We start from the raw sequence: 72,089 nt of genomic DNA on the forward strand, positions 1-72,089 counted from the left end.
CATGGTAGGTGACATCAGGGCATTCTGGAAATGGGTGAATGTAAGGCAAAAAAGGTTCTAATGCCTGTACAGCAGTGCCATGGTTATACTCTACTATCAGTTTGTATGAAACTCTGTAGTTGGGTCATCTATCTTTACAGTCCTATTAATTGAACCATACTTTTCCAAAAAGTCAAGAATGTTTTCATCTTGCTCTGATCCTGTCAACCCACTCACTAGGACTGCATTTGGGACTTTGACGCTCAATTTATCAACAATATCCATTTTCTAGGGGTGTGTTAAATTATTATGCAATAAACAAAAGCAGTTTGTTCCAAGTAATTGTTTGGCAATGAACTAGGCTCCTGGCTGGCTCGCCAACTTTATGTAACCCTTTAGAGGGGGTGAACAGAAAGGGATTACTCTATATGATAAATATCTATGGCCAGTAAGATCAGAAGTTCTATGTTCGTCTATGGAGCCCAGGAATTACCAAACAATACACCAGGAATGACTCAACAACAGTTTACTTGCTTTGAGAAAACAAAGACGCTTCTCTTTTAATTTATAGACGAGAAGGATAAGCCAAAAACATAAACAACATAACAATTACACACTATCAGATTACACAAAATTTTACCCGGGTAAGTAAAAAAATAAAATATAACCAAGTCCCCACAGCTGTGATTTAAAGTTCAGAGTTTCTGTTTTCAGTCACTTCAAATCAGGTTCAGTTCAATCCACTGTGAATGTGAAAGGTTTGTCCTACCGCGCAGTTGGTATGCGTGTGTGTGTGTGTGAAATGAGGTGCTAAATCCTGCAGGCGCCGTATCTCTAGTTCTCCACTGGGCTGGGGCTCGCCATCAAAGTCTCAATCCAGGCTCCAACTTCCAGGTAGATCAAAGGTTCAACAGGGTCCAACAAAAAAACCTGACCTACAGTGAGTAAGGTCAGAACATTTGTTTAGCTTTCAATCATGAACTGTAGAATATAATTCATGTTAACTGAACAATTATTGTAACATGAAATTACCATATTGGTAACAACCATCCTCACAATATTCCTAGAGGTAATTATTGAAAAACCTTTTCAATATCATATCAAAGTATCACTTACACAAAATATTTAGAACACAAAATTAACATACTATTCACTAGCATGGACCACGCCACAACCATGTGTTAGTTGAAGATTTAATGAACATTATGAATGTGCAAATGAACATTATGAATGTGCGAAATTGATGTGGATGTCGTCTGATGGCTGGTCTGGGAGGATGTGTGATGTCCGGGTGGAAGAGACTCAGGATGGGGGTTCTGTCTCAGAAGCAGTTTTCGCCCGAATAGTTTACAGACCCCCCAGACGGTACCTAGAAGAGACAAGAGAGAGAAGTGCAACAGGAATGGAAGATGGACGAAAGGAGAGGGTAAGGGAGGGTGGGTCAAGCAATCAGAGACGCAAGTCTGGCTACGCAGCACGGTATATGTAGGTTTGTCTGGTGATTAGAGGTGTGGTTTAGGCGTGGCCCTGCTCCCGAACCTTAGTTAACAAATTAACTCCATTTCACTAGCATGGACCACGCCACAACCATGTGTTAGTTAAAGATTTAATGAACATTATGAATGTGCAAATGAACATTATGAATGTGCGAAATTGATGTGGATGTCGTCTGATGGCTGGTCTGGGAGGATGTGTGATGTCCGGGTGGAAGAGACTCAGGATGGGGGTTCTGTCTCAGAAGCAGTTTTCGCCCGAATAGTTTACAGACCCCCAAAAGTGTCAGATTGTGTAAAACTGATTGTGCGTGGGCTTGACTGAAATCGTTGACATAGTTTGTGAATGTAAGACCGGTGTGCTTGGAATGACCTGCGGCCTGGGAACTGAATGGTTTGATGGCAGATGCGTGATCTAGCGACTGTGGATGCTGCGACGATGTGGAAATGTTTGGGTGATATGGCTGAAATGCAGAGAATGCTGTTTCTGAAACAAAAGTCAAGTGGCCATTTTGGAATAGTGAAAAGTGGGTGTTGTGAAGGTGCCTTGGCGGCCTGGAGCCGATGTAGTTGATGGCTGGCTAGTAGGTGTTAAATGAGTAAGACTCGAGACCATTCGTGCCCCCAAAAGAAAGGAAGCCAACAATGGGGTAAGCCCATAGGTCACGGAACGACGAAGGAGACCCGGACCCGCGCCCAAACACGGAATACATAACAATAACAACAATACATCAGACGTGTAAAGCCTCCAACGTTACACAAGGAAACCTCAAAGGGCTAGAGGGGAAATCGGCAACAACAAAACTCAAACCAAGAGCCAGAGAACAAGCCGGAGCAGAGCAGGGGAGACCGGTGAAGGCCAACGCACCGACGAAGCCGGCCGAGCGACCGGAGCAGCCCTGGCAGGAGAAAAAGTGGACAACACAAGGAGCAAAATGCATTAGGGAGTTGGGGAAGGGGGGGGGGGGGGATGCGGGGACGGGGGGGGGGGGGGGGGGGGGGGGGGAAGGAAAGACCAGAAGCAAAGAAGAAGGCCAAGAATCGGCAAGCACGATAGTGGGAAGGTCCCCTCGAGCGGCTGGATGTGGCACTGCAGTGCGGCCAGCAGAGAAAGGGAGGAGCAGAAGCCGATCGGCCAGGACAGCAGAAGGAAGGGTAGAGGAAGGGATGAAGGGATGAAGGGATGCATGTGCGCAGGGTCTCGTGAAGCCTGCGAACACAGGGATGAAAGGCAGAGAACGCCTGAGACATGACAGACAGAGGGAGCAGGCACATGGGGAAATACGACCTGACCACCGCCAGGGGGAGCCGGAGATGCGGTCCGTGGCCGACGAGGACCGTGACGTCATGTGCGACAATGCCGGCCGAAGCCGACGCCTGCAACAAACCCGGAGGGGCCGGAGGCCCGGGGGCTGCTGCCTCAGGGGTGGCAACGGAGACAAGGAAGAGCCGCCACGATGCGCCCCACGGGAGGAAGGCCGATGGCGAGGAGAGGGTAAATGCCGACCCCCGCGGTTCCGATATCCCGACCCCACGGAATGAGGGGAAGGAGACCGAGAGCCGCTGGAAGCAAAAGCCGAAGCCGAGGGAAGCAGGGGACCGGTCGGCGGAGGAGAGTAGATCCGGGCGAAGCCGAGGCATGACAACCGCAAACCGCAACCCTCAATCGGCGCCGTTGAGACAAATGACGGGATCCGACCGCTGCGGCGTGACTGAAACATGTCCTGCGTCGAATAGAGCGCCGTACAAAACGTCCTGGACTCCAGGTGAGCGCAGCAGCAGCTCCGGATCCACGACCGGGAGCGTGAAACGCCGACCGTCACGCGTCAAGCAATCAGAGACGCAAGTCTGGCTACGCAGCACGGTATATGTAGGTTTGTCTGGTGATTAGAGGTGTGGTTTAGGCGTGGCCCTGCTCCCGAACCTTAGTTAACAAATTAACTCCATGTATGCTGAAAACAGTCTGTGTACCCTCTGACATATGAGGGCATGCTTAGACACATCTCAAATAAAATATAACACTCAAAGATAATTAAAACATATCTTAATATGCTCAAAGTGCACAGATTACAGAGATGCTTTAAGTGCTAAATCAACACAGTCAAATTTATGACAATTATGCAACATATTGCACAACGCTGAATTAAGTTTGCAGTTCTAAACCACCAGCTAATGGTTCTAGCGCTTGTGAATGGTGTCTGACATTGTGCTAGTTAGCATCTCAGCTAGCGCTTCATGCGCGCTAGCATTAGCGGCTAGCGCTTAGCGGCTAACGCTTAACATGGTAGAACAATCGCTCACCAATGCGTTTCTTCATCAGGGAGGCGTCACGTCTCTCCAACTGCACGCCCAAAGGTCCAGGGCTCCCCACTAGACCGTCTCAAGCGGTTTTTAATCCCTCTTAGCAACTTTTGTCAATATATATTCACAAGGTAGGTATCGTTCAACACGAGGGTTTTGCTACGTTCTCCCAGCAGCTCAAAAAGGAAGTGAACTCTGCTCCGTGCAGGTCAACAGTCCGGGCTTCTTCCTGATTGGCTGAGAGCACGTCTCCAACTCCTCTCCTTCAAAATAAACTTCCCATTTATTTTCTCTTTACCTCAATTTAATTGTTTTCGAGACAATTGAATGAATTGACTTCTTAATAAAGTTTCAGCTCTTTTAATATAGATTTTTGACCTTGGTTACACTAGTCACATAGTTTTCAGATTTATCTAACATATAATCAAGAATATAATAGAACTAAAGGGAGACTTGGCATACAGCCCGATCCGGTTGGGGAGAGTTCTAGCCCGGCCGGGCTGGAGCTCTCTTTACCTCGTCTCTCTTGGTTTTGTTGTAATAGTTTTAGACAGCTGGGGACTTATTTTGATACACTGAGCTCCTCTCTCCTCTATCTTTCCATCTTTTCATTTATGTGCATCCATGTCCCAGAAATGCTTGTTACTAACCTATTTCTGGGGAGTCATTCCCCGGAGTCCTTATGTTCTTTTTTCCCCAGCATGTTCCCTTGGATCAGAGAGGCTCCGAAATCAGGGTAGCAGCTATTGCCATGATTCCGCTACACGTTCTGTGATGCCATGTTCAACTGCTACACTGTGGTGCCCTGCTACGTCCTGCTACGTCCTGCTGTGCCTTGTAATGCTGCACAGCGTCCTGCTATGCCATGAACTACCACAAAGAACTGCTACAAACTACTAATTTTTTCTATTTTTGTTATTGCCACTCTTCATTCTAACCCCAACCGGCCCGTCAGACACCGCCTACCAAGAGCCTGGGTCTGACCGAGGTTTCTGCCTAAAAGGAAGTTTTTCCTCGCCTCTGTCGCACTGTTGCTGCTCTGGAGGAAACTACTAGAACTGTTGGGTCCTTGTAAATTCTGGAGTGTGGTCTATCTGTAAAGTGTCTTGAGATAACTCTTGTTATGAATTGATACTATAAATAAAATTGAATTGAATTGAAAATCACTGATACCAGTCGGCTATAACCTTGTCCTCCCTATTTTAAATACACAACACCTGAATAAACCCCCCCTCAACACTACCAACCCCCTAAATGCCTTTAGGTCGGCTCAATAACCATGCTATTAAAATAAAAAGTAGACCATAGATTGTAAGTTTAACTGCGTGTATTAATGACACAACTTATTACACATCGGACACACCCCCTCCGTACATACACGTCAACGCACTTAAAAGTGACCCACACATTTAAACACTTTTCCCCCAAAACCCCCCCAACGTCCCAACAAAACCAATGTCATTCAATGAACTTAAATAGTCCGGATCCAGAGTAGCAAACAAACAAACAAACAAAACAAAACAAAACATGGCCGGAGAAGCGTGGCCAGAAGCCGCGGTTAATACTGTCCGCACGGACAACTCACGCAACCTCGCCCGGTCCGCTCAGCACCAGGGTCGCCGCCGTAGCACCAAGGAGTAATCCCAGTTTGTAATCCACCGAAAACGTATTTGATCCGGAGGCCGGGGTCTCCTGGAAAAACTGCCACGCTGCGCCCTCTGAACCCGACCGCTTCTCCCCGTCCTTCTCTCGCCCAATCGATCAGCCTTTTTTCACACGTCACAACCCAGTGTCATTATATAGAGGTGCATTAGAAATATATTTCAAAATAAAAGGAGATAATACACCAACATCAGACCATACACGTGATACCAATCCAGGCCACTGATAACTAGGCTACATACTTTATCAACATGGGAATAACAACAATACACTACTGCATGTTCCCCACATATAATATAGCCTCTATTAAAGATGGACATGGGCAACCATTACATTCCCCCCCCCCCCAGCCAGCGGCTTATCGGGGCCATAGAAGGGTTTCAGGTCTACCACATTTATATGGTCCACCTTCGCATTATCGAATAACCCTCGAACACGGTAATTTATAGGTCCTAGCTTTTTCTCTACCCTAACTGGCCCTGACCATTTGGGTGCAAACTTAGCAGAGAATTTGGCTGAGGCTTTAGACTGTGGATGTGACCTAACCCAGACCAGATCCCCAACAGCAAAGTGTACATCTCTGCGTCGTGCATTATAGTATCTAGCTTGTCTGGCTTTTGCCACCCCAACGTGTCTTTCAACCTCCTTCAGCAATAGCGCCTGTGTGTGTAGGGTGTTGTATGTAGATGTGCTGGGTGAGGGTGCCTTATGAATAAGTCGCTCCAATGGGCCTTTGAGGTTGCGACCCAAAGCCAACACAGCAGGGGACACCCCAGTGGTCTCATGCACGGCCGTGTTAATAGCCAACCGGAACTCAGGTAACCATCGATCCCAGTCCTGATGATGTTCCCCCACAAACGAGGCGATCATGGTCTTCAGGGTCCGATTGACCCTTTCCGTCAGATTCGTCTGTGGGTGGTATGCGGTGGTAAGCTTTTGCGTGACACCCCAGGATTCACAGAGCTGGACAGTAAACAACTGGTGAACTGGGGCCCACGGTCAGACACAAGGAAGGTGGGTACCCCCATCGTGTAAAGATGTCGTTCTTAAGGATCTGGCAAACTTTTGGTGTCTTGGCATCCTTCAACGCGAACAGCTCCACCCACTTACTGAAATAATCGACCACCACCATCAGAACTGAATTCCGGCCCTTGCTGAGAGGAAGGGGTCCCATGAAGTCCACTCCTACCATTTCCCCCGGTGCACAGACCTCTGTTGACTGGAGTAGCCCTGCGGGCTTGACATTGGATCCTTTGTGTTGTTGGCATATAGGACAACTGCGCACATGGCTCCAAACGTCCTTGCGCACTGTAGGCCACCATCCCACGTCAAGGATCTTCAGGAGGGTCTTCATCCTCCCTAGGTGACCTCCGAATGGACTGTCATAGAAGATAGCCAGAAACTCTGGGACTAACACAGCGGGAACCACCAGCTGGTAGTTGAAGCCGCCATACTTAGATGGTACACCCCGTATAACACCCCATGCTGTTGTGATAATGGAGGCGTCCCGTGTTTGGATTGCAGATGGAAAGGCCAAGCTCTTGGCATAAGGGATCTGTCTCCTGAGCCGTTTCAATGTCCTGAAGTGTCTTAGGTAGATCAGACCAGTAAGATTTTGCACTAGCCAGACCTACATTCCCATCCGGTTGAGGATGTGCTCGTGGACGGGACAGGGCATCCGGTACCACATTACAACAACCTTTCTTGTAATGGACCCGAAAAGAGAATGCCTGCAGCCGCAACGTCCATCGGTGAGCCGGGATGAAGTTTTGGGACAGTTGAATGCAGAGGTGTAGTGGTAAAAAAAGAGGTGGGTAACTATAAATTCTGCGATCAGGTGGACCACGACGCGATCACCGATAAGGGGGGCCACGGTCTACCGGTGCACCTGATGACATTGGGTCATCAGGTCTACCGGGACGGTCTACCGGTGCACCCTGATGACAAATTGAATTGAATGACATTGCTATAGGCAATTTATCACTGGTTGTTCCCTCATAGGTCACACAATCAGTATTCAGTTCATACATTAATCAAAGTTCTTGTTAAAAAGACTCAAGAAGAATTATATGGTTGAAATCTATAAAGTTTACTAAATGACAAAACAGAGACAACAAAAATATGTGCAAAATATTCACATATAACAAGCTGGAATCAAAGACCTTTTTACTTTGTCTTAACAAAATTACTCAAACCAACTAATTGATTAACAAAATAGTTGGTGAATACAGTTTTTCCAATTGCTAACACAATAAAATGACATGCATAGAACAATTATTTAAACTGACACACAGAGCAAAACCTCTTCTCAAGTCCCCAAAAGTCTACACATATTTAATGCTTCACACACATTTTGCAAGACACAACAATCTGACATAAAGTCACATGTTTACCATTTCAAACCCATTCATCATTAACTACATGTAGGATAGTATGACATGACCGACGAATCTTTGACTTTAGTCTGCCGCTTCCTGCTTGATGTTTAATGCCCTCAACTTTGACTTCCAGGCAGCGCTGCGACCGGGACTTCAAGGCACCCAACCATTGCCCAATCCTAGTACATTACAGGTAGCGCTGCCTGGAAGGCAACGCTGGGGGCTCACAGCCCCAAACACCGCAAGAGATTAGTCAACACTGACAGTAATGCAGCGCAATATGATGGACTTCGTCTTAGGTTTAACAACCTATGAAATGAATAATGAACAATATGAAACTAAAACGACATAAGCTTAATTTAGAATGGCTTTGGGACAATAGGCTATTCAGAGGTGGGTAAACGCACTTTGGAGGTGGGTAAACGCCATTTCCGAATTTTGAGAGGTGCATAAACGGCGTTTACGTGCGTTTAGCCTCCACTACATCACTGGTTGAATGCCCAGGCTAGTGCGCTGTGGTCTGTGTAAATGTCAAATGCTTCTCCTTCCAAGTAATGACGCCACTTTTCCACCGCCCACACAACAGCCAAGCACTCCTTTTCTGAGGTGGAATACCTCAGTTCAGCACCATGGAGAGCTCTTGAAGCAAATGCAATGGCTTGGTCTTCCCCTTTTATTGCCTGTATCAGGACCGCACCCAAACCTACATCGCTGGCATCACAGTGCACTTGAAAACACCCGTGTGGCTCTGGCTGAGCCAACACTGGTGACGACTGCAGCATCACTTTACAATGTTCAAAGGCGGCCTGACACTGTGCAGTCCAATCCCATTCGACCACTTTTTTCTTGAGGTTATTAAGGGGGGTGACGATATTGGCCAGCCGAGGGATGAACTTGTGGTACCAGCCCACCAACCCCAGAAACCTCTGGAGACTCTTCAAATCCCTAGGTGCGGGGTAAGCCGCAATTGCTTCCACTTTTGTTGTTTCCACTTCTACGCCTTTTCCGGAGACCACATGTCCTAGGAAGGTGAGTTGGGATTGCAGAAGATGGCATTTAGCGACATTGAGAGTTAGATGTGCATGATGGAGTTTTTCAAACACCGCCTCAAGATCACGTAGGTGTTGCTCATGCGACTTGGAGAAAACAATGATGTCGTCTATGTACACAAAACATATTCTGCCCTTTAACTCCCCCAGAACATTTTCCATCAGCCGTTGGAAGGTGGCTCCGGCATTCCTCAGTCCAAATGGCATGACCTTAAACTGGAACAGTCCTAGGTGGGTGGTCATGGCTGTTTTTAGTTTACTTCCTTCATCCATGGCCACCTGCCAGTACCCGCTCTGAAGATCAAGTGAGCTAAAACACTGCGCTCCATGCATGGATTCTAAGATCTCATGAACCAGTGGCATGGGATAACAAAGTTGATTGGCGCTGAGTATGTGTATGTTGACGGTGACGTGGGCATCGTGAAGGGAAAGGAGCAGGGTGGTCATCCCTAAAGGCCGACTCTCCTGCCCATTGGCCATGATAAACTTTGGAATGACACTCAGACTTAGTGTCTCTCCTGCCTTCTTGACTTGGTTCCACAGGGTTTCACTCATGAGGGAGTACGTACAGCCCGAATCCAGGACAGCATCACCACTGGCACCACGGATGGATAGTGGCACCACCAGGAGAGTAGGAATCCCTAGCACCGAAGCCACATTCGCACCTTGACCCCGGCCTTGACCCTGCTCAGTCTTCTTGCTGGGTTTCTTGGAAGAGCGGTCGGCAACCTGGGACTGTTGCACTCGATTCCAATAAAGCTTGGAGTTACTCCAATCCTTTTCAATGAGGGACCCCACCTTGACCATCTGGTCCACCGTCGACACGATGCCCCGCAGCCCACTCGCCAACCGGGGGTTACATGCACTAAGTATGCGCCGCACCATCTCGTCTTCTGGCATGTCTGGACTCCATTTCAGGCAGAGCGCTCGATGATCATAAGCAAAGTCCCGGAGGCACTGGTTAGGCGACTGCACATGGGATCGAAGCTGCTCCTCGATCTCCGACTGGTAGTCCGTGGGCAGAAAAGCCTCTAGGAATGCTCTTTTGAACCTAACCCAATTGGATATGTTGTTCCGGGATGCTAACCACCAACTCCGTGCAGGCCCTTTAAGCACAGTGTTGAGTGTGCCTAATAGTTCAATGTCACTCAGTGGCCTTAGAGTGAGAAAGTTGTCACACTGCTCGATGAAATCCGTGACGTCAGCCGAATCCCTCGACTCACCAAACTGGGGAAACTCCATCCTAATAGGAGGTTTGGCTGTGGCCGCAGCAGAGGCTGGAAGGGAAAAATCCCCTTGCCGGGTCGTCGACTGTAGCGCTGCAGGTGTGGAGAAACTTGTTGGCCTCCAGGAGGAACGGATTTTATTCCGAGTCTTTTCCAAGTCTTCACCCCACTGCTTATCTCTGCGTTTTAAGCAGGCCACCACCACCTGATCAAAACTCTGCAGCTTAGTGTCGACATACTCCTTGGCCTCTTCCATCACTGTCTCAATGGCCGCTCTGAGACCCTCCTCCCGATGGAGTGTGCTGTCAATGGTGTCTTTGACCCGATTCTCCAGGGCCTCCATCCTCAACTGCAATTCTTGGACCTGCGCCGCTATCAAAACCGCCTCAGCTTCCTCCTCCTCATCTCCTGACTGCCGTTGTTCTTCCTGGTCAGGTGGATCTAGGTACAGGGAGTCCAACATAGAGGTTATGTCACTGATGCTGCTTTGATTATGCCTGGTCGTGACGTGTCGGTGTGGGGTGGCCTCAGTAGGCAGGCTGGGATTTTGTTCCCAGTCTATGAGAGGAGAGGAAGCCCCACCTTCAAGCTCATCACTTTCTGCGACGGTCCCCTGTTGGTGCGTGGCATCCATCTTTGATAAAACGGCCGAACAAACCCAAAGGAGCGAATGTAATGTAAGTAGTGGAACGTACTGCTGAACGTCTTGGTGTAAATGTGTGTTGATAACTGTGTAACCCTAGCAGGCAATTTAGCACCACCCCTAATCCACAGCAAAAAATCCCCAAACACTTTTTTTTTTTTTTTTTTTTTTGTTAGGAGAAAACCCAGGCTGCGTTTAACACTAACCTACAGCAAGGCACAAAGTATAACATAACCCACAATATCACAATTAAATCCTCCACTCCCCATACTGGCCACCAATCTGTAACAATTCCCAAACTCACTCGGCAAAGGAAAGGTACAACGCTTAAAATTAAGGTAATGGGCGGATCACTGATATCAGTCGGCTATAACCTTGTCCTCCCTATTTTAAATACACAACACCTGAATAAACCCCCCCCAACACTACCAACCCCCTAAATGCCTTTAGGTCGGCTCAATAACCATGCTATTAAAATAAAAAGTAGACCATAGATTGTAAGTTTAACTGCGTGTATTAATGACACAACTTATTACACATCGGACACACCCCCTCCGTACATACACGTCAACGCACTTAAAAGTGACCCACACATTTAAACACTTTTCCCCCAAAACCCCCCAACGTCCCAACAAAACCAATGTCATTCAATGAACTTAAATAGTCCGGATCCAGAGTAGCAAACAAACAAACAAAACAAAACAAAACAAAACATGGCCGGAGAAGCGTGGCCAGAAGCCGCGGTTAATAACTGTCCGCACGGACAACTCACGCAACCTCGCCCCGGTCCGCTCAGCACCAGGGTCGCCGCCGTAGCACCAAGGAGTAATCCCAGTTTGTAATCCACCGAAAACGTATTTGATCCGGAGGCCGGGGTCTCCTGGAAAAACTGCCACGCTGCGCCCTCTGAACCCGACCGCTTCTCCCCGTCCTTCTCTCGCCCAATCGATCAGCCTTTTTTCACACGTCACAACCCAGTGTCATTATATAGAGGTATGCATTAGAAATATATTTCAAAATAAAAGGAGATAATACACCAACATCAGACCATACACGTGATACCAATCCAGGCCACTGATAACTAGGCTACATACTTTATCAACATGGGAATAACAACAATACACTACTGCATGTTCCCCACATATAATATAGCCTCTATTAAAGATGGACATGGGCAACCATTACATAATCTCCATGTAATATATTACGATATGATCAAATATAACAAGAAAAGCATCTAATCTCCATGTAATATATTAAGATATGATCAAATATAACAAGAAAAGCATCTAATCTCCATGTAATATATTAAGATATGATCAAATATAACAAGAAAAGCATCTAGTCTTCATGTTTAAGAAGCTGTAAAAAGATAAATTGATTATAAAAATAGTTGCGACTAATTGATCAAAAGTGTAACTTCAGTAGTTTTCAACATGGACCCTATTTAGTTAAAGAGTAAGATCCTTTTAGTTTACCATGAAACAGAAATCGTCGTCACCAAACCCACCAGACTCCATGTAATTAATCACTACTTTTAGCATGTATAGAGCAGCATATCTCCACCAGACTCCATGTAAATACTCACTTTTTTTAGCGTGTATGGAGCAGCATGCGCATGGGAAACTAGGGTCCAGGTAAAAACAAGGAAAATCCAGAACTGACTCTGAATCAGCTGATAGTTGCAGATCTGTTCTGCTCCGTCACATCTTAGAGGAAAGAAAGAGACGCAACATTACAGCTCGTCCCTCTTCCTCCTCCTCTTGTTGGTCTTCTGGTCTTCCTTGTGGAAGACTTTTCCATCGGCCTGCTTCCTCCAGCTCAGCTTGATGTTGTGGTCCAGCCCCTGGGCCCTCAGCTTCTGTTGGAGCTGAGACACATATCTTATTAGATTGGTTCTTCATGAACGTAAAACAGTAGAAAACATGATGTACCTGCTCCAACATGGCCGCCATCACAACAGGGTCAGTCAGATTCACATCCCCCTTCTTCTCAAACTTCACTTTTATCACTTTCTTTGAAACAGGAACTAGTTTGGAAAGATCAAAGAAACTTTATGAGTTCAAACATGACTTTACATCTCAAAATATACAGCTCCATATCAACGGATGAAGGTTTCTGGAGAACATCAACGCAGATCATGGTTTTAAAAGTTGGAACATTCAATGACTGCCAATGACAAGGAGTAATGAACCTGCATACAAGCAGGCAGACCCACTGGACCGAGGGTCCTGGTGGTGTAGACCTGCTCCATCTGTAGATTATAGAGTGGTCTAGACCTGCTCTATCTGTAGATTATTATTTCTGGTTACCTACAGAATATATTTTGACTCTTGTATGTAATTCAAAAAAAGATCTAAACATGATAGAATTTTTCAGTTCGTCATTTCAGATGTCCAGCAGCTGATGAGACAGCACTCAGCCCTGTAGGGACACACACACACACACACACACACACACACACAGCAGATTTAATATGTTATACTATACATTATATTAACTGTTTAATCTGTTAAAGGAAGTTAAACTCTGAACACCACAGGATGAAGACCAAGCGTGTTACATGACGCTAAAGGAGATGACCAAGCGTCAATAACAACGCCAAAGGCACCAGAACAAGCGTCTGTATTTTATGAGATGGAAGTGAGAATGTTTTAGGGAAACAGATTAATTGTTTGAAAAACTTTAGATTTTTTATATCATCACAATACGTTTATACACGATGCCCCCCAATACAGAAAAGGTAACCCTAACCCTCACTATTTCAATTAATAGTTTATTGTTTTGATTTTAAGATGGAATTTGATATTTATTTACCTTAAGTTATAGGTTGATCATTTAAAAGTATTAAGGTAAATAAAGGCATGAGAGAGAATAAGGATATACCTTTCGTCAAACTCATGCGTGAAATTGATTTGACAGCTGACCTTTGACCTAATTAGCATATGAATGGCCCCTCCCCCTTTTCCCACACGTGTGGGCCCCTCATTTGCATATGAATGACCCCTCCCCCTTTCCCACGCGTGTCAGGGGGTCCTAATTAGCATATGAATGGAAAACTTTTCCTCAAACTTTTTTGACAGCTGACCTTTGACCTAATTTGTATATTCCCACACCCTAATTTGCATATGGGATCGGCCCCTTTGTTCTATGTCATACATGTTATATGGTTCAATGCTAAAAGTGACAGAGGATTGCTCAAAGTGTTGGAGGGGGTGGATTGTGTGGTGGGGAGAGGAGGGGTGGAGTGTGTGTGTGTGTGTGTGTGTGTGTGTGTGTGTGTGTGTGTGTGTGTGTGTGTGTGTGTGTGTGTGTGTTGGCGGATTACCTCATCGGACCCAGAGAGAGGATTACCTCATAGGGGCCCCTCGTTTTAACTAATTTGCATACCCCCTTTACCCCCTCCCTTTTCTTCTCATAATCACAAGGCAAGTGTAGCAGTCAAAATCAGATTCTTTCAGTTATCCAATGTTAAGGTAACAAATGTGTTGGTTGTTATTTTCACAATTATGGTAAAAACACTGTGTACTGGTTTTAATCCAACTAAATTGACACTTTTATGACACGGTCATAGTGATGTGAGAAACTCTCTGGTATGTGTGTGTGGTATGCTCTACCGCACATTTTAAGAAATCATCTCTCACTAAGAGGGTTAAAAACACTTGAATGGTATCGAACATCCAGACAGCTCGTCATGGAGATCTGACTGCATAGAGCGTTCAATCACACGGTTGACCCTAAACGTGAGAAACTCTCTCCGGTATGCATCAAATTATACGTTTCCTTATGAACTTAAATGACGTGATTCTTAGATTGACATATAGTTTTGTTCCGTATGAATCCTATACAATTATTTGGAGGGAAAAATAAACCAAACGCTAGGTATAAACGTGTCACCCCGAGTGAACAGTTTCAGAGAGACACAGACACCGGCTCAACTCAACTTAACTCAACTCTAGCAAAACCACGCAACCATGGACAGAGGTAAATAATTTAATTTTTTTTTGCAAGTTTTTATGTCTCCTATTAATTGTCTAAACGTTGGACTGTGCTTTTTTTTTTAATCAGAATTATTCATATTTTACTAACAGCTGTGGATTTGGGAGTGATCGATCTTACAAGACAATCTGGTACGTCTTTTTTTATTATTTAAAAACTCACACATCAAAAATCGAACATATTGAAGGTTAACCGAAATATATACTTACAGATTTTGCTGACGGATGCTACAAGGAATCTTTGGAAGAAATTCAGGATGCCAAAAGCGATCCAAAACCGAGCGGCAAGCGTCGTATGAAGACAAAGCATCTATCCACTCCCGTGTTAAAGAACCCGTCGAAAGCAACACAAACCGGGGTAAAAATCGAGAGCCCTCGGGGACCTCCGGCACAAGGATCTGACGCGTTCATATCAGGTACTTTTTAAGATTTTGAATGTAATACACTCTCAAAGCCTCCGTCGGAGGAACTATCACTTACCGCGTCTGTGTTCAAATGAAATCATAGTGTTTGGTGTTTGGTCGCAGTGCTATGACGACGTTGACGTAACAAGCTCTCATTGGTTCTTATTGTTCTCGAGGTTGCCACACAACGAAATGCCTCATTACTATCCCACATGGGCCGGAGGGTTGCTCAAAGGTTGATAGTTGAAAAAGATTATAAGATTATTATATTGAATGTATAACATAAATATGTAAATGATTAAATGGCTAAACACCGTAAATACAATTTTAGTAAATATTTTATTAATTTCCCCATTTTTTAGGGTAAATTCAGAATCTGAAACAAAAACTTTATGTCTAACTAAAATGATATTAACGAATTATAATGCTAACATTTTCTTTTATTATAATCGACAGACTCTCCGCCGACGGTCTCAACACCAGTGAGGAAGGTGCCCCCGTTTCGAGTATACCCACTGACCCCCATCAGACAGCAAGCAGCACCGGTAAAACCTATATTTTTCTCTCCTCCCAGAAGACAGGAACCTCAAACTTCCTCTTCTGCGAGGTTTACCACACCCAACATTAAGAGGGGTCCTTCCAGACCCACTAAACAGCGAAAACGTGTCAAATCAGAGATCGTCCGTCAACTTTTCGAGGATTCAATCGACTGTTCACCAGAGGGGATTGTAGAGAGTAGAGCAAGACTGCAAAGGGGGGTTCAGCAGTTAGAAACACACCGGATGGTTGTCCAGCTGATGCAATCTATAATTGCATCATTCACAACCATTTGCGAAAAATGCTGTAATATTTTACACATGTAAATGATTTTTTTTCAATTTTTTTTCATTTTGTTTTTATTTGTTTGTTATGTTTTTGTTTTTTAAAGATGGATAGTGATTCTGATTCTTTATCTAGTTCAGCCTTATCCCAAGTCCCTCTTGACATTGTGTTACACTGTTAGACTTTTTATTGTATTTTTGCGGTAACTTACTGGCAACGTGTTGCCAGTAAGTTACTGTAACCCGGCAATTACAGTATCATAACTGTACTTGTTTTTTACAGTATAAAAACCCTTACAGTAACTTACTGGCAACACGTTGCCAGTAAGTTACTGTAACTACCCGATTACAGTATCATAACCGTAGATGTTTTTTACAGTATAATACCCTTACTGTAACTTAGTTTTACAGTATTAGAATACCCTTACTGTAACTTAGTTTTACAGTATAATACCCTTACTGTAACTTAGTTTTACAGTATAATACCCTTACTGTACCTTAGTTTTACAGTAGTAAAAATACCCTTACTGTAACTTAGTTTTACAGTATAATACCCTTACTGTAACTTAGTTTTACAGTATAATACCCTTACTGTACCTTAGTTTTACAGTAGTAAAAATACCCTTACTGTACCTTAGTTTTACAGTAATATAATACCCTTACTGTACCTTAGTTTTACAGTAGAAAAAGTACCCTTACTGTAACTTAGTTTTACTGTATAATACCCTTACAGTAATCATATTATAATTACAATTTGCTAAATAATGCTGTAATTGTCTTGCTGTATTATAGTTTTATTGTAATTGTGGTTCACAATGTATTACACTATTTGGCATTGGCTGTACAAACAATTTTAAATATTTTACATAAATTCTATTGAATTTAATAAATTCCAAATAATTGACTTTAGCCCATGTACAAAAGTAATACATTTTTATTTTCAGGTAAAAACATCAGGAACAAGATATTTTTTAACTCTGAAAGTGCAAAAGAACAGAAAATTGACATACAAGTGATACTAAAACAATGTCTAAACATACGCCAAACACTGGGCAGCATTCAGAGGTGAATACATGTCTGAACAATGTAGTTACCATTTGAATTGACTCTCAAAACGAATTGAACATTTTAAATCCCGCAGAAAACTAAATAACCTGTATTTGCAAATGTATACAAAATGTGGTGTGGTTGTTACCACAAAGCTGAAGTTGTTGGGCTTTGGAAGGAGGAACAGTCTGCTTAGAAGGATCTGTGAAGACCGTACCCATGGTACTCTTGCTTGCTGATCCACATCTTCTGGAAGGTGGACAGAGAGGCCAAGATGGAGCCTCCAATCCAGAGATGCTCTGGTGAGGTGGTCCATACTGGACTGTGTGTGAAGCAGAGAAATGGTCATGAGTATATCTCATCTAAACTGTTAACAGACTTACAACTTGTGCAAAAACAGAATATGACAGTATACAAAATAAGTCACCAGTAGTGAAGTCCCCAGATAATTCAAAGGTTCTTTCTACTTTCTTTTGCTGTCTGTCGATGGGTTTTGTGATGATGATTTTGGAGCCGTTTCACAAAACTGATCTAACTAAGGATCTTCCTCTTTAAGTAAAAGGCCAATCTCTGTTGGGATCCTTTCCAAATGTTGTCAGAAACTTAAAATAATAAATTGACGCCATCAGTGGCAAAAACAGAACTTTTAGTAGAAAAAATTGACGATGCACATTAGCCCTATATGATTACATTAGAGCCCGGTTTGAAAGCTGCAGGTCACAGTGTTCTCGCTCAGTACTGGACCAACTTCAAAGATTGTTATTCTTATCAGTCACTTATATAAAAAAAAAAACTAGGAAAACTTTAACTAAAATTAAAACAACACTTAGTAGCTTTTGCTGCATAACTGTGACCTCTACTTACACAAGTGGTAAATACAAGATGATTTAGTTGTGTCAATGGTGTGGCAGGCAGGGTACGTAGCCGCACCACTTCATCGTACTGTGTAATCATTTTCTGATGTTAACTATTTTACATCACACAAGAAAATGCTTACCTAGTTTGATGTCTTCCACTCAAATTTGGTGAGCCGTTGGAGGAAGGTGGTGACTCTGGAGCTGATGCTTGTCACTTTTCTTTTGACGACTCTTCCCGTCTTGTAGCTTGTACCCACAGTAGCAGTGCACTTGGTGCCTTCATCTGAGTTGATCCTTAAGAAGAATCTTAAAAGAAAAACAGGTTTAGGATTTTCATAATCAAGAGCAGTCATCTTTAAATACAGCCCTTTATTCACACACACACACACACACACACACACACGTATGTGTTTGTGGTTCCTGTTTAAAGGAAGTGGGACATTGCACATTTCCACAAGAAAACCTATAGTTTGCCATGTACTGATGTTTTTTCACATGTCTACAGAATATTCCTAATTCTTGAGTACACAGGTTGCAAAACGTATACCTGTACATACTTTTGGTTTTATGATGATAGATTGTTGAAAGGGATCACATGCTCCTGTGGGTCATGGGGTCAAGCCTTCTTCCAGCTTTCTTCTTCCTCCTGTCTCTCTCAGTTGTTCTAGTTACTGGTTGTTGTTCTACATTTGAAATGATGAAAATTTATATTTTAAAGTGCATGCATGGGGTTATAAACACAATTACAACAAGATAAAAAAAATGCATGCATTAGTATGCAGGTGACCAGTATAATGTAGGTAACTCTTATATTGTTAGAATAACACAGAATGTTATGTGATGTATTTAAAGTTAATCACTATGCCATTATAAAGAGTCCTTAAATAATTTTTTTAACAATCTGTCAAATTTAAGTTCAAGGGGCTAGGAAAATACATACTTTTCTTTTCCACCATAAACCATGGTAGCTATAGACTCAACTCCTAACACCATATTCGTTGAGTCACACACTCTTTAGCTTAGGTCTCACACACTAAAAAGGATGAATTCAATGAGATGTCACATTACACAAAGCAATAATACTACTGCAAAGTAAGGCACTGAGGCAACTCTTTGCTGGACATCACGAGGGTTTTAAGTGGCCAAACCCTGAAGCTAAGGCAAAAAACTGCTCTCCATAAATGCTGGAGGCACTGAATTTTTCACCAAAACTAGAGCTTATGTGGTTAACACTGAATTAAATTAAAAAAACTACAAAGACTTTTTTCCCCTTTCCATTCACCACATTAACGTTACTCAAAGACGTTTTTCCTATCACCCGACATATAGAATGGGTGTTTTTTTTTAAGAAATAGCCTAATGTTAACATTAGATCCTACTAAAACTAGATGGGCAATTGTAAAGGTAACAGTTTAATGTCAACTTTACCTCCACTAATTTTACCACGTAGCCTAAACTAGGCCTATAATATAGCTGAAATAAGTTTTGCTTAATCATTCTAAAACACTGACAACCCAACCAACAGAATTGGGAACATAACATTAGCATTAACTGGAGGTAATGTTAGCCAAAATGCGGCAACAGCTAGCTCAAAAGCTAGCAGAACCGACCTTAAACTCCCAGAATATGGGTTACATTGTATTTCAGGCAATGGTCTGACAAGTAAAAAAGATGTCCTGAACAACAGCGCATGTAGAACGAGTTGTGTTAGCTTTACTGAACGTCGTAATATAGCTAGCTAATCCTCACCAGGGGAAAATGTTAGGTTGGAGCGAGACTTTCCTTTGGGGGGGGGAAGCTGGTTAACAGCTTGCTCTAGCCTAGCTATGACACAGGTTTAACCTAACGTCGCCGCTTGCAAAGGTTTATCACAGATTTTAATGTCACAGAATTTGCAAAAATTGATCTTACCTTATCGCTTCTCCAGCTCTCTCTGAGTAGTGTGTGTGTGTGTGTGACCGGACTCTGCTGCGCACGGACCAAACCGGTCCTCCTTTGATGTCTCGAGCCTCTACTCCTTCAACACCTTTGAAGTATCTACCCGCTATTCTTTTGAAGTTGCGAGGTCAGAGGTCAAATATGGCGGCCAAGGATTTATATCCGTAATCCCATTGTTGTTTGTCTCTACAACTCTCAATAAGTTAATTACATTGCTGAAAAGCATATCACATTTTTAAATTACCTTCACTGCTAAAAGTAGAATACAATAAATGTAAAATATTTCTATAAAATGAAATAATTTAATTTTATAGAGATATTTTATTTTTCCATTTCATTTCTATGCTTCTATAACATGAACTAACAATTTTATTTAAGTCTGTCTTATTCAACTACAGTAGCACTACTGCTGTTGTTTTACAGCAGACTACCGCAAATTCAAAAAATACAGTAAATTACTGTAAAGTAAATGTTACTACCCATAATGCAATGCATATTACAGTAATGAACTGGAAAAGAAAATTATGGTATTTTACTGGACATTTTGTGGTAGGTAACTGTAGAAATACAGTAAAGTCTAACAGACTACCGCAAATTCAAAATATACAGTAAATCACTGTAAATGAAATGTTAATACCCATAATGCAATGTTTATTACAGTAATTAACCAGAAAAGAAAATTATGGTATTTTACTGGGCATTTTGTGGTAAGTAACTGTAGAAATTACAGCTAAGTCTAACAGTGTAGCTGTAGAACAGTTACGTCATAATCCTTCAACTTCTTCTATTCCTTCGCTCTTATCCCAAGTCCCTCTCGATTTACAAATAGCCGTAGAGCAATTAAGGAATTTACCAACATCCAGAAATGACATTGTACAAATCGAGTCGCCTTCAGAACCACAAAATCATTTTCAGGACATAGAAAACGCTTTCCAAAGTTTAAATCAAAACTACAGCGACGCTTTTGACAACATAGAATCCATGCTACAAACTCTAAATCAACCAGACATATCAACTCCTAACTCATCAAACGAATCTCAAAATGAGCAACGTATATCACAGTCACCTTCTGCCCCCCAAATCCCTCTCGACTTGCAGATAGCCGTAGAGGAATTAAGGAATTTACCAATATTCAGAAATGAAGATGTACAAATTGAATCGCCTTCAGAACCACAAAACGCTTTCCAAAGTTTAAATCAAAACAACAGCGATGCCTTCGACAACATAGAATCCATGCTACAAACTCTAAATCAACCAGACATATCACCCCCTAACTCATCAAACGAACCCCAAAACGAGCAGCATATATCACAGTCGCAATCTCGCCAGGAGGGTGGGGGTTTGGAGCAGGAGCATGTCTCCGCTCCTGACGGTCAGATAGAATCAGCCTCTTATGATCGGTTTAACACTCTAGTCATGAGACGTGCGCTTACATTTCCTCAAACGGGTAATGTTGCAAATATTGCAACATTTTATCAAAACGTGATGGGTGTAATTAGAGGATTAGCCAGCGAAGTGGAATCACAAGCTAGTCGGGGTGATGCAATTCAACTGGAGGTGATAGGTCAGAATGTGCGTGATTGTGTTTCAGTCACCAACGATGCTCAAGGTTCAAACATTCTTCCTGCTTTTGAAGGCTTGCTTGATCGTATAGTACAGTCAAACAATAGCATAGCCGCTGACGAAGGTGTAGAATTAATCGCTCACATTGTCCGGAACCCTACGGGTGGGGCCAAACGTAAACTGGAGAAAACATTAGATTGTGAAATTCTCAAAAAGAAAAGGCAGCATCTCTATTTTGTAGATGACAGAGAGGATCAGCTTTGCTTCGCCGTCAGTCTTTCACACGTTTTCCATCCCGAATTCACAGATGTTCAATGTGACAGCCTGGGGAGAGATTTACAGCGTCAGGCTGGTTTAGATGATAAGACCCCCGTCACTTTTGGTGACATACACAGATTTGAGGAAATTTTGAAACGCAAAATTGTAGTGTTTTACAGAACATCTCATAGCGAACCCCTCTCACATTTTGCAACAGACTTTGCCGATGGCTCGAAACCTCTGTTTTTATTCCTATTGCAAAATCACTACTACGGGATTAAAAATCTCAAAGCCTTTATAGGCGCAGCGTTTGTCTGTAATCACTGTTACAAGGGTTTAAGTAAACCCTATGTGCACTGCTGTAAAGGTTACTGTCAAGTCTGTATGGACCCCATATGCCCTACACAAGTGTTCAAACCCGTGAAATGCTCAGATTGTCAGAGGTTGTGCCAGTCACAATCCTGTTTTGCTAGACACAAAGAAGTTAAGCCGTGTGCTATGAACAAACGGGCTTTTAGTTTATGCGATCAAGTAAAACAATGCAAAATATGCAAGCTATGCTACTACGTTAATATGACTACAGGCAAAGACGCACATAGTTGCAGCAAAACTAAATGTAGAATGTGCGGTGAACCGTCCGGTTCTGAAAATTTGGATGACAGCCACCAATGTTACATCCAGCCCATTGTCGGCGAGACCAAAGATATTGGTTTGGTTTTTTACGATTTTGAAACATTTGTCAATGAGAAGAACGAACACATCCCCTTTCTAGTGCACGCAAAAACATTGAAAGGTGAAGAAAAGGTGTTTTACGGGCTAGACTGCGTTAGACGTTTTCTCCTGCATTTCAGGAAGAATCGCTACCGGAGAAATGTGTTTATAGCGCATAACGCTCGCGGATTTGACAGCTACCTAGTTTTAAAAGGTATACTGAAAGAGAAAGCAGCCCCCCAGAACATTCTCATGACGGGTTGTAAAATCCTCAGTTTTGAGGAACCTGATTATCAACTCAGGTTCATCGATTCTCTTTCTTTTCTACTGATGCGTCTGAGCAACATGCCCAAAGCTCTGGGATTTACCGATCAAGCCAAAGGGCATTTCCCACACAGATTCAGCTCAGGAAAACACCTCACATACGTAGGCCCTTACCCCCCGCCGTCTGATTACGGTGTAGAACGCATGACAAAGAGTGAGCAAGAGGAGTTTTACAGATGGTACAGCGAAGCCAGTCAGGGTGTCTTTGACTTTAAAAAGGAAGCCTTGTATTACTGTAGAAACGACGTTGTCATACTACAGACAGGATGTGCTAAATTCAGGGAGCAGTTTCTCAGCGAGACAGGCGTGGACCCTTTCACCACTATTACCATTGCATCAGCCTGCATGAAGGTGTTTCTAACCAATTTTCTGCAACCTAAAACTCTAGCCATCCCAAGCCCTGACAACTACACAGAGCAGTGTAAAAGATTCTCAAACGAATCCATCAAATGGATGGAATGGGTAATGCATGATCAAAAAATCTTTATCCAACATGCTCTCAATGGCGGCGAAGCAAAGTTTGGCCGTTATTTTGTAGATGGCTATGCAGAGATTGATGGTATAAAATATGCGTGGGAGTTTCACGGGTGTTTTTATCACGGTTGCCCAGAATGTTTTAATCCTACAGAGAGGTGTCCACTAAGAGGGGTTTCCTTTGGGGAGTTGCATGCAAAAAGTGATGAGAGAGAGAGGGCGTTACAGTCTGAACACAACCTTCGCGTCATTGTGATGAGAGAACACACCTGGCGTAAAATGAAAAAATCCGCCGACGTAGTAAACTTTCTCCAACATTTCAACTTCCCAGAACCGCTCGTACCGCGAAACGCTCTGTATGGGGGTCGGACGAGTGCATTAAAACTGAGACATACGGCAGCGGATGATGAGAGTGTGTATTACGTTGACGTTTGCTCACTGTATCCCTACGTCATGAGTACGCAAAAGTTCCCCCTAGGACATCCTACCATCATCTTCAAAGATTTTGGGGATCCTCGTGACTACTTTGGGTTAATCAGAGCCACCGTTTACCCACCACGAGGGCTCTTTTTCCCTGTTTTACCGTACAAATGCTCAACCGGTAAATTAAACTTCCCTCTCTGTCGTACCTGCGCCGAAGCCAACAACCAAAAGGGTCCGTGTAGTCACGGTGATGAAGACAGAGCCCTCACAGGGGTGTGGGTCACTATTGAATTTAACAAGGCCCTCGAGCTAGGGTACAGAGTGGCAAAAATCACAGAAGTGTGGCACTTTGATAAAACTAGCGACTCTGTGTTTGTCAACTACATCCACAGCTTTCTCAAAGGTAAACAGGAAGCATCGGGGTACCCTCCAGATGCAACGGATCAGGAAAGCCGAGAAAAATACATCAGGGATTATCATACGAATCAAGGCATTCTGTTAGACGCTGGGAAAATTCAAACAAATTCAGCCAAGAGACAAGTGGCTAAATTATGTCTCAACAGTCTTTGGGGAAAGTTTGCACAGAGAGACAACTTACTACACACCAGCATCATCTCAGAATCTGAAGAGTTCTTCTCCTACCTTTTTTCGGGTACACACAAGGTCGAATACTTTAACGTTCTAGACAACGAAAGGGCCTTAATTAGATGGAGATACACAGATCAATGCATTCGCCCGCCTGGTAAACAGAACAATGTATTTGTTGCTGCATTCACCACGGCACACGCGCGTCTAAAACTCTACAGCTATTTAGAGCGGTTGAATGAAAAGATCCTCTACATTGACACCGATAGTTTAATCTATGTGGTAAAGAAGGGCGAGACGCCTTTAGAGATGGGTAATTATCTGGGGGATTTGACTGATGAACTTGGAGGTGATACCATCCAGGAGTTTGCAGCCACGGGTCCAAAAAGCTACTCTTACCAGACAAAAAACAAAAAGAAAGTAGCAATGCGCATCAAAGGCATCACACTGACTCAGGAGTGCTGTGAGCTGATAAACTTTGATAGCATCAAAGATCTGGTAGAAGGTTACCTCAGCGATTCGGGGGAGAGGGTGATTGAGATCCCTCAACGTACCATTAGTCGCAATAAAAAGGACTTTGTCTTGAAAAACACATCATTACGAAAAAAGTTTAAAGTGGTGTATGACAAGAGACGTCTCTTTGCCGATGGTACAACTTTGCCCTTCGGATATTGAGTTTTGATTTGTGTTGTTTTAAAATGTCACATCAGAGTGGAATGGAAGAAGTTGATTTTGAACATAGATTTATATGTCCCTTCTCATGTTTGATTGTAGGACCTAGTGGTTGTGGGAAAACCTATTTTGTAAAAAATGTACTTGAAAACTGTGAACATGTCATGAATATTGTACCTGAAAATATTGTCTGGATTTATTCTACTTTTCAACCTATGTACAGCGAGTTGCAGAGTTTGAATAAAAAGATTCAATTTGTCGAAGGATTGCCAGATTCTTTTGACGATGAAATCTTGTTTCCACCTCATCAAAAACATTTGATTATTTTGGACGATGTTATTTTCCAAGCCTCTGACCATCCTGATGTAGTTAAAATCTTTACAGAGTACCGTCATCACAAGAACATGAGTGTTATAATGTTGACTCAAAATGTGTTTCATCAGGGTAAACACAGTCGCACAATTAGTTTGAACAGCAATTATTTGGTTCTGTTTAAAAATCCTCGAGACAAACTACAAATAATATATTGGCCCGTCAGATCTACCCATCTCAAAAGGCATTCTTTTTAGAGAGCTTTGAAGACGCCACCAGAGACCCGCACGGGTATTTAATAGTAGATCTTACACCCGTCTGCCCAGAGAGATTCCGACTGAGGAGCTGTGTACTTCCTCACCAACGACCCACCGTCTATGTACCAAAATAAAACGAGCTAGATCATCATGTCGGCGCGTTTAAAAAGAAACGCTTCTTTACTTTCGGCTTTATACCACGCCACACCCAAGAAACGTAAAGATATTCTGATTCACAGCTCTCCAGACTTTATCCAGGCATTGTGTGAGATTGCTTTAAACCTTTTGAAGGGAAACATCCCTTTATCACCTTCTCAATTCAAAAAACTGAAGAGGCAGAAAAAATTATCAGATTGTTATCTGATAAGAAAACCACTTTAAAACGCAAACATCAGGTGTTAAAGAAACAGACGGGAGGGTTTCTTTTGCCGCTGCTAGCCGCCGCTATCCCTATGATCGGAGAACTTATTGGAGGGCTCGTTAGAAGATAATATGTGAAAAGATGTCTTTGAGGAAGGCGCAGAAAATGTTTCTGGTTCCGCACCATCAGCTAAATCGCATGACTCAACAGCCTGCCACCATCAGAGAAACTGTAGAGGATGAATTGGATGTCAAAATGAGAGCCGTATTAGATGAGCAGGGTTTGACCCCGGATGAAAAAATTAAAAAGTACAACGCTTTATTGCAAAGATATTTAACTTTGATAAAGCAGGGTCAGAGAGACCAGCGACATGTAACTTTAAGTCTTCAGAGGGGACGCCCGGACGAATGGCATGATGAGACTGAATTGTCGCATCAAAGCGCTCCGGTTTCAACTCAGACATTGGATGATGCAGACCTTGTGATTGCTGAAGTTTTAAAAAGCTTCCCTCCACGAGATCGCAACAACACCGAATATATCTTAAAAAAAATATCCGAGAGTGACAAAGGTTGGAATGCCAAGGGGGAATTTGTTTATAACGGTCAAGTTGTGAAAGGGTCACATATGACTGATTTATTGAAATATTTATCACGTTCTTATAAATCATCCCGAACCGCGCCGCCAACGGGGTGGTCAAAATTTCTGAATACCCTAGCTGATTTGAACATCCCTTCTTCAGCTGTGAAAAACGTACAAGCTCGTGACCAGTACAGCTCTCTCAAGACGGCTACGGACCATGACCAAAATTTCATGTTTGGAAAAGAAACAGCCCGCACGAGTCGTAGAAAGACAAAGAGAAAAACTATTCTGTCACCGACTTGGATCGGTATTTCACCTTAAATAAATGTAGCGTACAACTTTGTCATTCAATAATAAAAGTGTTTTTATTGAACATATTTTAGCGTACAGTCTTTTTTTATCAGCAATGAAATACAGTTTACAAATTTAAAAAAAGTTTTCATTATCCGCAACAGTCTTTAAATATCTGTAGAGAGCAGTTGTTCTGTTTCGGGACGACGTTGATTTTATTTTGAGACGGTGTTTTCTCACAAAGTCGTATACCATTTGATCATTTTTTATGACATCATCGCTGTACAAAGACAGCGTTTGTTGGTAAGATAATCCACAGGCCCGTTGACAGAGATAATAGATGCAGTGTTGCCCGCAAACGGTTGACAAGGGGTGTTGTAGCTGACGGGTGTGGTAGTTGATGTTTTGAGAACGGTTCACCAAAAACTGTAAGATGCTTGAGGGGTAGTGAACAAAGTCTGGCGGAAATCCATAAGAGTCAAAAAAGGTGGCTACACCCCCTTTTCTAGGGTTAAAGCTAACCAATGTTCCCCAGGCATGTGAGCAGGGTGTGTGTTGACTATAAAGTAGGCGGGTGTTCTAAAGGATGGATTCAGCGAGGGTAATAGGTCACAGGCCCACACGCCACAAAATGCATCCCCCAGCAAACGATTCAAAATACTCTCAATCTGAAGATTATCCATTTTTCTTCAAATTAGTAATAATCCACAAGCACCTGTCTTTTTGAATCAATCTCCAGAATTGAATCAAAACAAGCATAGACTATAAGTGTAGTGGTCTGTGGTAAAGCTACTCTGAATCTCATTTCCAATCTTAAATTACCGCTGGATATGGGTGACAATACATCGTTGTCATCAGCGGGTGATAGATTAAACACAAACAGAGAATAACCGTCGTTAAAATCCTTTCGGTCTATACTCAACGGTAAATCCTTCAGATGCCTCCCCGTAGCCAGGAACATGTTGTAAAACTCTCTAACAGACTGTCCGTTGTTAAACTGAGGTTGAAAGGCCTTAGCGGGAATCTGTTTACCGTCCTGACAGAGAGCTAGATACTCTACATCATTGTGCATAAAATTGAAGGGTGACAGGTCTCGTCTACCTGTGAAAGCTTCGTGGTTCACCATACCCAAAACTATATATTTAGGCATAGCCCCAAGAAAAAGATTCTCCTGGCTGCATATTCTTGAGTTTGCAGGTATTGAGTATGTTTTTACATTGACTCGTGAGACAGGGTAGAGAGCATTACCTTTCATTAAGGCTGCTGCATGACCCAAACGTACGGCTGGGGATACTGACACTTTTTTAGCAAATAGAGACGCCCCCAGTATTTTCAGGCGAAACGTGGAGTCATTAGTACCCATTAGACAGAAAGCGTCACTGGCACGGGTTAATTTAATTCTCAGATCAACAGAGTTCAGCAAAAGTCTCTCGCAGAAAAATATATCCCGTGGAGAGGACCAGTCAGGTGCAGTTCCCGTGAATTAGCGGTGAAAGAGGCTCTCTTGTTTAATCCACGATTGGGACCATTGTCAATCACTCTGGAGTCTATGGACCCAGCTGTGTCTTTGTAAAAAAGACCGGCTGAGAACTGACTCGCTAGCGTATCTCCTGAAAAGTTGAGTAGCGTCTCAATCATGACACGATAAGGGTGAGTGGCGCTTGATTGCGAGATCAATCTATCCCCCAAAATAACGTCGCATTGATCAAAGATTGTATTCAGAGGGTAATTGATAAGCCCCACCGGCGCATCGTTGGCCAAGTCTGTCCCATCCGCGTTGGTGATTTTCACACGGAGATGTAGTAATATATCGTTCAGATCCAGATACTTTTCACCGTCTCCTGGGATAAAAAATTCTATAGGACCCCCTTCCGTGATAGCTGACAAGGGGGAAATTTCGGTATATGTTTTATCTTCGATGGACTGCTGGGTCATCGGTGCTGTGAATAAGTCCAATTCCGCTAGGGTGCATTCTGGGGATTTATGGTGTAACAGAGCCATGATTTTTTTTTAAACTCACAAATCTGAATTAGAATATGTCAGAGCTCAGGGTGGACTTCCTCTTTGTCTGCCTCCTTCTCGCGACTGCTTTCTTCTTTTTACTAGCAGCGTGTTTTTTAGAGGTTGAGAGGCGTTCCCCAGGGGGGCGTTTCCTATGTCTACGTGCCAAGACCATAATACCCCCAGACCCCTCTTGTTTATGGTCACCACTGACAAATTTTCCAACACGACTGAACACATCCGAAGCAATGTTGCTAGCGGCTGTTTTAAGATGAGGTTTTGCTATTGCAAAACCTTTCTTCACCAGAGGGGATACAAAACGAAACAATCTTGAAAATATAGAACCTATGCCACGACCGTACATGACGGGGGCTCCATAAAATCCCGGTAAATTTCCTCCCACCTGACTTTCATAATAATGTACAAATCTGTGAGGATCCTCTCGCAAGTCTACGCGCGGCATTTTGACCGTAACGTACGATTATTTGTATATGATATCTGCCACACTCTTCAGCGGTGAGTCACTGTCACAGGATTAGATGATACTGAATGATGTGGAAAATCAGATGATTCATATATACTCCCGTTATCAAACTTTTGGTCTAAAGTGGAGTTTCACGATAGTCTTCCCAAAGGTGAAATCTACCGGTTTGTTTTGATCCGATTTAATCTCAATCTTAATGTTTTCAATGTGTTGCTTGGTTACCGGTAGATAATGACAGGGATTGAATTGCTGTGTGATTATGTCACCGTATGATCCTTTAATTTCCACGGTTCTCAAGAGCGGGGCATAAGCGTCGCCGACTATTTGCGGTTGTACTACGTCGCTGTAACAGTACAGATGATAAAACCCCGCCTTCATATCAGAGGGGTAGGGAGCCAGCTTTCCGTTAAACTCGATCCATGTTTCTGGCTCAAATCCAAGCATGTAGGCTAATGGAGGATAAAATCGTAGATGGTACCGACCTTCCGCGTAATATTCATATCTCTTTTGAATGTAACTAAACAGCAACGTAATATCTGAACCAATTTTCCTAAAAAAGCCATTCAACTCTGTCTTGAGCTGATCCTGATGGTTATAATAACCTCCTCTGAACCTCTGATATTGGATCTCGCTTTCAGGTTCACCCTCCAAGGGTTTCTTTCGCCATTCAAAGAAGGCATTCTCATTGGGTATATGATACCAGGTGTGGGGGTATGATATTTCAGTTAAGGCAACCTCCCATTGTCCATCTAAATCGATATGTTGTGCTAAATCTACGCGGTAACTGGAACTCTTGTTATCTTTGAAGACATCTAGGCAGGCATTAGAGGGCAGGGTAACGTAAAACCCATCGTCCTTTGCACCGTACATGATGAAATGATACCCTAGACATAAGCACAGCGATTCTTATACATTTATTATTTCATCCGCCTTGATCCAGCTGTTGAATTTCTCTGGCCAGTTTTTCCAACGTACAAAGACTTGTTTTTCGCCTCTCACTGTACGTCGTTTCAGAATCTCCTCGACGTGGTAGACTCTGTCTTTATCTTTTTTTACTTTCTGCAACTCTGCCTCATAAAATGAACCTTGGATGGCTTCACCGTCATAATCTTTCAGTTTGTACACAGGTGGTTCGCGAGGTATGCACTCTGAAACTGTAAACACTTCGTCCGTAAAACTCTGTTCATACTTTTTATCAAACACACCTCTCAATTTTGATATCCTGACGAGGTCCCCCTCCTTAAAATTTTTCTTTATTTCGGTCCTCTGTGTTGCAATAGATTTACCATACAGGTTTTGAAACACTTGATCAACGTTCTCCGTAGTTACATCCGTAGGTGCCATTTTTATGCTGCTGTGATAACTCTGATTATAACCTTTCACCAAGTCTTGTAAGACATTGAGATATCGCATGGTGTTGTTAGCTGTGAAATATCTCCACATTCGGCTTTTTAAAGTGCGATTAAATCGTTCGACCACAGAGGCTTTGAGATCACTGGCTGTGGAAAAATGTGTGATGCCGTGTTTTTTCATCACAGCCTCAAAACGCTTGTTAAAAAATTCTTTTCCTGCATCGGTTTGTAGTTTTAAGGGCATCTGACTCTCCTCGAGAATTGATTCAAAGGCCTCAACCACATCAGATCCAGTTTTCCTCTTTAGAGCGCGTACGTAAGCCTTTTTGGAAAACACATCTATGACCGTTAATAAATAATTATATCCGTCATTATAATCTGCTAAGGCTTGCATGTCGCATAGGTCGGCTTGAAATTGGTTTAAAGGACGTGGTACAAAAACTCTGTTTCTGGTAAAATGTATTCTGACTGGTCTGTGTAGCGTGTATGCGTCCTCTCCTGATAAAAAGTCTTTGACTTTTTCACGCTCAACCGTCTCGCCCGTTTCAGCATGCACTCCTCTACAGAGGCGTTCTACACCACCAAAGCTACCTGGGTGTGCAGGGTTGTAATAAATATTTTTCATGATACGTGTCTCTGACATGTTGAGAATAGAATGAGAGAAAAAGACTATGCATTGATTATTTGAATTTTTTTATTAGAATTCTAACACACAAAACAAAAAAAACAATTTGATGTTAATACATACCAAGACACAAATACATCAGTGTTAAAAACTTTTAACAAAACTTAACAAAATCAATTGTTACTACTAACATGTGATTATATATAGAGTTTGTGCTAGCAGAGAATGATCTAGAGTACGCTGCATATCAACGTGCAGTTTTTTGAGTTCATCCATAACGTTGACAGAGTGGTTGTTTTGCAATAGTTGACTGATAACATCTACATACAGGGTGTAAAAAACCAGTACATGCCAGGGTTTAACGTTGTCACTCGTTAGTTCTTTGAAAATTTTCTCAAAACTCTCTGACAAAGTAGATTCAACCCCAAATGCCACCTGATGCACCCATACCTCCCAAGGTGTACCTGGTATAAAGGTAGAACACATCCTGGCTTTTTCCATCAAGCTCTCCAGTCTCTCAACGTATGCATTTTGGATAACAGTGTTGTTTTTAGACCTCAAAACTCTGTTCTCAACAGCTATTCTCAAAATCTCAATCAACTGAGTGATGACAAGACGATTTGTGATCAGAGTCCACATTTTCACACAGAAATTCCCCATTTTCCCTACTATTTAACACCCTGACCACATGTCACACAGTTTGTCAAAGTGTTCGTTGGTGATACTATTGTAGTTGTCCACTTGATCCAACATCTCCTCGAATGCGCTGTAGATAAAGCGTGTTGATTTCAGCTCGTGTAAAAGGCCCTCCACCGTAGCTCTGATCTCCACGTAGCTTCCCCTGATGTTTTGCAAGGATAGAAAGTGTTGAATGGCTGGAACAAGCTTCGGGGTGTAGAGCCGTTTCATCAACCAGTAGAAGTTTTCCTTGTAGAAGTCATCCTGAACCACATTCACGCATTGGTGTTGTCTCTGACTGGGATGGTCAATGCGACACCCCTCGCACTTCTCAACTTGGTACAGAGACAGAGTTTTGTTCAGCAGATGGAGCACGGCTATTTTTACACCTTTAAAGAAAGTGCCTGATAGCCAACCGTCAGGATCGTCATGGCCTCCTTCTACCACATCATTAATTGACAAATCAGAGTGAGGCGAATCCAATCTAGATTCGGCTATGCTACGATTGGTAGACTCACAAATTATATCTTCATCCGGATACGCGTTGTAATTTTTCAGCAGATCTGTCAAATCAGGGCGAGGTCGAATCCGTGTAGGTCCGTCAATCTCCCAAGTGGAACTCTCACAAATTACATCTTCATCCGGATACGCGTTGTAATTTTTCGGCAGAGTCAGGATGCTGGTCGCCGGACTGCTCTGGGTCGTGCTGTTGGTGAACATGTTTCTTCTCTCTGTAGCGTTTTTTATTTTGCTTGGTAGGTTGTCTGTTTTATAGGGTGTGGTATCCCCTATGTGGGCGGGGGGAAGGAGTGGTTTGGCTCTGACGTATGGATGGGGGCGGGATTAGAGGGGCCTTTTTCTTCATCAGGGTATTATCCCAAAGGTGGCAACTGTGAAACAGGGAAGTGATTGTTTCACCGATCTGATCCAGCTTTTCACTCCATACTTTAGCCGGTATAACCAACAAAGTCCTGAAAACACCGCATTCTGAATTGAACAGATCCAAGACAAAATACCATTTAGCTTCTTCACTACAGGCTCCATCTTTCTTTAACTCTTCTTTATTCTTGAGCCAGTAACTGACACGGAAGAACCAATGACCCTCGGATGAGGATCTTGACAGCCAAATAGCTGAAAATGATTTATGTCCAGATTGCAGAGATCTTTTGTCCTCTTCTAAGACCTCCCCGACGCTCCACGGATTGATGGACTTTAACACGCCCCAATCGTTGGAAGATAATGTGGCTACATCCACCAGATCCCTCAGTGTGTTACCTTCACTTCGCTGATAGAGACACAGCTCCCCGGTCTGATACCTAAACATATATCCCCAACTACCACGCTCTCCATTGGGTTCTAAAGACCATTCATCATGCAGATGCCTGTTGAGCGGCGGAGGCTTTTGGATCCTACGCAAAAAAAGCATACTTTTTCTGGGACCATCTACGCCGGGCTCTTGTAAAATGGTTATCCTCGTTTCACTAATGCAGGACGCTCCGTCATCCCCCGACATGGTGAGTGAAAGAATCTGATTTTGACTGCCACACTTGCCTTGTGTTTATGAGAAGAAAAGGGAGGGGGTAACACTCTGTTAAAAGGGGCCCCAATATGCAAATTAGTTAAAACGAGGGGGCCCCATGAGGTAAATCCTCCAACACACACACACACACACACACACACACACACACACACACACACACACACTCCACCCCCACCACACACAATCCACCCCCCTCCAACACTTTGAGCAATCCTCAGTCACTTTTAGCATTGAACCATATAACATGTATGACATAGAACAAAGGGGCCGATCCCAAACATATGCAAATTAGGGCGTGGGAATATACAAATTAGGTCAAAGGTCAGCTGTCAAAAAAGTTAGAGGAAAAGTTAACACCATTCATATGCAAATGAGGACCCCCTGACACGTGTGGGAAAGGGGGAGGGGCCATTCATATGCAAATGAGGGGCCCACACGTGTGGGAAAAGGGGCGGGGCCATTCATATGCTAATTAGGGTCAAAGGTCAGCTGTCAAATCAATTTCACGCATGAGTTTGACGATTAGTGGATCCTTATTCTCTCTATTGTAAATAGGTAATGTTTGTGAAGTATGGTATAGTTTTAGACAGAATGACGGATTGATGAATGCAGCAGTAGCATGTGGTGAAATGGAGAATGGCTAGGTTAACTGAAGATTTTAAACATTGTGAAAATTAACGAAACATATGAACACGTTAAACATATACGGGCATTTAACATATACAGTCTCAGTCTTTGGATGGTATAGGTAGCATATCGCTACCGTGCTAGCCAACATGCACCCCGTAACAGTTACCGACAATTTTGGCAATTAATGAGTATTTCACATTGAACACCTACGATTGGGTGGTCATTAAAAACAGGGCCTTGCGAGTACACATATAAACAGCAGAGTCAGCAAGGAGTCTACCAAGTTGCCTCTTATGACTTTAGGTACTTCACCAAGCTATGTCATAAGAGATGACCTCATCTGATACAACTTCAGGTCATCACATTGGCTGTCCATGCAAAATTTGTAAATGGCAGTAGTGGGATTTGAACCCACGCCTCCAGAGAGACTAGAGCTTGAATCCAGCACCTTAGACCACTCAGCCACACTACCTCCATACAACTATTCTCCACATCATGACAGACACACGGACCTTAATTAACGGTATGCTTGTTTATGTTATTGGAATAACACTTATTGCAAGGCAAAAGCCAATACTTTGTTGAAAAATGCCAATCCTTTATTAAAATTTTTTATCACAATTTGTGAAAATCCTCTTTTGCATATTCACTGTAGAGAGCCATTACTCCTCCAACTGCCACTATTGTTCCAGAGACCATAGGATATACAGTTTTAGATTGTAAGGTAATTGTCCAAAACCACAGACTTCATTGAAATACCTCAAGTGATCAAAACAGTTTGTTAAAATGGGAAAGGTCTTGTTTTTTATTGCAAATTACAGTTCTAAAATTATTCTTTAAAATATGTCCATTTAACATTAAAAAACAAAAGTACAATCATGAAACACATACAACTTAGATAGAATGAACCTGTTCAGGTGGCAATGAAATGATTCCAGAGACGTGGACCCTCTGTCACAGCCAGGGTCCTTGGTCAGGACAACACCCCCCTTCTTGATAGTGCTCGTCTCTGTATGAAGCTGCACACCAGGCAGGTCCTGGATGCACTTGACGTGTTGTTGCTGCACACGCCAGATGTGCTCCATGCGCACCTGGTCCAGCAGTGCCAACCCCATGAGGTCCCTCCTGTTTGCCCCTCCCAGTTCCTGCAGATGGTGGCCTCCTTACCGCGTGTCCTCCTGAGACAGTACTGACTCAGCTCCTTCTTACTGATCTTTGCATCCACCACATGATCAGTCATGGCTGGCACACCCTCCTGCCTGAGTCTTTGCCCGCCACAACAGAGAGAGGTCTCCTGCATCCCACCCAAATATGCAGCAGAGAGACAGCTCATGAAGGTGGGGTAGAGGGAATGAGCGTCAGTGGTACACCCGACCGCCAGCCTTTGCATGAAGTACCAGATGTCCAGCCGTATGTGGAGGTCTGGCCACTCCCCAAACCTTGTCTGCAGCTTGCTGGACCCCTCACTGATGCAGCAGCCACAGTCCACATACAGCAGCAGTGGGGGTGCAATAGCTGACGGATGATGTATCAGTCATTTTGCTGGTGGTTTCTTGGTCACAGCAACAAGCTTGATCATTGACATACAGTTGCACGCCACGTATCACAAAACTGTTGGGTGGGGCCTTATGTATTTGCTTGTATTACATCAAGTGACCTGCATACCAATGACCGCAAAGAGTCACATGTACATGGTTTGCAGAACTGTACCTTCTGATAGACATAAGGCCACTTGGGTTAACTTTGGGCTGCTCTATGGTCTTCTGCAGAAGGATAAATCCCAGAGTTGGCTCTCTCCAGGTTATTTAAGCAACAAACGTCCCTGGGTGGACTTGAACCACCATCCTTTCGGTTAACAGCCGACTGCGCTGACCTATTGCGCCACAGAGACTGCATCTATCTGATGCTTTATGAGCGGGAACTTGATTTTTAAGCCACAAGCATTTGCTTTATGGCTTTTTGAGGTTGAGCTGCACATGTATGCTTATCAGGCTATTTTCCTGTTACTCAGAAATTGGGGAAGCTGACTCATGCAGAAATGTAGAAGCTGGACGTGCATTGTATTGTTCTTACATGTCAATTGGATTCTGACTTTGAATTCGAATATTTGGCATCCAAGAAAATTTCGGAACTGATGATGTATCAGTCATTTTGGTGGTTTCTTGGTCACAGCAACAAGCTTGAACATTGACATACAGTTGCACGCCACGTATCACAAAACTGTTGGGTGGGTCCTCATGTATTTGCTTGTATTACATCAAGTGACCTGCATACCAATGACCGTCAGAGATGGTAAAAGTACTCACTGCCAACACTCAAGTAAAAGTACAGATAATTGTGTTAACAAATTCTCTGGTAAAAGTAAAAGTACTGATTTAACTTCTTTACTCAACTAAAAGTACAGGCTTAGCAATTTACTTAAAAAGAGTAAGAAGACTCGCCCCAATGGTCCTATTAAAACCTCCTTCTACATTCTGGCGGGGACAATGTCTAAGGGACAGTTGGTAGGTTTCATGTGTTGTACAACCTCACTAAGTAATGTCAGAGAAACGGGCTTAAATTCCTCAAACACAGCTGAGTGTGTAGAAGAATTAGATAAAAAGACCTTAACATTAGCACCAGTAATTTTCCTGATAGATGCTACTTTGTCAATAAAATAAGCGAGAGACATTTCTCACATGTACTAATTGACACATCTGTTGGAGCAGAGGTTAACAGAGTTAAAAGTATTAAATAACAATCTAGGTTTGTGGTGATTGCTAGCTATGACAGAAGAGAGATGCTGCATCTTCACCACCTTCACAGCATTCTGGTATGTGATAGACTGTCCCTTAATACACCCAGTGACACGTGTAGATTGTCTTTCCATCTTCGTTCAGCTTGTCTGCAGTGTTGTCTAAGGGCCTTTATGGTGTCATTTAGCCAGGGGTCCGCCTTAGGTTTAACAGCTGTAATTTGATAAGGGGCAATAGAGTCTAGGATTTCAGTGCATGTGGAATGGAACTCAGAGAGAATGTTATCTGGGGAAGAGGGAGAGACCAGACCATTCTTGGCATTAAACTGTGAGTTCACAAACGCAGATGCAAACTCTCCAGCTGAAGAGGAGGTGATGCAGCGGTACCTAGAAGCTGAGGAGACAGGCTTAATTGCGGGTGGTGGAACATGTCTATGTCTGTGGACCCTCATGGAGGCAGCTTGATTGATTGTTATGCTCCCTTATTTGTGCGATATTACCGAGATCTAATGTTTTATCAAACCTTTCTGGTTACTTTTTGACTAATAAAGTCAATAATGTCACTCAAAGTAAGTTACTGGCTGGGCATCAAAGCCATATCAACTGCTTGACAGGCAGCTATGCTCACCACTATACCACCATCGTTGGACAATACAACATTCACTGCAAATCTTGCAACACATCTGGGTATTGAGACTGTAAATAAATGCTCAGAGATGCATTGGTAGCTTCCAGTACCTTTGAGATATTACAAAATTGATCATGAAAGCATATCTGCCATTTGTTATAAAGGGATGTGTAACCACCTTTAAATTATGGCTTTCGTTGACGCCAGAATTCGAACCTGCGAAGGGAGACCCCAATGAATTTCAAGACCATCGCCTTAACCACTCAGCCACGACAACCTAATAAGTAGTGCAATACCGATTTGTCTGGGGGGGTCATATTGTAGTAGCAGATTAGAAATGTATTTTGGCCCTAAACCATTTAGGGATTTATAAACTAGCAAAACTACTTTGAAATCAATTCTTTAAGGCCCAAGAAGCCCGTGTAAAGACCTCAGAACTGGAGTGATGTGATCCAGTCTCTTGGTCTTAGTGAGGACTGGAGTGATGTGATCCAGTCTCTTGGTCTTAGTGAGGACTCGAGCAGCAGCGTTCTGAATCAGCTGCAGCTGTCTGATTGATTTTTTAGGGAGACCTGTAAAGACCCTGTTACAGTAGTCAAGTCTACTGAAGATGAATGCATGGACAAGTTTTTCCAAATCCTGTTGACACATAAGTCCTTTAACCCTTGATATATTCTTAAGGTGAAAGTAGGCTGACTTTGTAATTGTCTTAATGTGGCTGTTAAAATTCAGGTCTGAGTCCATGACTACACCAAGATTTCTGGCTTTGTCTGTTGTTTTTAACATTGTTGTTTGAAGCTTTTAATCAGACTTTTAATCGTTCCTCTTTTGCTCCAAAAACAGCCACCTCAGTTTTTCCTTCATTTAATTTCAGAAAGTTCTGGCACATCCAGTCGTTAATTTGTTCAATGCACTTAGTCAGGTTTTGTATTGGACTATAGTCCCCTGGCGATAAGGTTATGTAAATTAGTGTGTCGTCCGCATAACTATGGTAATTTATATTGTGGTTTTCTATAATCTGAGACAGTGGAAGCCTGTTAAGAACCAGTATTAATGCAAAGAATGGACTGGAGCATTTATTGTAGAGAATAAGTAGGCTGACACTGAAGTATTGAGACAACAGTGACTGAAAATCTAATTCAATCTACATATCGGTCTTCTTAAAGATCTAAAGAGATTTTCTCACCTCAGAGTCATCTGGAGCACGTAACGATTAGCTTCTGTCCCTCTGAACCCTGAGTGACAATCACTCTGCAGTGAATGAGATGCAGTTCCCCCCGTCTAACCAAGACTATACTTTCAGGGATCATTTCTAGAGTTTCTGACTTGAGGAATGTGTTTCTAAAGTGTTTGGTCTTGCTGACCACGATGATGAGTTGTGATATTACTTTCTGAGTGTGAAGTTGACAGAGAGTAATGATTCACTTCATATGCTCTCTGTCATTGATGATCGTTCTTTACTTCTTTATGGAGAATTGAGGAAGGGAATATGATCAGACTGGTATTAGAAGGTATTTGGAAACCTAATGTGCGTGAAGGTAATAAAACATGTTAAGCTTTCTTTAAAACTGAAGTTAGTCAGTCTTGAAGTATGTTTAGTCCATGGTGGACAAGGTTGCTTGAAAGGGTTAAAACACCTACTTTCTTGACTTTGTAATGTTTTATGTCCAGTGTAAAAATGTAAACTGAGTTAAGCTATAATTCATTTTTATTTCTACCTTTGCTTTTCCTACTTTGACACATCAAAAAGGTGCATTGTTTGAAAGCCCATCTCTACACATCCATGTTCCACTCCCACAGGTGTTTCCACTTGACTAGTCAGACTGTGTGGCCTTTACAGGCTCAGCTTGATTGACATGTATTAAAGGGGTGGAACGGTACACTGAAGTCCCGGTGGACGGGATGGCGTGTTGTAACGAGGTTTGAGTACATACAGCAAATACTTGAAGCCAGGTTACTCTACGAGTGGATACGGAGCATTGAAGGTGATGTGGAAATCCTGATTGATTCAGTGATTTTTTGGCCCTATTTGTATTTGGATCTAAAGGCTGGTTCACCACTGTAGGGAGGAGACGTTGGACAGTTTTCGTTCCAGTGATTGGCATGTCTGGGTGATGGCTTTGATATGCGTTAGCATGTTGGATGTGTTTCCACTTATGTACCAACAACACAGACCCACAGTCCTCGTTTTATCCACCACTTTCTCACCTGTACTACTGGAACTGACTGGGAAACCAAAGTTTCCCCGTGGGTCGCCACCACTCGCCGTAGGAGAGGCTGCTCTTCCTTAGTGCTGCTGGCTCTGACTCATATGAAGGGAAATATGGGGCAAAAGGTGGGAGCTTTCAGAAGAAAAAAATCTGAACTTATATGTTTAAATTTGCACTTGCAAAAATATTCACACACGTGTGATCTTAATTTGATGTCACACAATGAAAAAAAACACAAGAAAAAAAAATCTGAATTTGTAATTTGCATTCGTAGAAAATATTCACAAACCGGTATTCTGAATGTGAAGTCACAGAAAAAATATTCACAAATGTGTAGATTGATATTTCCATGAACAGATTGACAGCTGCAAGCGTGTAGTGCAACATTTACTCGTGTACTTTTTTTTTATTCTGGTTCATTTTCCATCACAACCACAACTCAGTGATGACACCCTCTCAAACTAATGTGTACCTGTGGACTGAGTCTGTGGAGCTCTGAGCCAACAAGACGGGGGGGAATCAGGGTTCTATCACCAGATGAGGGACAACTCTGTCTGGCTTATTCATGTAGCATGGAAGCTACCGTTAGCTAACTAGCCAACGGCCGGGCCAACTCACAATCGGACTGAACATTGTTCTTGAAAAAATGCTAATAAACAGTTAAAAACACTAAAAATAACACTGTAATATTTTTCTTGTCCTGCCTATGCACCACCTGTCTGTACTTTGTATATCACATTGCACTTTTCTGGTTAGACACAAACTGCATTTCGTTGTCTTTGTACTTGTACTCTGCACAATGACAATAAAGTTGAATCTAATCCAATCCCCCCCCAAAAAAAAGATGGATGTCTTCGCACAAGAGCAGTACACACAAGTATGCGCCGTTTGGGACGTCATTTTCTCTAACTCCAGTAACTGTGTGTGTTCAGCAACTTCCTATTATTTAACCCTTTGAGACCTAAGGTCATTTTTATAGCTCATTGTCCGTCTGCTTCTATTTTCTATAAAAGCTTGGAAAACCTCAACCCTGGTGTCTCCAGTCAAGATATCAACATCATTTTATTCAGAACAAGCTGGGTCATGAGGATATTTGTGCTGCACTGAGGTCACTTGAATGATAAAAATGGTTGTAGGACCTTAAAGGGAACATGAATCTTCCAGATATGTATTGATATAACGAGCTGAGCAATGAGAAATGAATGCTTTGTTAAACACCAACAAACAGGAAATACACTTAGTTTTGATACAAAGCATAGGAAATAACAGAGGATGGTTTCGATCCACCGACCTCTGGGTTATGGGCCCAGCACGCTTCCGCTGCGCCACTCTGCTCTACTGTTTATGACGAAGGGCTGGAAAATCTGTTATTGACATTTTGAGGGAAGGTGGCAACCAAGGCTCCGACAGCTTACAGGTTGTAAAGTTAAACATTTGGTAGACCTTGCAACTATCTTTTATGTGAGCTTCCTGATTAATCCTACATTGATTATTCACAAGTAACACTTGTGATTGGCTGGTGTTTAATGCAAAGAAAGGACTGGAGCAATTATTGTAGAGAATAAGTAGGCTGGCACTGAAGTATTGAGACAACAGTGACTGAAAATCTAATTCAATCTACATATCGGTCTTCTTAAAGATCTAAATAGATTTTCTCACCTCAGAGTCATCTGGAGCACGTAACGATTAGCTTCTGTCCCTCTGAACCCTGAGTGACAATCACTCTGCAGTGAATGAGATGCAGTTCCCCCCCTCAGTCTAACCAAGACTATACTTTCAGGGATCATTTCTAGAGTTTCTGACTTGAGGAATGTGTTTCTAAAGTGTTTGGTCTCGCTGACCACGATGATGAGTCGTGATATTCCTTTCTGAACATGAAGCTGACAGAGAGTAATGATTCTCTTCATATGCTCTCTGTCATTGATGATTGTTCTTTGTTTCTTTATGGAGTATTGAGGAAGGGAATATGATCAGAGTGGTAATAGTAGTAAATATGTGAAAAACTAACATCAGTGAAGGTAATAAAACATGCTAAGCTTTCCGATTAACTGAAGTTATAGTCAGTCTTGAAACTTGTTTAGTCCATGGTGGACATGGTTACTTGAAAGGGTTAACAACTACTTTGTAATGCCTTATGTCCTGTAAAAATGTGACATGAGTTAAGCCATAATTAATTTTTATTTCTACCTTTGTTTTTCCTACTTTGACATGTCAAAGAGGTGCGTTGTTTGAAAGCCCATCTCTACACATCCATGTTCCACTCCCACAGGTGTTTCCACTTGACTAATCAGACTGTGTGGCCTTGTGAAGAGATTTCTCTCTTCACTTTTAAGATGGCTCAAGAGATGACACGGGACAACCAAGCTACTTTTTACAAAGGGCAACCTGCTAGGCTGAACACCCAAAAGAGAGTTGCGCCGAGGCAGTTCCTTGCTTCTTTATTTATAGGTTGATACAAACAATAATAGTGTGTGAGTGTGTAATCATCATGTGGTTGGGTTATAGGTTGATACAAACAGCATAGTGTGTGTGTGTGTGTGTGTGTGTGATTGGGCCTCCGTCCTTGGTTAGTGAGATACATGTTTCAATAAGAGAACGTGAGATACATGTTTCAACAAAAAGAACATTCTGTGAAATGCTTGCATAAGCTTTTATGAGTGCAGAGTGTGACAATCACCCATATATCGCTACACAGCCAAGCAGTTGAATATAGTACATTGAATATATCTTATAACATTCCCTCCTGTTTGTCATACTCTGTAGGCATCAGACAATAACCTCTTCTTTCGATTTTCAGTTATGTCATCATGTGAGAGCTTTTACTCCTTATTTACAGTGTTGTAGAGTCAGAGGTTACCAGCACTTGACTCTAGGTGGGGCTAGAGTTCTCAGTACTCTGCCCTTTTACACAGATGTGTCGTCACTGTCGCTGTTGTCGTCCCATGGTCTCTTGTGGATCTCTCTGGTGCTATCGTAATTTCCGTCAGGGCTGTCAGGGTCTCTCTGTTGGAGTGTCATGTAGGTGTACACATGGGCAGCCAACATTCTATCCATCATTCTTGATATACATGGCATAATACATGTTGAGCATAGACAACATAACACTACTAACATAATCACAGGTCCTACTAAGGTTAACAACTTCTCTCTCCAGCTTCCTGACATCAACCAGTCCCAAAAACTCCATCCTGTAGAGGGAGCTACATCATCTTTTTTCATTTGGGCTAAGAGGTTGTTAAGGTGTGTGACGGTTTCAGTAATGTTGCCGGCTACGTCTGGGATGTATGTGCAGCACTGGTCTCCTATCACATGACACAATCCTCCTTGAGATGCTAGAATGATATCGAGAGCCAATTGATGTTGTGTTAACGTATTACGTACTGCAGCAGCGAATGGTCCTAATGCACTGAAGCCCGAGGACGTTATGGATGTTAGATTTTCCAATTGCACATGTAGCTTGTCGATATTATGTGCGTTCTTTACTGTGCCCCACCATGGGAATGTTCCTGCCATGAGTTTCTCTCCTTCAGATGTCATTAGGGCAGGGAGGACGCTACGCCTGCTACGTGGCTTGTAGTGTGCGTAATGGTGTGTTGTATGGTGTAGTCTAGCATGGATGGTTACAGTGGGACTCAAATAAACTAACGTACAGGTGCCAGCCCAGTGTGGGGCAAGGGCCTGATACATATTCCTTCCACACAACCATACAGCCGAGGTGGTGCATAAGCCACCATCATCTGATGGGCCATATACATCACTAATCCAAGTAACAACGTCTGATGTGCCTGTCACGTTGCATTTTGAGATGTTAAAGACCTTACCACAAGTAGCGTTAATGTTGAGTGTGCATCCTGACGTTTCCCCTACATACAGATTATCTGATCTGGCATTAGCTCGGGTGAAACATACGGGATAGGTGGTCTCAATTTGGTCTGAGGGGATTACCATAAGGGGCCTGGTCAGGGCCTCATCTTTTTTATACCCTGTTGACAAATTTGCCCTTATGGGTAAATTGTCAAACTGAGTGCAGTTGTCACACTGTGTGGCGTTTGTTCTCCACCAATTGGAATATAATTGGTCATTGCTATTTCGTGGCTTAGTAATGTTTCTCAGGCTACACATCATACATTGCACTTCACGTTCTGATAACGGTTGTGGTCTGACAAACATTGATTCACTTATACTTTGTGGGAAGAATGTACACGCGTAACAAGATTCATTAATTTGTCCTGCCTGAAGTATAACTAGTAGCGACTTATACCATGTATTTGCATCTGGATCTAATCCTAATGGATGGTGGAAGATGGGCTGGAATTTTCCTACGATCAGCACTTCTTTTGCCTGTGAGTCCACGGGAGCCGGTACGACTACCCCTGGCTGGATTGGGGTGGATGCATTGATTTTAGGGGCTATGCGACAAAAGGCATATTGCCAACATGGATCAAAACCGTTTGCAAAAGCGCAGATTTGATGTTGGGTACAATTTTGACCCTGATTGGGGGTAAAGTCTTTTCTCGTGGTGTTTAGATGGAAAGAGAACTTTCCATTTGTGTACGTGAGATTAGAATACATCTGTTTTACGTCAGATTTGTAAAAACCAAATGAGTTTTTTGACCAATGTTTTTCGGTGGTTGCTACCACGTGGCCCCAGGTTGAACCCCCATAATCAGGGCTAGGCCTAGCTTCTATGTACCATGGATACCCCTGCCAGGTCGAGGCACTCCCAATCCACCCACCATATTGTTTAGTAAGGGCGCTAGCAGGAACAAAGAATGTTGCGTCTATTGAGCCATTATAACAAAACCATAAGACGTCAGCTGTGTGTCCCCATGTATCTTTAGACCCGCCATGACAAGGGTCCTTGTGGTGTCCAACGGTTGGAGATGCCTGCTGTATGGAGGCATCCTGTGGTGTAACACATGCAATTGTTAACAGTACCAATAATATCCAAACTACCCTCCCCATCATTTCACCTGCAGGAAACACACAGGGTGGTCTTATCCACGTTGGTTGTCTTCGCTAGCCCTTGTTACCAGGATTTCTCCCGTTGTCCCCTCTGAAGGACCCTTGTGGTCTCTTCAGGTAGGTGGACCGTCCCAAGGGAATGTCTAGTCTTCTCACTATGTGTTACCTTAGTCTTTTGATGGATCAGTGAGGGCTTCCACTGGTACTAGTTTACAATGACCCTCATGGATCCATGTCGCCCGTTCAGCTATTTTTATAGCTGTTGGTGTTGTCAGCAAAACTTGGTATGGGCCTTCCCACCTGGGCGCTTTCCAGTTGGACCTGTGTATCACCTTGATCAGGACCCAATCTCCGACTCCTGGTTTCCTGTGGACAGAGGGCACATTTCCATCTGGGACGTGGTTAGTCTCAATTATTTCTTTCTGATCTAACATTTGTCTCATCCAGTCAGCTAAAGTGTGCTCCTTATCTGCCTTTTCCACAGAGCCATTATAAATAGGTAATGGGAATGACTTGGTTGGATATATCTCAACCCATTTAGTAATAATTGATCAATAATTACTAAAGCGTATTTAACACCCTTCTCATGATTTAGTTCAATAAAATCCATATGTACAGTATGAAATGGATGAGGAGGTGTAGGGAATTGACCTCTTTTTGGTCTTAATTGGGCCTGTGAGTTGTTTTTTAGGCATATCATACATCGAGCTACAAACATTTTAGCTGAGCTTTCAAAATTTATTGTATAGAAATAGTTATTAACCATAGTTACCATATCCCTCCTGTTGACACATCAGCTATGGGTCACTAATGCTGCTGTTTGGTGTAGGGATTTTGGTAAAACTGGTTTGTTGTTGATGGTATAGACGTCATTAACTAAAGTAGCGCCCCCTATGAATCCATTGTTGTATCTCTTTAGCTGGGGCTGCAAGTTGCTGATCCTTCAATATGTCTGTGGTGATTATATCTGTGTGGTATATACTTGTGGTTTCATGTGTCTGCATGGCAGCGGCTTTCACTGCTTTGTCTGCAAAGTTGTTTCTTTTAGTGATGTATGAATCATCTGTCTGGTGTGCCGCACATTTGCATAGGGATAATGAGTGTGAGGCACACTGCATCTAATAGGTCTTGTAAGACACCTGCGTGTGTTAAAATTTTTCTACTAGAGGTTTTAAACCCTCTATGTTTCCATATTTTTGCAAAATGGTGTACTTCTCCAAAGACGTACTGACTGTCTGTGTAAATATTAATGTCCTGTCCTTCATGCATTTGGCATGCACGTATTACTGCCACAAGCTCCGCTGTTTGTGCTGAGGTTGTGCGCGGTAATGTTCCAGCTTCTAATACTTCTGTCAGTGTGGTTACTGCGTAACCCACACGGTTGGTTCCAGTGCCGTCTTTGGATGCTGAACCATCTACAAAAATATCTTTGTTTCCTATTATTGGCTGTTGTGAAATGTCAGCACGTGGACGAGTGTACTTTTCTATCTCAGAGACACAGCTGTGTGGTGCTCCGTCTGCTGATGTGGCTACTGCTTCTGCTATGTTTATGCCTACACACTTTTGCAAAATGATGTTATCTCGTGACAGTAGTACGCTGATAAGTTTTAGATGTCTGGCATGTGTAACAAACGGTAAGTGAGCGTGCAGCAACACCTCTTGTATTGTGTGTGGAACACATACTGCAACATTGTGTCCTAATACTACATCTGCACAGGCCAAAACTGCTTCATATGCTGCACAACACCCACGTACACAGTCTGGAAACCCACTTGCAATGGAATCAAGTTGTTTAGAGTAGAATGCCAGGGGTCTATCTTTTTCCCCCCACTTTTGAGTCAGCACTGCTGTCATGTAGATATCTTTGTGTGACACTAATAGCTTGAATGGTTTACGGTAGTCTGGTAGTGCCATAATAGCATTTGTCTGTAATTCCCCTTTTAGTTTCTCAAAAGCATTGGTCATCTCAGTTGACCAGGTGACTTTATCTCTCATGGCCATATTAAGACCATGTATAGAATTCATTAAGGGCTGGATCATTATGGAGTATTCAGGGATCCATGCCCTGCAGAAGTTACATAGCCCTAAAAATGACATCATTTGTTGTTTGGTTTCAGGCTTTGGAGTCTGTTGAATTGCTTGCTTTCTAGTAGGTAACAATTCTTTCCCTTCCGCTGATAACATGTGTCCTAGACATGCTACTTTCTGTTGCACAAATTGTAACTTGGATTTTGATGCTTTGTGCCCCTCCTGTGCGAGGTGCCTTAAAACTGTTAAAGTGTTCTTTCTGCATAAATCTTGAGTATCTCCTGTTACTAAGATGTCATCTACGTATAGGAGATATTGTCCATTTTGTAATTGAGGACAGGTAGACATAGAGTCAGTTAGCACTTTAGAGTATATAGTGGGACTATTTACAAATCTCTGTGGTAATCTGGTGGATGTATAGACCTTTCCATTCAGTCTAAAACCAAATAGCCTCTGTGCTTCTCTATTTAGTGGGATGGAGAAAAATGCGTTAGATAGGTCAATGACTGAAAACCATTTTGCAGTTGGTCATATGCTGTTCATTATAGTATGTGGATTAGCCACAGTGACTTCCTCTTTTTGTACTATTTCATTTACAGAGGTCTTGTATCATTCGCCATTTTCCTGCTGCTTGTTTCCTTACTGGGAATATGGGAGTTAAACACGTGACTTCTGACAATGTTGTTTCTCGTAATATACCTGATTTTAACATTGAAGTTATTACTGGCTGTATGCCAGCAGTGGCTTCCTTTGAGATTGGCGTACTTTTGGCGTTCTGGTTGATATGACCTTTACATCTACAGGCTGTACACCTTTGACCAGTCCCACATCTGTGGGCCCTGTTGACCATAAATAGTCTGGGAGTGCATCTAAGTCTTTCTGTTGGCCTTCAGTCACTGCCTGCACTGATAGGATTTTTAATCACATGGGGCTGTCCAAGTGGGTGGTAGGCGTCACTCTAACTCTCCATCCTACTGTCTTTTTCTTATATCCTGTGTTAGTATCTGTTCTCCACCCATCGTCACCACCTCCTGTGTAACTCCCTCTCTCTGCTATTGTTACCATCTGCCCTAGGCTGTACCATGTATGGTCAGTTCTCTTTCTCAGTGAGATATGTGGCACATATCTTCCTCTAAACAGCTCTTTATGTTCCTCTGTCAGCATGACTGCAGCTGCTACCTCTCCTTCTGGTGACATGTACAAATTTGTTACTTGTAATGCTCGGCCTTTTAGATTATTTATTTGCAACTGATATGGCACATCTAATCCTGGCGAACTCTTATACCAGAGGGTACAATGGACTCCGTCTGGCTTTTGTTCCTCAAGGTGTGATTTATCACCTTTGTCTGTAATCAATTTTAATAGCTGTATAGCAGCTCCGCTCCCCAAATCTAGTGTCCAATAGTAGTGAGGCTCTTCAGGCCCATAAACTACATTTTCATCTTTCATTGGCACACATTTCATACCATGATTTGTTGGAACAATAGCCAAATTGAATGCTTTTAATAGGTCTCGTCCTAGTAGGTTTATTGGACAGGAGCTGTCTATCAGGATGGACATTTTTACTCTTTTGTTTGTCTCCGGGTCCTCCACCCATAAGTGTTTGGACATACGGTTTTGTGTGATATGACCTGAGGCACTTCGTACCCATACTATTCGTGTACTGGGCCGGAAATTGGGTGGTTTTGCAGTTACTACTGTCTATGAGCTCTTTAAAAGCAGCCACCCAAGCTACTGGGTTGTGTTTTGAGTCGGGGAGCCCCTCTAAGGCCTTTAGCATGTCTCTGTTAGTCCATGCTCTATATATTTTAATAGTGGGTCTCATATCTGGTCTGTCATTTTCATCTTTTTGTCCATATCGGGGGTTAGCTACCTCTACTAAGGGGTATTGTCCTGTGATGGGTGTCGGTCTCTCATCCTCAAAGCTGTCTTCACCTGCTCTATCACATTCCTCATCCTCTGTGTCTATGTCATGCCATTCAGACCAACCCTCAACATGGTCTGCTAATTCTTGCATTGGATACAAATCTTTCTGTCTTCCCCTTGGTGCATCTGTGGACCTTTGTCCCTTTGCTTTCACCAATCTGCTTGGTTGCTTTCGTTTTGATACTGTCTGTGGTTCACTCTGACTTTTAGATGAGCCTTTACGGCTGTCTATCTGGCGTACTGGGGTTGTTTTTGGTTTTGCACCTCCAGTCGTGGAGCTAATGCTCCCTGTCCCTGAACTTTCTGCTCCGCCTCTCGGAGCTGGCCTGGGGGCCATACTCTTAGATGTTGTTGGTGTCTCATCTTCCTCTCTCACCATAACTGCTTGTCTGAGTTGCTTCTCCTTTTCCTTTTCACTTTTTTCCCTTTCTTGACTTACTGTTAACCATCTGTCAGATAACTTGTATTCCTTACGTCTCCTATCCTTTTTTGGTTTTGATTTAACAATTTCCAACTTCAGCGCTATCTGTAATTCTAGGACATCTGTGGTCCGTAACTTCCCTTGAAAACCATGCTTTTTTTTCGGTCTCTACTTATCTGGCCTGCTCCTGGATATTGTTGTCCCATATACCTTTCATCTCACTCCAAACTTGCTAAGACTTTTTCTCTTTCTTCTAACTTATTGTCTTTGCTCTGTGTCTTACCCATTATTCATTATCCGGGTGATTTACCTGACACAGGAGATATATTTCTTGGAGACTATCCTGTTCGCTAGGTATTATATTAGTCTGTATTTGACTTGGTGAAATACTGATATCTACTATGCAATCAGGAGTGTCATCAGTATATCGTTCTGGTGATAAACTATATCGGACCTCTTGAATTATTTTGTCCTCGGTTTTGTATTTTAGTACAAAAAGGATCATTCTCAAAATTCACTGACACACAAGTCTTGAGACAGGACAACAACACGCACTTCTACACCATGTAACCTGGTGCGGTGCTGTTTTTATGGACTGTGTCCGACCTTTTGTCTTTAGACGTCAGTACTTCTTTTGTAAATGACAAAACAACAAACTATCACTGTGTCAGTCTCTATAGACCCTTTAAATCGACTTCAGTGATATTATTCATTCACATTCACATTCACACTCATACACTGTTCCTTCTAGGCCTGTTATGCGTTTCTTTGTCACTGTATTTCTTGTTAAACTGTTTTATTGAGAAATCAGACATGAGAATTACAACCTCAACAATACATGTTTGTTTTCTCTTTTATGTGAACATAAAACATAAAGACAATACAAAATTAAAACAAAACAAAAGTGACATAAATAAGGACATTCTCAAGACCCAATCACCTCCCCCAGCCCACCCTCCTCCCCTTTCCTGGGACTTACATCAGATCACATCGATAATCAAAACAAATCATCTTCAAATAGGGTTATTAATATATTGCTGAAGGGGTTGCCAAGTTCTGTTGAATCGCTTTAAGTTATTTGCTAATGAGAACCGTACTCTTTCCAAATGAGAGAGCCTTACCAGTTCATCCAGCCACAATTTAACCGATGGAGCCTCTGGTTTCTTCCAGAACATCAACACTAGCTTTTTTCCTATGATAAAGGCATAAGACAACAATTGTCGTTGGTATTTATTAAATTGAGAAAGCTGAACAGAAACTCCGAGTACAATCAGAAGTGGGTCCAGCCTTAACTCTATACGGAGCATATCTGATAAAGTTTTAAATACGCCAGACCAAAATGGGGTTAATTTTGTACACAAAGAGTAAGAATGGAGAAGCGTAGCTTCTGCAATATGGCATTTGTCACACAGTGGGGATGTGTTAGGAAAAATTTTATGCAACTTCACCTTACAGTAATGAAGCCTGTGAATAATTTTAAATTGAATAAGACAGTGTCTAGAATTGGCAGAACACTTGTGAATATTCTCCAGTGCAGCCTTCCAAAGTTCATCACTTATCTCCGTTCCTAATTCCTGCTCCCAGCCTGATCTAAGGCCTTGCATGGACGGCGAGGAGCTGGATAATAACACATTATAAATCTGGGAGATCAGATGTCTTCCTCCACCACCCAGCTTAAAGAGTTCGTCAAATCGTTAGGTAATATATTCTCTAAAGTGCGCATGTGTTTTTTGACATATGCTCTGACCTGTAGATATCTAAAATGATTGTGTTTATGGAGACCAAATTTGGCCTGAAGTTGAGAGAAAGAGGCAAAGTTACCACCCACCAGCAAGTCACCAATAGTCCTGATACCTAAATCTTTCCATTGTGTATAACCTGAATCTAAAGTGGAAGGAACGAATGAAGGATTCTTTGCTATTGGTATTAAGGTAGAAATGGATTCAATACCAAACTGGGATTTTATCTGTTTCCAAATACGTATAGTACTGTGAATGATGCAGTTATTGTTGTATGCCAAGGTATCTGTACTTGTGGGTGACAGAATAAGAGCGCTAATTTCATAAGGGCTGCAGTCTTCCTTTTCCATTGTGATCCAATTGGATTGTGTAAAATTACGATCTAACCAAATTGTACAAGATTAATAGTAAAATGAAAAGTTTGGGAGGGACAGTCCGCCCTCTACTTTTGCCTTGCAGAGATGAGCTTTGCTAATTCGGTGTGTTTTATAGTCCCACAGAAATGGAACAATTATAGAATCAAGTTTCTTAAAAAATTTCTTAGGTAAAAAGATGGGAATATTTTGAAACAGGTAAAGGATCTGAGGGAGAAAAACCATTTTTATTGCATTGACTCTACCCACTAGGGAATGGGAAGAGATTTCCAAAACTGGATGCTATTTTGTAGATTCACCATAAGGGGTGAGAAGTTAGCTTCATAAAGTGAATTAAAGTCCCTCGTAATCTCTATTCCAAGGTAAGTAATCTTATCATTAGCAATTTTAAATGGCGTACTTTCCAAGATCGAAGAGTCTTTGAGCTTAATTGGCATCAGTTCACTCTTAGACCAGTTAATCCTATAACCAGAAAACCTCCCAAACTGAGAGATTGTGTCTAGGAGCGTTGGTATGGTACACTGAAGATTGGTTATGAACAGTAGGATATCATCCGCATATAAGGAAATTTATTTATAGTCCCTTTAGTAATGTATCCCTGCACAAGCGGGTTGGCACGAATTGATTGAGCAAGGGGTTCTAGGGCCAAGACAAAAAGTAAGGGCGAGAGCGAGCAGCCCTGTCTGGTGCCCCTATGTAATTGAAATGCAGGAGATAGTGTCTTATTAGTAATAATTCTAGCACAAGGTTTATGATAAAGGATTTTTAACCATTTTTCAAAGTGTTCACCAAGATCATATCTTCTCAGGGTTGCAAAAAGGTAGGGCCATTCTATTTGGTCAAAAGCCTTTTCCGCGTCGAGGGAAAGGACAGCCAAATCAGAAGTTTCCTCTTTCTGAGAGTAGATCACATTATAAAGACGTCGCAAATTAAAGAAAGAGTGTCTGTTAGGTATAAAACCCGTCTGATCGGGTGAATCAGTTTATCCATTAATAAAGTCAATCTATTAGCTAGAATTTTGGCTAGAATCTTTTGATCATAGGTTAATAGTGAAATTGGCCTGTAATTACCTACTTCCTCAGGATCCTTATCCTTTTTTGGTATTAATATTATTGTGGCTTCTCTCATAGTAGGCGGTAGGATATTATCTGAGTTTGCTTGGGTGTACATTTTTAGCAAATAAGGTGATAATAGGTCGCTAAATTCTTTATAAAATTCCCCAGGATATCCATCAGGACCAGCTGTTCTCCCACTTTTCAGTGATTTGATAGCAACCTGAATATCTATGCATGAGAGATTTGCATTAAGAGAGCTCTTATCTTCCTGAGTTAAAGTTTGGAGATCACAGCTATCTAAAAACGTCTGTATAGTTAAATCATCTTTCACAGCCTTGGAAGAGTACAGTGATTCGTAAAACTGTTTAAAGCTATGATTAATGTCTTTGTGTGAAGTTAAGACTTCTCCATTTTCTGATTTAATTTTGTTAATTGTGCGGTCACTTTCCATTTTCCTTAATTGCCTAGCCAATAACTTATTAGGTTTTTCCCCAATTTCAAAATACTTCTGTTGAGTAAAAATGAAAGCTCTAGTGATGTGGTCTGACAACAATTGATTATATTTGTACCTCAGCGAGAGAATTTTTTTGTGAGTTTCTGTGGAAGGTTGCGTAGCATTATCCTTGTCCAGACGCCTAATTTGTTGCTCTAAATCCACCAATTCTGCACGATTCTTTTTCCTCTTTGCTGCTCGAAAAGATATAATTCCTCCCCTTAAGTAGGCTTTCATAGTTTCCCACAGTATTGAAGGAGACGTTCCCGGAAGGTCATTCATTTCAAAGAAAAACGTAATTTGCTCTCTGACAAACTTACAGAATTCTGGTTCTTTCAATAGTTGTGGATCTAATTTCCATGTTCTTCCAGTTTGGTTCACATGATCTAATTGTAAATTTAGAGAGAGTGGGGCGTGGTCTGAAATTGCTATATTGTGATATTGTACTTCACTAGTATAGGGCAATAATTTTGCATCTATCATTAAATAATCAATTCGTGTGTACACATTATGAACATGTGAGTGGAATGAGTAGGCTCTCCCTTGAGGGTTAAAGATCCTCCAGCTATCAAACAAATTAGAATTATTTAAATATTCCTTAAGGAAGATACTAGCATTAGAGGTCGATGCTCTACGTGTTGACGAGCGGTCTAAATATGGATCTAAAACAAGATTCAGGTCCCCTCCAATAATTAGATTGGTCTGCGAGATGTCAGGTATCTGGGCTAAAACATGTTTGTAAAAAAGTGGAGAGTCTATGTTGGGGCCATATATATTGACCAGAGTTATAGGAACAGAGTACAATTCTCCTACTAATATTAAATATCTGCCTTCCCTGTCAGATATGGTTGATCTATGGGTAAAAGGTGTACCTTTTTTGAATAATATTGCCACGCCTCTAGCTCTCACTGCACAAGTAGAATGATAAGCTTGCCCTGTCCACCTGCATCTCAGTTTAATGTGCTCATTCTTATTAAGGTGAGTTTCCTGAAGGAAAATTACATCACTGGACAGTGTTTTTAGGTGCACTAATATCTTACCCCTCTTAACAGGATTATTCAAACCTTTAACATTCCATGTGACCAAGGTAATTTGTCCGCCTTTCTTTGTTTGTGTTGTATTAACCTGCATAGCTCAGAATAGAATGAAAAAGAATATAGAGGTCCTCATAAGTGTAAAAGGGATGATTATACATCATATGTAAGTCCCAGCCCACCCCAAACAAAATACTCACTGTCTTGCCTATACTAAGAAGAATCTGCAAAGTAAGGCGCGACCCCTCTAAGGAAGTTATAAAGAAAAAGATAACCGAAACACTCACACAACAAAGACACATTAACCTACTTAACTAACAACTTCCCTTACCACTAACTCCTAATTAGAAGTTGAAAGAGCTCTGCAAGAATATAAAATTTAAGCACCAAACCGACATCTGAACGGTTGAAAAAAAAAAAAAAAAAAATGGTCCGAAAAACATATATCAAGATATATAAACTACCTATTTATAACTATCAGCCCTCTTCAGATTGTCAACGAAACTTAAGGCAGCTAACTACGTAACCAAGATGAAGAATCTAAACATTATATAAAATTAGCTGGATAAACATCCCAGGAAAGTCCAACATTGAGTACTACCAGAATCCAGCCACTCCACATCCTCGTTAGGTGTCCGCCACGGGGTCATCTGCATCGCCTCCACCCGTACCAAAGTGGAGCTCCGCGAATTTCTGGGCCTCCTTCGCGTCTGTGAACATTGTTTCTGTTCCTCTGAAAGTCACTCTCAGCTTTGCGGGATACAAAAGTCCATACCGAACTCCCGGCTTGTCCCGAAGAAGTGCTCTGACACCGTTAAATGCAGCTCTGCGTTTCGCAATCTCGGGGGTGAAGTCAGGAAAGATGTGGATCTTCTGTCCGCGGTAGGCGAGGTCTCTCTGAGTCATGGCCTTCCGGAGGATCATTGTAACGTCGCGGTAATAATGGAGTCTCACCACCAACGCCCGAGGAGGTCCCGTGTCGTCTGGGCGCCTTCGTAGGGCTCTATGAGCGCGGTCCACCAGCGGTAAGTCATCCAGCGTCAGCACGTCTTTGAGGAGCTGTGAGACGAATACGTTCAGTTCTACGCCTTTCTCTGCCCCTTCTTTTAACATTGCAATCCGTATATTTTGTCGTCTGGACCTTCCTTCAAGATCCATGTACTTTTCTGTTAGCTGATTCGTTTCTGTGCGTAGACGTTTTATCTCCGACTCTAGCTTTGTTATGGCATCTGCTGACTGTGTGGCCGCTCGTTCTAGCTCAGCTATGGTTGCGCCATGTTGTTCGTTGGACGTTTCAGGACTTGAATAGCATTTGAGTCTCGGTCTTGAGGGTGAGGAGTTCTCCTCTAATAGTGGCGGACACCTCTTCGATGCGAGTGTCAATTGTCTGACAAATTTCGAATTTGGTGGCTTGTAGCTCTGTGCGGAGAGAGTTTATAGCATCTAGGATGGTAGCATTAGCCATCGGGTAGCTACCTTCAGGCGAGTCCGGGGCGGCTGGGCCCGATTCTTTCGCTTTCTTGTCCTTGCTGGAAGCATGCATCCTCAAACTTGCTTTCTTCATGTCCTAATGCAATTAAATGAAGACTAGACTTTCCTCTCTCCCAATCTATAATAGAGTTGTCCAAATGTCGATTTAGTACCAAAAATATTTCTAAATTTGCAGGAGCTCCAGGGAAACGCTGCCTACTCCTCCATTGCTCACTAGCGCCCCCCGTCACTGTATTTCTTATCTGGGTTCTGACTGACCCTCATGAAACAGTTCTGACTGACTGTTTTGCTCTAAAACAGTTCTGACTGACTGTTTTGCTCTAATACAGTTCTGACTGACTGTATTGCTCTAAAACAGTTCTGACTGACTGTTTTGCTCTAAAACAGTTCTGACTGACTGTTTGCTCTAATACAGTTCTGACTGACTGTATTGCTCTAAAACAGTTCTGACTGACTGTTTTACTTTTGTGACCTTACGCATTCATTCGTATGGTGTTCCGTATCTCACCTCCTTCTTGCCAATCGCAGGTTTCGGATCCGGTGTCCTGTGGTGGCGACACCGGTGAACCCTCTATTCACCGGCCGGGACGAATTTACGTCACCGGGCTTTCAGCCCCTCTGTACTGGAGGCTGGCTGTCGACAGGCTTCGGTGTAGATTCTTCCGGCGCCGCCAACACAGTTACCAGATCCGGCTCGAAGGACCAGAAAAATGTGAAGAGATTTCTCTCTTCACTTTTAAGATGGCTCAAGAGATGACACGGGACAACCAAGCTACTTTGTACAAAGGGCAACCTGCTAGGCTGAACACCCAAAAGAGAGTTGCGCCGAGGCAGTTCCTTGCTTCTTTATTTATAGGTTGATACAAACAATAATAGTGTGTGAGTGTGTAATCATCATGTGGTTGGGTTATAGGTTGATACAAACAGCATAGTGTGTGTGTGTGTGTGTGTGTGTGTGTGTGATTGGGCCTCCGTCCTTGGTTAGTGAGATACATGTTTCAATAAGAGAACGTGAGATACATGTTTCAACAAAAAGAACATTCTGTGAAATGCTTGCATAAGCTTTTATGAGTGCAGAGTGTGACAATCACCCATATATCGCTACACAGCCAAGCAGTTGAATATAGTACATTGAATATATCTTATAACAGGCCTTTACAGGCTCAGCTTGATTGACATGTATTAAAGGGGTGGAACGGTACACTGAAGTCCCGGTGGACGGGATGGCATGTTGGACTGAAAAGAAATACTTTGGTGGAGACAGATGACTTCCAGTACCTATGAGAAAACACAATATTGTTTGTGAAGGCACATCTGTAGTTTGGTATACTGTGATGATTTATCAGTGTTCTACTATTCTTGAAGAATGCCTCTCGTTGTCAGCAGGATTTGAACATACGCGGGGAGACCCCAATGGATTTCTAGTCCATCGCCTTAACCACTCGGCCACGACAACCTGGAATTTAGCACTATACCTATTTGCACAAATGTCCATAAACTTTCTAATTGGTTAGTAGTAGTTACCAGACACGGGCAAATTGCAAATCGTAGTGGACTGCCTGTGTCTGTGGATCCTCGTGGAGGCAGCTTGATTGATTGATATGCTCCCTTATTTGTACCATAACAGAAATTTTATATTTTATCAAATCTGGGTTGGGCGAGTAACCTTTCTGGTACTGCTTGACAATAAAGCAAGTAACCACACAACAAAAACTACTGCGATGGCTGGGAATCAAACCCAGATCAACCGCTTGGAAGGCAGCTATGCTCACCACTATACCAACATCACTGGCCGATGCAGTGTATGTTTAAAACCTGTAAGCTCACTTTAAACTAGATGTGGAAAGTTGAAAGGTTGATTTTTTTCACCTGTGCTGTGGCTTAAAAACAGGTTCCACTGAGATTTGAACTCAGATTGCTGGATTCAGAGTCCAGAGTGCTAACCATTACACCATGGAACCTTGAAAAGTTTTGCAAGGGTTGCTACTCAGTTCTTTCATAATTTCCACATGCGTGATGTTAAAGGTACACAACAATCACAACGAAGATGAAAAAGCAACAATTATAGGCCAACTTAAGTCATTTAGCAAGCAAAGCATCAGAGGATGTGGGAAAAAGCAAGTCAAGAACAGGTTTTAAAGGACTTGCCATTGACAGTGATTACAGCAGTAGATATGTCTACTGTGTACACACACATGGTAACTTTACATGTGTTGACAATAAAGATGCTCACAAAACGCTGTTAAATACTTAAATACAAAGAACTGCTAAGTTCTCTATTCCCAATATCATTGGGAATATCATGTCTCAGAAAAAGAGTAGCTGTCAGAAATAGGATTTGAACCCACGCCTTCAGTGGAGACTGCCACCTGAACCTTGGACCGCTCGGCCATCCTGACTGATATAACAAATATAGTAAGTTAAACATGTCATGATATAGGAGGTTCTCAGTCATCCAGGTCATAGTTAACAAGGGAAGGTTTCTCAACTGTCAGCCCAAATATATGGACGTTCATGGAGACAAGGAAGAAAGTCACCAGGGTGGCAATGTGCTTGACAATGGCAATACATTGCACGGGATGTGAAGGGAATGTGCAATACAGGCCAAATCCTCTGGTGGGAATCAAGATCCACCGATGTTTCTGTCCACAATGTCCACCTGAATCACACAGAAAGTGTTGGTCACAGTGACCACTCCCCCACCCATATCTGTCAGTTGAAAGCTGTGGAGAAAGGGGGGTTCCAAAGCTAAACGACGTAGAGTAGAAAATCAACAAATAATTGTGATAATTAATCGTGATCTCCATATTGATCAATCATTTTGGTCATAATCGTGCAGCCCAAAGAGATCTAATGTTTTATCAAACCAGGTTGGGAAAGTAACCTTTCTGCTGACTTCTTGTATAAAAAAGCAAGTAACATCACTCAAAGAAAGCTACTGCAATGGCTGGGAATCGAACCTAGGTCAACTGCTTGGAAGGCAGCTATGCTCACCACTATACCACCATCACTGGGCAATACAATGTTTACTTCAAATCTTGTAATACATCTGGGCGTTGAGACTGGAAGTGCACTCTATCATTGAGCTACAGCCCCTGATGATTCAGAAATTCCCTCCAGGGGGTCCTGTGTTATCACATTCACAAGAATGGAAAGTGTGTGTGTGTATGTGGTAGCTCCCTTCGATAGCTCAGTTGGTAGAGCGGAGGACTGTAGAGGCGTAAAGCTGAAATCCTTAGGTCGCTGGTTCAAATCCTGCTCGAAGGAACAGTCTTTTCCAGTGTTTCCCTTTAGGGATCAATAAAGAATATCTGATTCTGATGTAGAGATGGACAGACGACCCAAAATCATGATACTTCTTGCCGAGATATAACAAGAAACAAAAAAAAATGAGTTGGGGGAGATAGAGTTAAAGAACTTTTTTTCAGGACATTTTGTCGTTCAATATGGCAGGCATTCATATGGCTGTGCATCCAGGGCCAAATGTTTTACCATTTCATCCACTACGGGCCCCTAAGGACACATGGGACTGTGAACGCTTGTTACCCATAGCAACGACAGGTAACAACAAGTAGAAGTACTTCTCTCTTTTTGTATTATCGCCACTATACGGCCCAGGTTAATCTCGGTAAACTTTGCGGAAATCCTGCAAACAGCTACGATGACTGTTTATCTGTAAGGATTTTAAAATCTATCTGTCAACCCCGTCTGGCCCGTATTGGATGGAATGATGTCAATTTGCGCTTTTTATCTGTAACACATACAAATCTGGATGCAACAAAGAACCATTTTCTCCTGTTCTGTACACAACCCAAAGTTTAAAAAAAAACAAAAGATAACTTTCACCGAATCCCTCAGTTAAATCAGAGTCAGTAACTTTACATGTGTTGACAATAAAGATGCTTACAAAACGCTGTACTTTCAATTGGGTTTCTCGTGCACATTCATGTCCTCTTGAATACAAAGAACTGCTAAGTTCTTTATTCCCAATATCAACTCTCAGACATTAGTTCCAAATGAAAACAATTATTGTCAGAAGTGGGTTTGAACCCACGCCTAAAGTGGAGACTGCGACCTGAACACAACGCCTTGGACCGCTCGGCCATCCTGACTGTTCCTACAGATGTTCAGAAGGACCTGTTTGAAAAATTATGATATAGTAAATTAAACGTCATGAAATGGTAGTTTCTCAGTCATCCATGTCATAGTTAACAAGGGAAGGTTTCTCAACTGTCAGCCCAAATATATGGGCGTTCATGGAGACATGGAAGAAAGTCACCAGGGTGGCAATGTGTTTGACAATGGCAATACATTGCACGGGATGTGAAGGCAATGTGCAATACAGGTCAAATCCCATGGTGGGAATCAAGATCCACCAATGTTTCTGTCCACAATGTCCAACTGAGTCCACAAATATACCTGACAGATGGGAAATAAACTGATAATTGTCTTTTTGCTCTAAACGTGTCAAATATTGCCGTACAATGCCCACATTGAGTCCAGATGTGTCCATTTTAGTTCCTGATCCATGCTACTACCCCACAAGTCCACAACTAGGCCGAGGGACACTGGACTTGGTAAAAGGTCCTCCGCAGATGTTTTGTCTGTCATCCAAGAGACTTCTTTAGTTTTTTTACATTACTTTTTATGAATTTTTGACATACTATACTATGACTTTTCATGACTTTTTCTGAAATTTTTCAACATCTTATACTATGCCTTTTTATGCCTTTTTATGAATTTTTGTCATACTTATATACTATGACTTATTAATTTTTTGACATACTCTAAAATGAATTTTTATGACATTTTATTAATTTTTGTCATACTATACTATGACTTACGATTTTTTCAACATACTATGACTTTTTTTGAAAAGGGGAATTAGCTCAGATGGTAGAGTGCTTGCTTAGCATGCGAGAGGTAGCGGGATCAATGCCCGCATTCTCCAGAGGACTTTAGATTCTTCTTGCTTTACAACAAGAACTATAAATCTGGACTTGTTAAGACATACTACACTACAACTTTTTAGGAATATTATACTATGACTTTTATGAATTTTTTGTCATACTATACTATGACTTTTTGTGAATTTTTCGACATACTTTACTATGACTTTTTAATGACATTTAATGATTTTTTGTCATACTATACTATGACTTTTATGATTTTTTTGACATACTATACTATGACTTTTATGAATTTTTTCAACATACTATGACACTTTCTGAAAAGGGGGAATTAGCTCAAATGGTAGAGTGCTTGCTTAGCATGCTAGAGGTAGCGGGATCAATGCTCGTATTCTCCAGAGGACTTTAGATTCTTCTTGTTTTACAACAAGAACTATCAATTTGGACTTGTTACGACATACTACACTACGACTTTTTATGAATATTTTGTCATACTATACTATGACTTTTATGAAATTTTGACACATTTTACTATGACTTATTTTTTTAATTTGACATACTATACTATGACTTTTATGAATTTTTTGTCTTACTAAGCTCTGACTTTCATGATTTTTTTTGTCATACTATACTATGACTTTTATAAATATTTTGACATACTGTAGTATGACTTTATATGAATTTTTCGACATACTATACTATGACTTATTATGACTTTCATGAATTTTCTACATATTATACTATGGCTTTTTATGACATTTTATGAATTTTTGTCCTACTATACTATGACTTTTATGAATTTTTTGACATACTCTAAAAGGAATTTTTATGACATTTTATGAATTTTTGCCATACTACGACTTATGAATTTTTTAAACATACTATGACTTTTTTTGAAAAGGGGAATTAGTTCAAATGGTAGAGCGCTTGCTTAGCATGTGAGAGGTAGCGGGATCAATGCCCGCATTCTCCAGAGGACTTTAGATTCTTCTTGTTTTACAACAACAACTATAAATCTGGACTTGTTAAGACATACTACACTACAACTTTTTAGGAATATTTCGACATATTATACTATGGCTTTTTATGTTTTTGTCGGCATACTATACTATGACTTTTATGAATTTTTTGACATGTTATACTATGACTTTTTTTGAATATTTGTCATATTATAATTTGACTTTTATGAATTTTTTGACATACTAAACTATGACTTTTATGAATTTTCGACACGTTATACTATGACTTTCATGATTTTTTTGTCATACTATACTATAACTTTTTATGAATTTTTTGACATACTATACTATGACTTTTTAATGACATTTAATGATTTTTTTGTCATACTATACTGTGACTTTTATACATTTTTTGACATACCATACTAAGAATTTTTTTGTCATACTATACCATGACTTTTTTTGAAAAGGGGAATTAGCTCAAATGGTAGAGCGCTTGCTTAGCATGCGAGAGGTAGCGGGATCAATGCCCGTATTCTCCAGAGGACTTTAGATTCTTCTTGTTTTACAACAAGAACTATAAATCTGGACTTGTTACGACATACTACACTACAACTTTTTAGGAATATTTCGACATATTATACTATGGCTTTTTATGTTTTTGTCGGCATACAACCAGATACCGGATAAGCGGATGAAGGAATTAGGAATATTTCGAAATACTTTTAAGGAAGTGACTATGACTTTTTATGAAATTTTTCGACATACAACCAGATACCGGATAAGCGGATGAAGATGGATGGATAGATGGATGATTCCTTTTGAAAAGGGGGATTAGCTCAAATGGTCGAGCGCTTGCTTAGCATGCAAGAGGTAGCGGGATCAATGCCCGCATTCTCCAGAGGACTTTAGATTCTTCTTGTTTCATCACAACAACTATAAATCTGGTCTTGTTACGACATACTATACTACGACTTTTTAGGAATATTTCGACATATTATACTATGACTTTTTATGTTTTGCTCGGCATACTATCCTATGACTTTTATGACTTTTTTGAGATACTATACTATGACTTTCATGATTTTATTGTCATAGTAAACTACAACTTTTTATAAATATTTTGACATACTCTACTATGACTTTTATGATTTATTTGTTATACTAAACTCTGACTTTTAATGACATATTATGAATTTTTGTCATACTAAACTACGACTTTTATGAATTTTTTACATACTATACTCTGACTTTTATTACATTTTATGATATTTTGTCATACTATACTATGACTTTTTAAAATTTTCGACACGTTATACTCTGACTTTTTTGACATACTATACTATGTCTTTTTAGGAATATTTCGACATACTTACTATGACTTTTTATGAATATTTTGACGTACTATACTATGAGTTACTACGAGGCTTTGAAGACTAAAATTAATTTGTGGATGAAAATATATTTCAAACTGATCATTGTTTTTTTTTTGACACACACACACACACACACACAAGCACACGCCACACACACAAGCACACTCACACGCACACACACTTTATGAATAAACCTCAGATAGTTCAACCTGTTTTATTAGGAAGTTGTTTACACTCTTTCAAAATAAAACATTCATGCAACAAAACTTAAATAAGGTGCTCGGGTTTGAAACGACGCAAACAGAAAAATAAAAACAAAACTGAGTTCTTCTGTTTGCCAACAAGAAATAAGGAAGAATAAAGGATAGAGAAGAGACAGAGACAGCTCTGTCTTCATGATATCGGGTGGTCCTCTGATCTGTCCCCGTCTTCTCCAGACGGATCTGTCCCCGTCATCTCCTGGAAGACAGATTTTATTATTTCAGTTTAATTATTAGGAATCAAAGTCTCTGTGTGTTGATCCTTTGATCTGTCCCTGTCTTCTCCCTCTGATCTGTCCTTGTCTTCTCCCACGGATCTGTCCCTGTCTTTTCCCTCTGATCTGTCCCCGTCTTTTCCCTCTGATCAGTCCCTGTCTTCTCCCTTTGATATGTCCCCGTCTTCTTTCTCTGATATGTCCCTGTCTTTTCCCTCTAATGTGTCCCCGTCTTCTCCCTCTGATATGTCCCCGTCTTCTTTCACGGATCTGTCCCTGTCTTTTCCCTCTGATGTGTCCCCGTCTTCTCCCTCGGATATGTCCCCATCTTCTCCCTCTGATATGTCCCTGTCTTCTCCCATGCATCTGTCCCTGTCTTCTCCCTCTGATCTGTCCCCATCTTCTCCCACAGATCTGTCCCTGTCTTCTCCCTCTGATCTTTTCCCATCTCCTACCACAGATCTGTCCCGTCTTCTCCCTCTGATCTGTCCCCATCTCCTCCCACAGATCTGTCCTTGTCTTCTCCCTCTGATCTGTCCCTGTCTTCTCCTTTTGATCTGTCCCCGTCTTCTCCCTTTGATCTGTCCCTGTCTTTTCCCTCTGATAATTCCTGTCTTCTCCCTCTGATCTGTCCCATCTCTCCCACAGATCTGTCCCGTCTTCTCCCTCTGATCTGTCCCCATCTCCTCCCACAGATCTGTCCCCGTTTCTCCCTCTGATGTTCCTTCTTAAATCTTTGGGTTTTTCCCAAAAATTTTTAAAGCTTTTCTTTTCTTTTTTTACACTTCACTTTTCACAACGTGACATTTTAGTCTTTTTTTTACATTAAAAAAAATTCTTTTACCAAATGTTTTTTCTCCAAATGCTATAAAAGAACCAAAAACTCCCAAATCAAATGAAGTGTTACCCAAATTTCTGATATGGAAACTGCTTTGAGGTACAGGAAGCCAGGTAAGACCTCAGAACTGGAGTGATGTGATCCAGTCTTGGTCTTAGTGAGGACTGGAGTGATGTGATCCAGTCTCTTGGTCTTAGTGGGACTCGAGCAGCAGCGTTCTGGATCAGCTGTAGCTGTCTGATTGATTTTAGGGAGACCTGTAAAGACCCCGTTACAGTAGTCAAGTCTACTGAAGATGATGAAAGCATGGACCAGTTTTTCCAAGTCCTGTTGACAAGAAGTCCTTTAACCCTTGACATATTCTTAAGGTGATAATAGGCTGACTTTGTAATTGTCTTAATGTGGCTGTTAAAGTTCAGGTCAGAGTCTATGACTACACCAACATTTCTGGCTTTGTCTGTTGTTTTTAACATTGTTGTTTGAAGCTGAGTGCAGACTTTTAATCGTTCCTCTTTTGCTCCAAAAACAACCACCTCAGTTTTTCCTTCATTTAATTTCAGAAAGTTCTGGCACATCCAGCTGTTAATTTGTTCGATGCACTTAGTCAGTTTTGTATTGGACTATAGTCCCCCCTGGCGATAAGTTTATGTAAAGTAGTGTGTCGTCTGCATGTATTTTTTGTTGTTTTCATAATCTGAGCCAGTGGAAGCATGGTAAGAACCAGTATTAATGCAAAGAAAGAACTGGAGCATTTATTGTAGCGAATAAGTAGGCTGACACTGAAGTATTGAGACACAGTGACTGAAAATCTAATTCAATTTACATATCGGTCTTCTTAAAGATCTAAAAGATTTTCCACATCAGAGTCATCTGGAGCACGTACCGATTAGCTTCTGTCCCTCTGACCCTGAGTGACAATCACTCTGCAGTGAAATGAGATGCAGTTCCCCCCTCAGTCTAACCAAGACTATACTTTCAGGGATCGTTTCTAGAGTTCTGACTGAGGAATGTGTTTCTAAAGTGTTTGGGCTCGCTGACCACGATGATGAGTCGTGATATTCCTTTCTGAGTGTGAAGCTGACAGAGAGTAATGATCACTTCATATGCTCTCTGTTATTGATGATCATTCTTTACTTCTTTATGGAGTATTGAGGAAGGGAATATGATCAGAGTGGTATTAGGAAACCTAACATGAGTGAAGATAATAAAACATGTAAGCTTTGTAATTAACTGAAGTTATGGTCAGTCTTGAAGTATATTTTGTCCATGGTGGACAGGGTTACTTGAAAGGGTTAAACCTACTTTCTTGACTTTGTAATGCCATATTTTAGTGTAAAAATGTAAGCTGAGTTAAGCCATAAGTTATTTTTATTTCTACCTTGGCTTTTCCTACTTAGACTTGTCAAATAGGTGCATGTTGAAAGCCCATCTCTACACATCCAGTTCCACTCCCACAGGTGTCTCCAACTTGACTAATCAGACTGTGTGGCCTTTACAGGCTCAGCTTGATTGACATGTATTAAAGGGGGGAACGGTACACTGAAGTCCCGGGGGACGGATGGCTTGTTGTAACGAGGTTTGAGTACATACAGCAAATACTTGAAGCCAGGTTACTCTACGAGTGGATACGGGGCATTGAAGGTGATGTGGAAATCCTGATTGATTCAGTGATTTTTTGGCCCTGACTGTATGTTTAGCTTATACAAGGTACAAGACCAATTTAAGACTTAATAGGGTAGGTACTTGTGGAGGTGCTGTGGCTTAGTTGTTAAAGTCCTGTCTAGTAGTAAACAGGATCCTGGGTTCAAATCCCAGCAGCACCTTCTTCTTGGAGAGATTACCTCTTTTGGCGTGTCATCATCATGTCAACCCAAACCTGTCAAAGCACCCCTGGTAGCAAATGAAAATGGCATGTTACATTTACACAAAACACACAATAATATACCTACAAGGTGTTCTATTTGCTGATAACTAATGAAATTAATTAAGAATTGCGCTACTTTGGCCACTACAGTTCTGTGTCAATCAGCTGCTCCATTTCACTCACCACTGAGTCAGACTTATGCCCCGCCCACAACAACATCTGATTAGCAGCAATTTAAAAACAAGTACAGGTAATCTCTGCAACAACCAACGTGCTGCTGGGATTTGAACCCAGGAACTTCTGCTGACTAGACAGGCACTTTAACCAACTAAGCCACAACACCTCGGGAAAAAGCACGGATGCATGGCCTTATGGAGGTACTCGGTGTAAACAACTGAGGTGGTGGGTCATCTGGTAAGGATGCCTCCTGGGGGCTCCGTAGAGAGCTGGTCCAGGACGTCCAGCTGGAGGAGGCCTCGGGAAGACCCAGGACTAGGTGGAGAAAGTACATCTCCAACCTGGCGGGAATGCCTCAGGATCCCCCAGTCGGAGCTGGTGATGTGGCTCGGCAAAGGGCAGTTTGGGGTCCCCTGCTGAGCTGCTGGACAAAGATGGATGGATGGAGGGAACCCTTTTCACTAGCTCATTGTATTCTTGCAAGACAGACTTAGCTGCCAGGAGGCGCTGTAGCTTAGTGGTTAAAGCGCCTGTCTTGTAAACAGGAGATCCTGGGTCCAAATCCGCAGTGCTGGTTCTCCACTTAAAATTGTTTCTATATGTTTGCCAATACTAACGGGCAACCAGGTAATGCCGGTGTTTCTTAGAGCACTTAAGTGACATGTTGTGTTGTTTCTACCATAACATTACATGTGTTCATGTAAAGCAAATTAAAGCCTTTTGTTGGAGGTGTTTTTTGCAACTTTAGTGTGAAGATTATAAAGTTGTTATTATCATGAATTTCAGTCTTACCTTGGAAGCTTAGGGCTCCTGCACACTGCTGCCTGGCGTGGCGTGAGCGTGTCAGCTGAGGTTAGAATGCCTACCGTATTTGTCAATACTGTTAACATGAGAGAAATATAAAAAAAAACAGACACCACACAAACAAAGCTATGTTAACTGTGAGGAGGACTAAATTAAGACTGTATTTTAAGCTTTTCATGGTTTTCCATGAAAAAATGGCCTGACCGGAGGGAGTGGTTAATGACCTTTGTGATGAGGGGACTTATGGCATGGAGGTTGGATTTTACCAGGGCTGTGGGAAAAGGGTCTCTCATCTCTCAAGGTCCTTGCATAGGACTTCTGTTGTTCTGGGTAGGCCTGCCTATGAACAGTGAGTCCTGAGGCGTCGCTCAAGGACACGTCCAGCTGTTTTCATTTGCCGGAGTTCGTAGGGGTCCCCTGCTGGAGCTGCTGGATGAAGGTGGATGGATGGAAGCAACCGTGTTCATTAGCTCATTGTATTCTTGCAAGACAGGCTCTTCTGTAGAAGGCGCTGTAGCTTAGTGGTTAAAGTGCCTATCTTGTAAACAGGAGATCCCGGGTCCAAATCCCAGCAGGGAACGTTATAACCAGGAGGGAACGTTCTCTAAACGTTAGCTTTTGGTTTGGTTCGAACTAACCTTTAGAGAACCAAAAACTAACGTTCCCTAACGTTCCCTAACGTTCTCTAAACGTTCTCTAAACGTTCTGTCTTAGTGGGGTACTTATCGCTGTCAAAAGGTATGGTGGTTATGTTTGACATGATACTCAATACAGGAAATGACAACGCATACTATTTTTTTTTATTCTTCAGGTTTGTCTTTTTGTCGTTAATGGCCACAAGTGAAACATTCCTTTCTGCCTTTGACCGACATATTTTCGGCTTGTTTTTCCAGCCCCTGAGCATGCACAGCAGAGCAGAGTGGCGCAGTGGAAGCGTGCTGGGCCCATACCCAGAGGGTATGGACGAAACCATCCTCTGCTAATCCCTGTGCTTTGTACCAGCATTCTGTTGATGTTTAACAGCCAGAACTTAACTATCTGCTCTACAAGCGGACAAACACGATAGTCTGTATGTTTTTTACGAGGTGTGTGCGGCCATTTCACACAGAAAAGGATCCTAAAGTGTCTGCATTTCTTTTACATTAAACTACCGATATACAGGAAACGACTTCATGACTGTCAGTGAGCAGATTTGCAGTTTTGGTTTTGAGAGTTTGTGTTTTTATTTCTTGGTCCCCCCCCGCATCTACAACATAGAACGGATGAAGTGTTAGGAACATTATTAAAATACTCATGGGAAGTAGTATTTATCCTCAGCCCTTTAAGACAGAGACCAACCCTGGCAGCAAGAACTCAGGGTCCACCTGCCCTGCAGCTCAGCGCCAGATCAGACTCGGACTCACTCCTCTTATTTTTAACAGCCCGACCTTACGAGTTCTACAGGTTCTGCAGAATGACAAACTACGTTTTGTGGAAAAAGACCCTAATCTATACAATGCATACAACATTTAATAATTGTGGGATACATTATTAACATTAACAACAGATGTCACACATGACCTTTAAGACTTTAAAAGGTTTAATGTGCAATTCTAGTTCAGACCATCCCATAAAACATATTCAGTCAGTCGTTTTGAAAGGGAAAGTACCAAACATGGTTAGTCTGGGCCATCCTTCTTTTCTTCACAAAACATAAACAGTTTAATGCAAATCACCCAACAAGCAGCTAGCTTCTGCAGCTAATGTCCACAGCCCAGACTAGCAGCTAGTCTACAGTCCCTGACTAAAGTCTTGTCGCTTGTGTACAAATTGACCTGACGTGCCGCTGAAATATATTTCTAATCAAGATTTATATTACAAGAAAAGTGGCCATTTAATCCCAACAGCTTTTGTAATAATGTTTCAGTGCAAAACGAAACTGTCCAAAAGTATTCTAATATTCACAGCTTGGTAAAGCCCATTTAAAGTCATTATTGCAAGACATAAGTGTTGTCGCCTTGTCATATGAGCTTCACCTGTGACAAATAATGGATCAATCAGGTCTCAGGTGTGTATAAAACAACCCCAGTACACTAGACCTTCACATCAACTGCAACTAGACCTCTGCAAACATGCCTAAGATTCAGCCTGAGACTAAAGTTTAGATTATCAAGAGGCTGAAGACCAGATCCACTGCTTATGTGGCAGAGACCTTCAATGTGTCTCAGCGTCAAGTACAGAGAATAAAAAAACATTTGAAGACACTGGAGATGTTTCTGACAAGCCCAGGTCAGGCAGACCCCGCAAGACAACTGCTCGAGAGGACCGTTTGTTGGCTCGAAAATCCAAGGCCAGCTCATTTTCCACTGCAGCAGAGCTCCACCAGACCTGGTCCCCTGAAGTCCCTGTGTCAAAAGTCAAAGTCAGCTTTATTGTCAATTTCTTCACATGTCAAAACATAAAAAGAAATCAAAGACCAAATTGCGTTTCCCTCTATCCCACGGTGATAACAAGACATTTTAACCAATTTGGTCCACAGACAAACATAACATTCAAGTAAACAATATAAAAAGTAAAAATAAGAAGATATGTACAATGAGGAAAATAAGAGCAGCAAAATTTGAGTTAAGAAAGTGCAATTATGCATACAGTTGACAGTCAATGTAATGTGTCAACCTGAACAGTTTGTCGGATTCTGTCTCAAAAGGGCCTCCATGGTCGAATCAGTGCCCAAAAGCCAGCACTAAACAAAAGACAACTGAAAAACCGTATGGCATTTGCCGAGGCCCACAGCCTGCTAAAAGGATGGATGCTGGAAAAGTGGAAGAAAGTGGATTTTTCAGATGAATCTTCTGTTGAATTACACCACAGTTGCCGCAAATATTGCAGGAGACCTACTGGAGCCCGCATGGATCCAAGATTCACCCAGAAAACAGTGAAGTTTGGTGGCGGACAAATCATGGTCTGGAGTTACATCCAGTATGGAGGGGTGCGAGAGATCTGCAGGGTGGAAGGCAACATCAATAGTCTCAAATACCAAGAAAAAATCTTAGCTACCATATATCCCAACCATAAAAGAGGCCAATTCTCGGCAGGATGGTGCTCCATCGCATACTTCCATCTCCACTTCAAAGTTCCTCAAAGCGAAGAAGATCAAGATGCTCCAGGATTGGCCGGCCCAGTCACCAGACATGGACATCATTAAGCATATGGGGGGTAGGATGAAAAGAGGAAGCATGGAAGACCAAACCAAAGAATATTGATGAACTCTGGGAGGCATGCAAGACTGCTTTCCTAGCTATTCCTGATGACTTCATCAACACATTGTATGAATCCTTGCCAACCGCATGGGTCCAGTCCTTCAAGCTCATGGATGTCGTACAAGATATTACATTTGAATTTGAATCTCACAGCACCACTATTTAATTTGCTGACATATTTTAGTATTTGCAGTAAATTTGTTCAATCTGTATAGGCGCACACAAGACTTTGGTCTTGCCAAATTTGACCTTTCTGTCTTGTTTAAATTATAATTTTTTTCAGTGAAACTAATTTATTTTAGTGCAATGAACATCATTTGAGAGGGTTTTAGCTTTTCATATGAGCTATTTCTTACACCAGAGATAATTAAAGTAAGGTTAATAGCAGGTGTTTCTACAAAATAGATAGCGACAAGACTTTTGTCAGGGACTGTACTGTCAGCTGTTGTCAGAGGACGCAGGGGAGGGAAACAGAAATAAAAACACAAACTCTCAAAACCCAAACTGCAGATCCCTTCACTGACAGTCATGAAGTCGTTTCCTGTATATCGGGTAGTTTAATGTAAAAGAAATACAGACACTTTAGGATCCATTTCTGTGTGAAAGGGCCGCACACACCTCGTAAAAAACATACAGACTGTCGTGTTGTCGCTTGTAGAGCAGATAGTTAAGTTCTGGCTGTAATAGGCCTGTGTGGTTAACTCAGCTGTAAACCCAGTAATAGATCTCTATCTTTGGGTGGTCTGGAGTCCGGTCAGGTCTACCCGGCAGCACCGAAGCTCAGGATGGGATAGGAGCGACAACCCTCTAATACGAACCCCGCTGCTCTCTGGCGCTGTCGCCAGTTTGGTGATTTCTGGTGAAGCGTAGTGTTGAACATCAGCTCCTCTTACGTTACGCGTGCAATGGAGCCGGCCAGTAGAGTTAAAAATTCTATTGGAGGATTATAATATATGGTCTATTGGTAAAGCTTCATTGATCACTTTAGGGGGGGGGGCACATTTTGTCCCCACCGGGCCTAAAATAATTCAGCAGAGTCAGGGACATGTAAACCGAAAGGGTATATAATCAATATATATACAGTCTAGGGTAATCCCATGCATCCCGTTATTTCTTTCAGCTGGAATATAAAGTGCAGCTTCAGCAGAAGCGTATCCCACAATCACTGCAACATGAGGTCACACAGGTGGGACGCCGCCTGTGCTCCCAGAGACCAGTCGACAATATGAGTAGATATTAAATTAATTTCTAACGCCGCTGCTTTCGCTGCGTTGATTTGCGAGCTGCAGTCAGGAGAAAGATGCTTTTATTGTTTTAATTTGGAGATATTCTCCTCAACCAAGAGGGAGGGAGAGGTTTATGTAAAGGTACATGTCAGACAAAAACAAGTAGGGTAAAAATATTTATTAAGGTAGTAAATATTAACAGCTAAATGTACTTAAAGTATCAAAGTAATATGTGACACAGAGGCCCCTTGGAGAAATACCTGCTGCTGTACAAGCTGCTGATCTTCAGCTCATTAGATGGTCAGTTAGCTCCATCTAGTGGACAGATAGTAGAACTCCATCATCTGATGAAACTCAGTACACAGAGACTCAAACTGTTGACAACAACAGGAAGGTGACAAAAGTGATGGAGGATCAGTCATATCCTGATCATCAGGACAGATTTGACATCTGCCTCAGCTGCTGTGTAGAGATGGGTCTGACTGGTCGCTGTTACGGGAGGTCGAGAGGAGAGGAGAGGTGATATATCAGTGAGTTACAGAGGAATCAGAAGGAAAGGAGACAGTAGAGACTGTGTGTTTGGATATAATGATCATTCCTGGAGTCTGTTCTGCTCTGTAAAGATCGTTCACTCCGTCTGTCACAATAACGGAAGAACAGTCCTCACGTCCTGCTCTGTCTCTAACAGAGTAGCAGTGTATGTGGACGTTCCTGCTGGCTCTCTGTCCTTCTACACAGTCTCCTCTGACTCACTGATCCACCTCCACACCTTCAACACCACATTCACTCAGCCTCTCTATCCTGGGTTTGGGTTCTGGCCTGGTTCCTCAGTGTCTCTGTGTCCTCTGCAGGACTGAGAGTCTCCTCCTGTGGACAGAAACACTGACTGAAGACCAGCTGCTGAAATCAAAGGTCAGTCTGTTCACCATCACACACACTCTGCACTGTGTGAAGCAGATCTGAGACTCAAACACAAAAACATTCATCTGATTTCATCTCTGGTTATCCACTTTTGAACTGTTTGACTAAAAACTTCATGATATGTCCATCTCAAAATAATCAACTGTTATTGGTCACTATTATGTCCTTTATATTTTAAATCATATTGATATATTTTAAAATGTGGAAAACAATGTTTCTATAAACAATCATCCTATAGTCTAATGTTTCTAAATGCTTTTAATAAAATCTATATGTTCATCATTTG

At 42.0% G+C, this 72,089-nt stretch overlaps 1 protein-coding gene and 9 non-coding genes across 10 annotated transcripts; 5 read left to right on the forward strand and 5 right to left on the reverse strand.

The window, feature by feature from the left end:
- Positions 1 to 34,306: 34,306 nt before the first annotated feature.
- Positions 34,307 to 34,388, reverse strand: trnal-caa (transfer RNA leucine (anticodon CAA)). The gene has a single exon. It is a non-coding gene; the product is annotated as a tRNA-Leu (tRNA).
- Positions 34,389 to 34,889: 501 nt separating this feature from the next.
- LOC116676024 (uncharacterized) lies at positions 34,890 to 55,822 on the reverse strand. Its single transcript, XM_032507431.1, has 5 exons — positions 55,523 to 55,822; positions 43,398 to 44,819; positions 42,397 to 42,491; positions 39,961 to 39,983; positions 34,890 to 35,431 (listed from the first exon to the last, which is right to left on the reverse strand). Exons 2-5 carry the CDS (start codon positions 44,454 to 44,456, stop codon positions 34,890 to 34,892), a joined length of 1,719 nt encoding a protein of 572 aa, XP_032363322.1. The 5' UTR covers positions 44,457 to 44,819; positions 55,523 to 55,822.
- Positions 35,734 to 35,807, reverse strand: trnan-guu (transfer RNA asparagine (anticodon GUU)). The gene has a single exon. It is a non-coding gene; the product is annotated as a tRNA-Asn (tRNA).
- Positions 37,474 to 37,555, reverse strand: trnas-uga (transfer RNA serine (anticodon UGA)). The gene has a single exon. It is a non-coding gene; the product is annotated as a tRNA-Ser (tRNA).
- Positions 38,566 to 38,781, forward strand: LOC116676026 (small nucleolar RNA U3). Its single transcript, XR_004328587.1, has one exon. It is a non-coding gene; the product is annotated as a small nucleolar RNA U3 (small nucleolar RNA).
- LOC116676025 (small nucleolar RNA U3) lies at positions 41,253 to 41,468 on the forward strand. Its single transcript, XR_004328586.1, has one exon. It is a non-coding gene; the product is annotated as a small nucleolar RNA U3 (small nucleolar RNA).
- A 1,081-nt stretch (positions 55,823 to 56,903) lies between the features above and the next one.
- trnaq-cug (transfer RNA glutamine (anticodon CUG)) lies at positions 56,904 to 56,975 on the reverse strand. Its single transcript has one exon. It is a non-coding gene; the product is annotated as a tRNA-Gln (tRNA).
- Positions 56,976 to 58,193: 1,218 nt separating this feature from the next.
- Positions 58,194 to 58,281, forward strand: trnay-gua (transfer RNA tyrosine (anticodon GUA)). Its single transcript is given in 2 exon segments — positions 58,194 to 58,230; positions 58,246 to 58,281. It is a non-coding gene; the product is annotated as a tRNA-Tyr (tRNA).
- Positions 58,282 to 59,892: 1,611 nt separating this feature from the next.
- Positions 59,893 to 59,965, forward strand: trnaa-agc (transfer RNA alanine (anticodon AGC)). Its single transcript has one exon. It is a non-coding gene; the product is annotated as a tRNA-Ala (tRNA).
- Positions 59,966 to 64,535: 4,570 nt separating this feature from the next.
- LOC116676027 (small nucleolar RNA U3) lies at positions 64,536 to 64,748 on the forward strand. The gene has a single exon (XR_004328588.1). It is a non-coding gene; the product is annotated as a small nucleolar RNA U3 (small nucleolar RNA).
- Positions 64,749 to 72,089: the final 7,341 nt, after the last annotated feature.

The sequence above is a fragment of the Etheostoma spectabile genome, unplaced genomic scaffold (genome assembly GCF_008692095.1).
Source record: "Etheostoma spectabile isolate EspeVRDwgs_2016 unplaced genomic scaffold, UIUC_Espe_1.0 scaffold00002619, whole genome shotgun sequence".
NCBI classification, from domain to species: domain Eukaryota; kingdom Metazoa; phylum Chordata; class Actinopteri; order Perciformes; family Percidae; genus Etheostoma; species Etheostoma spectabile.

Bases quoted from the DNA above. Each gene is read 5' to 3' on its own strand.
- LOC116676024 (XM_032507431.1), bottom strand. From the start codon at position 44,456: ATGATGGGGAGGGTAGTTTGGATATTATTGGTACTGTTAACAATTGCA. The intron at 42,492-43,397 runs GTATGTTTCACC...ACACTCCAACAG, and splicing joins AAATTGAGACCACCTATCCC to AGAGACCCTGACAGCCCTGA. The intron at 35,432-39,960 runs GTACACATTAGT...ATCATCCGTCAG, and splicing joins TCCACAGACTCAGTCCACAG to CTATTGCACCCCCACTGCTG.